Here is a 72,089-nt window from a genome sequence, read left to right as displayed (position 1 = left end):
TATGATACAAGGAGTGCTTCTGTGTCTATCAGAACATGTGGAGAGTTATTTATTGGTGCCCACCACTGATCTCTTTCTCTGTAGATACCTTTACTACAACCCTCCAACAGTGCACTCCATCTCTTCGTAGACCCTCCCCCTCATGACCCCCTCCTCAGACTCACTCACTACCACCCTCCACCAGTGCCCCTCATCTGTGTGTCTCCCACCCTCCCCCATGACCTCCTGCTTGGATTCCCTCACTGCCACCCTCCAACAGCGCCCCTCATCTCTCCAAAGACCCTCCTCCCCATGACATCCTCCTTGGAGTCCCTCATTGCCACCCTCCACCAGTGCCCCTCATTGCTCCATAGCCCAGCACCCCATGACCTCCTCCTTGGATTCCCTCAATGCCACCCTCCACCAGCGCCCCTCATCGCTCCGTAGCCCAGCTTCCCATGGCCTCCTCCTTGGATTCCCTCACTGCCACCCTCTAACAGTGCCCCTCATCACTCCATAGCCTCTCCCCCTGATGACCGCCTCCTCGGATTCTCTAATTGCCACCCTCCAACAGTGTCATCTATCCTAGCCCCTCTCTCATATTCGTTTTAATTTGTTGTATAGCGCTACTCATAGTGTAGGGTGTCATAATACTTTACATCATGCACACATTATGCACAGACAATGAATCATACAAGTATGTAAATCAGCCTATAGGGAATGTCACTTAAGCCAATGAGGATTACAAGGTGTACGAATCACATGTCATCCATACTGGTGGGCAGTATGTTTAAAGAGGGTTTGGTCTGGAGAAGCACAAACGCAGGATTGAAAGCATACCCCAGTGTTTGTGGGGTTGGCTTTACTGATTAAAATGTATATCTGCCAAAACAAATTCTTTATAGCAACATTAGAGTAATGAAAGAGTAGGGAAATTCTAACTATATTGAAACACACCAAAAAAGTTCGAAGTATACCATTCAGGTTTGTATGCAGCTCTTTGATGTCAGTTTATAGATCGCTGTCCTATTTTTGGAATGTAACTTCTGTACTGCAAGTAACCCATTGAGCTATCCACATAAAATACAGTTTATCTGCATTTAAAAATTATGAGCAGACAAAATATTGCTTTTTAGTAGTTATGTCTTGCATCCGTCATGATAACGATACAACAATATAAATTAAATATACGCAGCATACACGAAGTATGTGTCTTGCTGGGCTCTCACAGACTTTTAGAATATTAACTAATATACACACATCCTCGAAGCATACACAAAGTATATATCTAGCTGGGCCTTCGCAGATTTAAAAAAAACCAAAGCAATAGCCACACATTCTCTTACCTGCTCTGTTCAAACTCTGTGCCACAGCCAGATCTGATAAACAGCTGAAGGAGTCAGCCTGACGTCACTGCGAGGGCCAAGGTTCATGTTTGGGTGGGCCAGGCTCAGGTTTGGGTGGGCCTGGCCCACCCGGCCCTCCCTCTAGAACCGGGCCTGCTTCAAGCACTTGTCGACACAGAGGTGACCTCATTCAGCAAGCGGTGTCAGGGGAGTTTCACAAACCTACTGCTAGTGCAGCACTTACTTTTTTAAAGCACCACCTACTTTTTAGCTTAGTTGTTCCAGAATGTGGGGTCTTATGATTTTGGCTGCTCAGGTCACGGAACCTGCTCTGTAGTATTTTGTTTTACAGAAACAGGCCCTCAGTTCCCTAAAACAAAAGAGAACTGTCGCTGGCCCGCAGGAGGTTCTCCACGCGACAAAGGAATATTCAAGAATTGTTCACATTCATAGCCTGGGGTCTTGGTGGTGGGCACGGACAGAATAACACAGGTCAAACGGGCCCGGGGAAGGGCTGGAGACGGTGTGCCCACGGGCAGTCGTGGCTGGCAAGCAAGGTGCGGGGGAGGGTGGACAGTAATTAAAAAATAAAAAAATTACCTTCCTCGACCTCTGGATCAGCAGCGCCCCCATCTCAGCTCCTGCCTGCCGGTGCTCCTGGCTGTATTTTGCCTCGGCAGCCTCCCTCCCCTCCCCTCCCCAAAGCCAATCACAACGCTGCAATTATAGCGTGATTGGTAAGGCGCAGCAGCAAGCGCCCCAGCCGGGTCATTTTCTCTATGTAGGCTGCACACAGCAGCCTACATATAGAAAAAGAGGGAGTGCGCATGATTGCTTTGTTCGGCCCTGGGGCCGACCAAACAGTCAGTATCCACAACACCGGGTAAGCCACTCCCCCCTGCCCTTGAGCAGAACCGCTCACCTGCCCGCCCACAACCAGGCACTCCAGGCACTTCTGCTTTCTCGCAGTGAGAGAAGCAGAAACTTAAAATGGTAGTTTTACCATTTTATGTTTTTGCCTTCTCGCACTGCGAGAAAACAGTGGGGCGACGCCCCCACACCCCTATGGAGAAGCCGCCACAAATGCAAGGCTTAGTGACATTTACCTGTGAAAAGAACGTTGTCACCATGTTCCCGGAACAGTAGAGAATGAATGATAGAAGACTGTCGATGTATGAAAGCAGCATAGCAATAACAATGTGTAGTACAAGGTGTCCTATTGTCATGTGTGATACGTTCAGCTAATACTGGCATTTTAGCCAACTGCGCTTTACTGCTTGAGGTATTTGAGCCCATACTTAAAAAGTTAATTGCACACTTTCAAATCTCAGAATACAATGTCATGCAGGTTAAAAAGTCATGACTGACATAAAGCGTGATACTTTACTTGAGGACAATTGGCAGCCATAAATTTTCACTGCGCAAAAGCACCAATCAATCAACCAATAATAGAACTTGTAAAGCGCGCTACTTACCCGTGAGGGTCCCAAGGCGCTGAGGGGAGGGGGGGGGGGGGGGTGAGGTGATGCTTCCACACTTAGCATGGCCAAAGAAATAGGTTTTCGTTGTTTTAGGAATAAGGGCTACAAATTAATCTAGTGTAATTCACAGTTTTAAAGGTTCAGCAAGATACTATGCCAATGTCAGTGTTTATCCCGCCTAGAATGCCAAAATATTTAGTAAGGAGTAGGGCAATGACACCCCAGCTTTGAGCAGAGATGTGTTTATTGAAAAATATTTGAATATAACAGTTTCTTAATTCAATAATGGTCCAGTACGCCAGACTCAGTCCTGAGAGAGTGAGTGTGAGAGGCAATGCACTATGAAGGCGTCTGCTATTAGTAACATAGTAAGTCAATTGGACACACTGCCAACAGGGAAGCACCTTGTAACACTTGCTCTTTAAATGAATATGTGCATTCTAATAATCACTCCCAAAAAGCAACATGTTTTTTAAACACTGGAAAAATATGTTTTTCTCTTTTGAGAGTTATGCAGCAGAATAAACACTGACAAACACTGATTTCAAAAACGTTTGAAAACAGCGAGAAGACACCCTGAAATCCACAAAAAAAAGACACTGGAAAGAAGGAAAGTCTATGTACATGTACCACCAGTTGCTGAAGCATCACTTTCGCATTGCCTTCATATCCCATAATCCTGTTGAAAGGCGCCCAGCCCTAAGGCACCTGCATCTGGTCTCCTAATGCAGTAAGTGAAAAGTTAGGCTGAAAGCAGAGGAGTGACTGGATCCATGCCCAAAGGCCCCATATTTCTGAATTGCATCGAAAAATACTGAAATGTAAGATCCAGTAGCTTCCTCCTCTTTACTCTCTGATCATGCAGCCTGACATCGCGGCTCTTTCACTTCACCTGCCACATTGTTCGCTACTGGGGGACTTGTGGCGGGAATTTTGAGAAAGACTCGAGTTACAGACGGTGTGCTCTACCCTATTGGTGAAAGCAGGAAAAGTATCTAAGAGGGGCACACAGTATACAGTATGAGAAATGTAGATTAGTTCTACATTATTAGGTATTCTGTTCCCTGTGTCTGCATTTACAGAGGATCTCTGGCTCTGGAGCTCGCCAGCCGCCCTCTAGCATCCCTTCTGAATGCCCAAGCCCATTTAGGATAAAGACTCTTCACACTAGATCAGGTGCAACATCCATCATTATAGTATTGCATCCACAACGGGTAAATGAGAGGCAAATGTGTTTTGTATGATGGGTGTCAATATGTAACTCTCTGCTTGTATTAAATGGGGCTTTAACGCTTCATTGTCACTAAAAGGTTGCGAGAATGCTGAGTGGGAAGTCCTCTCTCTCTTCTCTGCCTTTGAGGGGGGTATATTCGGTCGTGGCCCAGGCTCCACCCCTCCGTTTTGCTGACATTATAGGAAAAACACTGTGGCTTGACCAGTATGGGAAGAATAAGCAGAAGTCAGGAAGCACCTGGGCCCAGTCCAGATGTGATCCACAGTCTCTGTCTGCAAACTGAGTCCAGATGTGACCCCCAGTCTCAGTCTGCAGACTTTAAGACAAAAACCCACCCCCTACAAGTCGGTGTGCCATGATTTCTTTTCTACTTCTAAGTTCCAGGGTTGGGATTGCTAACTGCCAACCCCCTAGAAAAGTCTAGAAACAGCAAACTGGGAGTGCTACACCCTGCTAATTGAACCTGAGCTGAAATCATCTTGAGGGAAAGAGCCCACTGACTGCTGAGGAGGGGTGTTACAAGTAACCATGCATGTGAGCAAGGCTGTCTTGAAGATGAAGCTATTAGGAGCTGTGCTGGAAGAACTGAACACTGGCCCAGTGTAGCCCAGGATGCACTGCCAGACCATGTGCCTTGTCAACCTGGGGTACCTTCTTTATGCCCAACTCATGATGGGCGCGCCATATTCTTCCTCTCTGATCAGAATGCTGTTGGCTACAGCAAGAAGTGACTACAGAAAACACACTAGATAAAGAAACCCCTGTGAAGGCTTGACAGAAAGGAAATCCATAGCTGTGCTCAGGACCATCAATCATTACCAGAAGAAAAAAACACCCGTGAGGGCTATCTGCTGAAAGAAATTGCAACCGTAATCAGTGCTTTTTAAAATTGCTTAACCTTAGAGGATGTGGTCTGATGGCCAGATTGCCGACTTTAGTGCTGGAAACCAACAGCCTCAGGGTCACATTCACATCCTGTGATTCTGAGCAAATCATGTAATCTCCCCGTGTCTACCAACAAATAAATAAATACATTTAAAAATGAATGTGTCCTTGTGTAACGTAACCAGTGCTCATGTAAAGCGCTTCAATACCTTCGGTTCAATTTCGTGCTATATAAATCTGCCTCAAAAAAATAAATAAAAACAAGGATAAACCTGTGGGCTGGGGTTGGGGCTTCATGTGTGTGGGCGGTAGGTTGGAGTTTGACCAAGCAACAAATATTTTTGTTGTTTGAGCAGTCAGAAAAAAAGAAGCTCTTGTTGCCTTTGCTAATCTGTGCCTATGCAGGGCTGGCTCTAGGGCCCTGTGATTGGTGCGGCTGCACTGGGCGCTGACTTGAGGTGGGGCGCCATGTTCATCGTTTTAAAAGCACCTGATGCTGCGTACATTGTCCTAGTAATTTTCAGGCATCAATAAAAATGACAACTCCGGTGATTAATGTTCTTCCTAGAGGGAGACTGGAGATTTGTCTAGTGAATGTTTTGACTCATCATAGTGCAGAAAATTAATATGCCTGCTGCAAAGAACATGTCCCATTCACATAACAAAGTGCATATAATATAAATAGTCAATGGGTTACTGCTTTTGTCAGAGACCTTTTGTTACTTGCAGTTTATAAATTAAAATCCTAATATAGAGCAGTGAGCTATTAACTGCCATCAAAGAGCTACATGCAAACTGCAAGGAACAATATTTTTTGCCCAGTCTTTTGTATTCCTAATATTGCAAAAGGGGTTCATTTGGGTAGAAATCAATTCTTATTAGTAAAGTCAACCCCCAACCATGGCGTACCAGTATGGATGAAATGTGACTCTTACTCCTTGTAGGCCTCTGTCTTATGTAACTATACACAGATTTGTCTCTGTATGATTGTCTCTGTGCAATGGGTGTGTGATGTAATGTGTTCTAACATCTTAAATGGCTAGGAGTGGCGCTATAAAACTAAATTAATCTAAGAGACAGTGGTTATGGAGACTTAAGGGGCACTGTCAAATGGTGGGAGTGAGGGAATCTGTGTGGAGGTGGTCATTGGGCGGGTGCCAACAAAAATTGTCGCACAGGGCGCCACCAGTGCTAAAGCCAGCCCTGTGCCTATGTAGCCCCTCCTCTTCACACCCGAAGACATGTGTCTCCACACAACACACTGACACCGGTTGTCGTCTGGAGTCAGCTGAGCTGGGGTCAAGTCAGTGTGCATTCCAATAGGAAAAGCACCACAGCCTGTGCTGGCCTTGTGCAGTGGGGGAGCACTGTTGTTTATCACATTCAAGTGCAGTGCACAACCAAGGTCTAGGTTACACAATACCTTTAACAGACAAAAGGCCGGTTGCATGGTTGGTTTGAAAATAACTATACCTTAGCAATTTTAGCTCTAGTGTATTCACAGCCTTGAAAAAGGGAAAGGAATTTGCACTCTTCAGCTTTGTGATAGGCTTGTGCGAAATGTGCGTAATTTGCTTTCAAATAATTACGTGAAAGTTCAGCAAAATGATGTGAAATTACGAGTAATTATATAAAAAGGCAAATTCAGCATCTTGTGCGATAGTTTAACGTGAAATTAACCCATGTGTGAATTTTTGATGTGAGAACGCTTCCTGCATAAAACATTAAATTAAAGAAACGCACAGCGAACACCTGTTCGCCTTCCCATGTTTTGATGTAATTGTTTACCAAGGATGGTGCATTCCTGGGAATTTTGTACCGAAAAGGGCACATAGTTACTGCACAGTGGTCATAATGGTGTTATTTGGGGAATTACGCCATTGTAATTCAAATTTTTTCTAGATCTACTTTTGGCAATGCTTAAATGTGTTACACATTGGTCCTGTCATACCACTTGTAAGAACCTGCGGTTAGCTGACTAGACTGAATAACTAACAACTCTCTCGAAACTCACCTACGCCTTTATTTTTTAACCTTTATGCTCTATGCGGTCCTCAGAAAGGAAATGAAACAGTTACCTCCATGTGAAAGGAGAAAGCTGCCTCCAAATAGGGAGTATTGTTTTTATGTTCTGCAAAAAGAAACTTTGCTACGGAGTTTATTTTGCAGAACAAAATACTTTGCTGTGTAAGTGTGTCACACAATTCACATGTTCAGGAAAGTTCAGTGCTCTTAGTAGAGCACTGCCTTGGGGTGCCCACTGCTGGGACCAGGATCTCCGAATGCCTGGCCAGGATCTCTACATCTGGTGGGTAGCCCTTGGCTACGGAGCAGAAGTCGTAGCTTCTAATGAGTATCCTCTGATGAGCTCCCACAATGGTGGGACAATTTACCATGCTTTAAATTAGACTCTCTGGGGCATATTTGAAAGCCCCCAGCACCACGGAGCATCACTTCTTTTGACACTCTGATGGCACTGTATGCTGGCCCTTATTTACAAGGCCACGCAAAGCCACCCTGCGTGACATCTCACAGCCTTGTAAATACAGCTCATTTTCATGCACCACTTTGTGTGAAATGGGTGTGCAATGGATGTTGCTGTGGGCGTTCCACCGCAACACCCATTCATTTTTGACCCTGCTCAAGAATTACAAGGATCTGTAAATGTGAGGCAGTTCCAAAAACTAGCGCCATTCAAAAGGAGGCATTAAAGTGGCGCAACGAGAAGAAATACTTTTATTTCACCTGGTTTTTCTGGTCTCTTTATGTGTGCTGCATTCTGCAAAATAAACAGATGCCCTTGGGGCCCTAGGGGCTTGCAAATATGGCCAAGAATGTATCTGAGTAAGTTGCTAGGCAAACAAGATGGACTTATTTGAAGTTGAAAAAGGTGTATCTTCTTAAGGTTATAAAAGCAGAATTTTTAAATACCTCTGCATCCAGAATACCTCAGCATATATTCAGCAAGGAAAGAGTTAAATACAATCCATTTTTGCACAATATCTTCAGCACTGAAATGTCAGTTTCCTGAAGCCGCATCCTGGAGTATTTTATGTCTGCTAGGACCTTATTATGAGACTATGCAGTAGCAGTGAAATGTATTCTCCCAAATCTCTTGGCTGATCCGAGAAAGGCTGGCATGGTAACCTGGTGCTGGCACTCAGAAGCTTGAAAGGAAGCAGCTTCCTGCATATCTTAGAGCAATTTCCAGCTGCATCCTTGCCATGTCTCTCGAATGCGTGGCCAGTGCATGACCCTGAATGCCGGGAATGAAAGACCCCAAAGTTCTTCGTCAATGCTAACTTTGTACTTGACTGTTCAGATTTCTGCCCAACACAGTGGTTTTATATCAGAGATAAAGGAACAAGTTGTGCTACATGAGGCTGCTGATTGTTCAAAGAGGGACTATTAATATATGAGTAAACGTTTTAAAGCCTGAATGCGCGGCCTACATTCATTTAATGACTGCGTCTGCGTCTCTTTTCCAGACAGCGAATTGGTGGCAAGATATGATTGTTTCTATAGTTTCTAATTCTGACGCACATGTGAGTATTAAATAAAAAGTTAATCTGAGAAATAGTTTAGTGCAGTATATATATATATATATATATATATATATATATATATATATATATATATATATATATATATATATATATATATATATATATAGGGCCTCTTGTAGGCTGAAACGTTATGCTGTCTGTTGCGGAATAAAAATCACTCACAGAAATCTGGGTCTCCTGTTTCTTGGCGGTACTGCGGCTGGAGTAGAGTCCGTTTGCTGTTCGTGGAAACCTGTGTTCATATATATATATATATATATATATATACATATATATATATATATATATATATATATATATATATATATATATATATATATATATATATATATATATATATATATATATATATATATATACTACTATTATAAAGAGAGAACTGTGTCCTTTGAGCCAGGTAAACTCGAAAAGTACACCGCCAATCCAAACACCCAATACATCTTTGAAAACGTCAGGGCAAGCAGATGGACCTAGGCTATATATAAAAAAAAAAAAATACGTTGTTTAAAAAATGTGCGATAAAAAAAAAAGTAGTCCCTTGGAAGTAGCATCATGAGCGTGGGGAGGAGTGGCGTACAGGAGCGCGAGGAGGAGCGGCAGACATGAGCGCGGGGAGGAGCAGCGGACAGGCAGGGAGGAGCGGTGAGGAGCAGCGGACAGGCGGGGAGATGCGGTGAGGAGCAACGGACAGGCGGGGAGGAGCGGTGAGGAGTGGCGAGGAGCGGCGGAGCGGTGAACTCAGGAGCACGGGGAGGAGCGGCGGCTAAGGTAGGTGAAGCAGCCGCGGGTGCGCTCCAGCGGAGCCACGGACAACGTCGGGGTGGGCGGGGGCCCTGAAGCCTGATTGCTCCCAAGCCTTTTGCTCCCGGACAACGTCGGGACGGGCTGCTAGTATATATATATATATATATATGTATATATATATATATATATATATTACCTACTGGCTATCGCCAGTAGGTATATATAGTTAGAATTTTTTCTCTATGGGACTTTTGAAAATTCTATGTCTAATAACTTTGGCGTTTGTGGATGGAATCGGCTGAAATTTTCAGGAAAATGGCACATTTTGATTCTGAGCAGCCCCTGAAAATTTAGGGGGGTTTCGTCAAGGGGGGGCTGAGAAAAAAGGGGGGTCCCAAAACGCGTTTTTCCCATTCATTTTTCCATAGGGCGGTTGGACTCACTTTTAGCTCGAACGGCTGAATGGATTTGCACGAAACTTGGCAAAATTGTAGGGACTGTTAGCCCGATGTGCCTTGGCTAGGTCTCAATATATGTGCTCCAGTAGTTTTTGAGAAATTAACGTTCAAACCAAGATATATATCTGTAACAGCGCTCTGGGCAGCGATCCGGTCCGCTTACTTTTCGCTTATCGGAACTTTACGCGCAGAAAGCTGATTGGCTCTCCGGTGTCTGTCAACATTCTAAACAGTCCGGAGCGGCCGCCATCTTGTCTCTCGGTAGGATCGAGAGAGAAGAAGAGGTGAAAAACGAAAGGGGAATTTAATGAAAGGGGGCAAGGTATCCCCCTCTTGACCCCCTAGGAATGTTGTTGGGGTTATTAAAGCGTCCCGTGGGGAAAATAAAAAAAAAATGATTTTTCACGGTAGAAGCGCGGCCGCGAACTAGTAGCAAAACGGGAATTCGCCATTTTGTGCTTCGTTAATTAAATTACTAGTTATAAGTGGGTGCGGGAAACGTATCCTAATCCCCTATGTTTCCTGAGGGTGGCTGAGGAGGCTGATATATGTTGATACATCTCTTCCAGCGGCTGTGCGTGAGCTTTTTTTTTTTTTTGCTGCGTGACAGTCCGGAGCGGCCGCCATCTTGTCTCTCGGTAGGATCGAGAGAGAAGAAAAGGTGAAAAACTAAGGGGGAATTTAATGAAAGGGGGCAAGGTATCCCCCTCTTGACCCCCTAGGAATGTTGTTGGGGTTATTAAAGGGTCCCGTGGGGAAAATAAAAAAAAAATGATTTTTCACGGTAGAAGCGCTTCACGGGCCGCGAACTGGGCCGCAAACTGGTAGCGAAACGGGAATTCGCCATTTTGTGCTTCGTTAATTAAAGTACTAGGTATAAGGGGGTGCGGGAGACGTATCCTAATCCCCTATGTTTCCTGAGGGTGGCTGAGGAGGCTGATATATGTTGATACATCTCTTCCAGCGGCTGCGCCATCTTGCCTTTTTTCGAATGCCACAATTTTGTCGTGCACGGCAGCCATTTTAGATGCCAGGCTGGTCCCAGGCTATCACCTAACCCTGCGGATGTAGTTTATGGCCCCAGCTGTAGAGAATTCAGACATGCCAATCCTCCTGATTCAGGCGTGTGAGTACTGATTTCAGTGCTAGTCTCCCGCCTCCCGATTTCTGCAAGCAAAAACCCGGGGGCATATTACGAACAACTAGCGATAATTTTTGTCTCTAACTTGTTTAGAGACAAAAATTATCGCCGCACATCGGCGATTTTTATCGCAGATAAACCTTGCTATTATCGCAGAAAAGTCAGCGATATTCATGTATTATCGAGCAAATGCTCTTAGCCATGTTATCCACCTCCCATTGGATAACATGGCTAAGAACTGCTCAGGGCAGGTGAAAAGTCAGCGATATTCATGTATTATCGATCTAATGCTCTTAGCCATGTTATCCACCTCCCATTGGATAACATGGCTAAGAACTGCTCAGGGCAGGTGTTAGATTTTGGAGATATTCGCGCTTAGCGCGAATATCTCCAAAAGTTGGTAATAGAAGGTAGCGATGTTAGGGACTGTTTCCAGTCGCTAACATCTTGGCACGCCACTTTGCATGTCATTAGTGATAAGTATCACTGACATGCAAAGCGGGGCCCAAGATGGTCGCTATCTCCTTTTAGCTGTCACTAACTGGTGTTAGCGACAGCTTGGTAATAGGGAAATAATTTTATCTCCGCTTTCATGGCTTTTAAAGCCAAAAAAGCGGAGATAAACCCCCTTGATAATATGCCCCACGATTCCTTGGGGGTTTCAGCTGACAGGGCTTGGTATTGTGTTACATGGTAATTTTTCCATGAAACGTCAGAGGGTCGATGCAGGGGTTCTAGAAGAGGTGATAAACCATTTAAGCCTCATGAACAAGCGCATGGTCTTTTAAAGATTTGTGAAGTACTCGGGGCGGCGGTGTGTGTGTGCCCTCTTTCAGGAGCGGGCGGGGGGGCACTGCCAGCAAGTTGCCAGGTCAGGTAGTGTTCAACACGTGCATCACCCTTTCTCTGCCTGCTATTGCGCTCCATGCTTCGGAAAGGTAAGAAAAAGAACGTGCATTTGAGTTTGAAATGTCCGATCCTGCAGCAGCACACTTCCAAAGCCCACACATGACAATAACCCGATTCAAGGCCCCATTCACCCGTTTTTAAAAAAATAGATAACACTCCAACAAAGTAAGGTTATAAAACTTTATTAACAACTAACTTTAACGAACGGAACAAAAACTAAAAACATTTAAACATTTCTCAACACAAAAAGCAACAATGGTTAGAAGCTGTCTTTTGTGCGAATAGTCCCAAGGCAGCACAACGTGCAGAGTTCTGGACGGCACCCAGGTGATGTCGCCTGGGTGCCGCACTGGTTTAGGGATCCTACAATGCTGCTCCGAAAATTGGCGTGGGGCGTCCCGGGTGGGGCGGGGGGAAGCCTCGTCAGTAGCGGTCTGTTGTGCGAATAGTCCCAAGGCAGCACAACGTGCAGAGTTCTGGACGGCACCCAGGTGATGTCGCCTGGGTGCCGCACTGGTTTAGGGATCCTACAATGCAGCACAGAAAAACAGCGTTGGGCGTCCCGGGTGGTGCGGGGGGAGGCCTCGTCAGTAGCGGTCTGTGTCCAGTGTCACATGGCTGACACAACATGTACGACAGGCACCCAGGTGATGTCCAGTAAACTGCCGCACTGGTTTTGGTATCCTACAATGCTGCTCCGAAAATTGGCGTGCGGCGGCCCGGGGGGGGGGCGTGGGGGAGCCGGCGTGAACGGGCCTCCCCAGGTGGCGGCCATCTAGCTGAGTTGCGCTCGCTCTTGCGGCCACAGCGTCTCGCTCACCATGTTGTTGAGTTGCTCCCACTCTTGCAGTGCAGCGATAGGCGGCTGCCACATGGCTCTTAAAATGGCGGACAGCTCCTCGGTTTTAGGCCTGGTCCACTGAAATGGTCCTGGGACACTTTGGAACTCGGACGCTTGCCTGCTGGGGCTTGGGCTCCATTCTCGAAAAGCGTCCCCTCAGCCGTGAAGATTGTATAAAAGTCTTGGGGGCCCCCGACTCCCGCAGGCTTCCGGTGGGGAGCGGCTGCCATGATTGCTCGCGGAATGACCACGACGGAGCCACGAGATGGTGGTGCTCTCATGCTGACGCCAGCTTCAGTCTGAATGATCCAGAAACAAGGTGGGGCTTTCATCGTTTGGGAAAAAAAAATGTTCTAAACCAATGAAAAGTGTTATTTTTAGGTCATATGACCAAGCCTTCCATCTTTAGGAAACCAAAAGTAAAATGAACCAATGAAAAGTTTTATAAACAAGTCACATGACCTGTTATGCGGCATAGGGCTACAAAAAGCGTAGAAAATCCGTTGGCACGTGAGGCGGCGTCAGTAGCGGACCGATGTGCGAATAGGCCGAAGGCAGCACAACGCGCCGAGATCCGGATGGCACCGAGGTGGTGTCCAGCAAATTGCCGCACTGGTGTGGCCATCCTACAATGCTGCGCCGAAAGACGGCGTGTCCAGCTGAGTTGCGGTCACTGTTGCGGTACAGTGACTCGAACGCGCCGAGATCCGGATGGCACCGAGGTGGTGTCCAGCAAATTGCCGCACTGGTGTGGCCATCCTACAATGCTGCGCCGAAAGACGGCGTGTCCAGCTGAATTGCGGTCACTGTTGCGGTACAGTGACTCGAACGCGCCGAGATCCGGATGGCACCGAGGTGGTGTCCAGCAAATTGCCGCACTGGTGTGGCCATCCTACAATGCTGCGCCGAAAGACGGCGTGTCCAGCTGAGTTGCGGTCACTGTTGCGGTACAGTGAGTCGAACGCGCCGAGATCTGGATGGCCCCGATGTTGTGTCCAGCAAGTTGCCGCACTGGTGTGGCCATCCTACAATGCTGCGCCGAAAGTCGGCGTGGGGTGCCCCGTTGGCTTATGAGGTGATGTCAGTAGTGGACCGATGTGTGAATAGGTCGGAACCAGCACAAGGCACCAAGATCCGAATGGCAAGTCCTGGATGTTGAGTGCCTCAGTTGAGAGTTCTGAGCAGTGCTTGTAAGACTATCTGAAGTTTATTATAAGAATCAGAGTAAGTTGAAGACTGTCTGAAGCTTATTTGCACCTGCTGCAGCTTCACTAGGTCCGGCGGAACTTTTTTCCTTTTCCTTTCTGCTTCTTTTCCTACAATGCGTTTCATCTGAAGACACGACCAGGTCCCTGAATGTGTGCAGGGGGACGCTATTGATTGAATGAAAATGGCGGCTTGACACAAAGCTGACTCAAGCGTTACTGTTGATGCTATACAGACAAAAATTGGTTTTCAGTTTGTACATTCTTCAGGTTTTTTTTTCCATCCAAGTCTGATTGAGAGTTTGTAGAAAAATGGCTTCAGATTTTCCACATACTACTCTTCAATATTCTTCCTAAATGTAACAATGTGAAACTCACTAGGAGACCGGCTGTTTCTGTTTCCTTTCAAAATGCTGCCACCAATATTTTCTGAATGGAAGACACCATCTTGTAGCATAAAGGGCCGAAAGGGGTTCTGGTCTGGCCGATGGTTGGTGGAGACATTTTGACTATATCTTGGACCTGCCCGGCCTCGCCCAAAATGGCGCCGGTATAAATGGGACTCGTAACTCCTTGCCCGCAAATGTATATCTAGAAAATGTTATTGTAAGTGGCCCTGTCGTATTTTAATTACAAAATGTACGTCCACCGATTCCGCAACTGTTAGACACCTTTGTTCTTGTCACCTAATGGCCCGCTCGTTACGTTCTTCTACAATGTAAATGTCTCCTCATCATATACGATTTCAGTTTGCTCCGTGGCCGGCCCACGTGGTTATAGGCCCGTATTTGTATACTGACATTTTCACAATAAAGGTTTTTAAAACAAAACACGGTAGTAGTATTTACATTTGTAAAGTTTTTACTTTTAGTGACTGTTTTCGAATCAGTAAAAGGCAAGTGAAATAAAGCAGTCCAATTACACGACGGATAAAAGGTATAATATGTAGGAACGCAGTAAAGATAAATGGTCAAGGGCAGTTGTGTTTTTCATGTCTGCAACATAAAGTGATCGATAAGAATCTGATAATCAGGCGTATCGGCGACTAAGACAGCAGGCCGAATCTCTTTTACTCAACGGCTCCGTCATGGAAGGAAGAAACGCCCTTTTTCTCGAAAAAGGAATATATTTTACTTGCAAGACAGTTGTAAATTTTCCGGGAAAGTACATTAGCCTGGAATATTATAACATGTGTTTGAAAAAAAAATATTGTTCGAAAATAATAAAAAGCGTAATTTTTAGGTCATATGACCAAGCTTTTCATCATTAAATTAACAAAAGTAAAATGAACCAATGAAAAGTTTTATTAACAAGTCACATGACCTGTTATGCTTTCGTTACGCGCTGCGCGCCGCGCCTCGGATCACTTCCGGGTGCGCTAACGCGGCGTGTCATAAAACGCATTACGCGACAACGTAGGTCAACAATATAGTCTAAATGTCTCCACCAACCAGCGTTCAGAACACAACCCCTTTCAGCAGTCCAAAAAGTTCTGTTAAATGACAACAGAGGGGACAGGCAACAAGAACCATCAGTCAAAGAGGGGAGGGCAAGTTCTTCTCTTCCGGGTCATGTTGGGGCGCTACCGGAACTGATCGAATTGGTAGTCTATAGTGTTTCTGGATGTTTCAGACTAAAGCTGGCGTCAGCATGAGACCACTACCATCTCGTAGCTCCGTCGTGGCCATTCCACGAGCAATCATGGCAGCCGCTCCCCACCAGAAGCCTGCGGGAGTCGGAGGCCCCCAAGACTTTTGTAGAATCTTCACGGCTGAGGGGACGCTTTTCGAGAATGGGACCCAAGCCCTAGCAGACAAGCGTCCGAGTTCCAAGGTGTCCCAGGGCCATTTTAGTGGACCAGGCCCAAAACCGAAGAGCCGGCCGCCATTTTGAGAGTCCTGTGGCAGCCGCCTATCGCTGCAGCGCAAGAGCGGGCGCATCTCAACTACATGGTGAGCGAGACGCTGTAGTCGCAAGAGCGGGCGGTAAACAGCTGAATGGCGGAAGAGGCACAGTGTAGCAAAAGCGGGCGGAATGGCAACTAAAACGATAAAGGGGCGCCCCACTACAGCTTGTCTTCAGGTCAAACGGATTATGGGACAAGGTCCAGAATTGAAGAGTCATCAAAAGGCAAAAAGTTCCGCCGGACCCCGGGAGCCGGCCGCCTATGTCGGGGGCAATCTCAGGCTACACCAGTGCTATAAGACTTGGGGAGGGTGTCGGAGCCAAGCGTCTTCTCCGAGTCCATGGCCATCACACCGCCCCTAAGGGGCCTCCGTCAAGCTGTTTAGGAAGGTAACATATCACATTGTTTTCTAATGCAGTCAGGTCCACAAACGACACTCACTTACTTTGAGAATAGTGAAGCTGCCGTAGGTGGAAATAAGCTTCAGACAGTGTTACAAGCACTGCTCAGAACTCTTAACTATGGCACCCAACATCCAGAACTTATGCTATTTGAGAATGGTAGTGACATCGAAGCATCTCAGGGACCAAAACCATTAACGTACTTTCACGTATGAAAATCTTACTTGGGGAGGGGGCAGGAGCGAAGCGCCCCCTCCCAGTCAGCGCCACCACACCGTATGTTGAAAATCTGAAGCCATCGTTCTACAAAGTCAACCAAACTTGGATTGAAAAATCTAGAAAAATGTACAAACTGAAAACCAGTTTTGGTCTGCATAGCATCAGTAGCAACGCTTGAGTCAGCTTTGTGTCAAGCCGCCATTTTGATTCAACAAAGCACAGGCATTGAAAAAGGCTGAAATTCAGAACTCTAAACTATGGCACCCAACATCCAGGAGCTTGCCATCCGGATCTTGGAGCCTTGTGCTGTTTTCGATCTATTCACACATCGGTCCACTACTGACATCATCTTATAAACCAACGTTATGTAAATAGTTTTTTAATAAAATGTTTTACCCTGTTTCTTTGCTGGTGTGTTGTCTATATTTTTAATATTTGCATAGGGTTTGTCGTTATTTTGGGCGGGATGGGTGACGGAGCCGAGCTGTCTTGCAGCCCTCATGGTGTGGAGCTCAGTTCATCTCACTATTTTCGTATTTCTCATGAAGGGTTGTTCCTAATATTTCTATTTTAGCGAGGTCAAAAAGAGATCCAATTAGTGGCCTACTGATTTTGCTCGATTACTTTTATTTTTTTTACACGATTTTTCACTATCTGCAAAGACTAAACAGAGTATTGCGACTTTGTGCTTGTTTGTAAATAGAGAATGATTCAAAGAGAACCAATTCTAAAACAGTAAATGCTTGGACAACAATCAATCAAATGGAGAGACAAGGAGGCACGACGGATTACAACGGGGGTAAAGGCCTGCGTTAACTACCCTTCAGTATCTGCAAAGAGAGAGTACTACTAAGACAAAAGAGGGGAGGGGGGGGGTGCAGCGTTCAAAGCACATCAGCGTGCATAAATACGAAAATGTTTTTATCTATCACGTACTTGACATTTTAAAGCTTTTCATATTTGCTATTAAAAAACCAATGAAATTCACAGAAAAAAACATAGGTTATAGTGGATATATAGTTAGGAATTTGCATTTAGAAAACCTTGAAAATTCAATGAAAAAACCATTGGTTTTAGGCCATATATAGTTAGGAATTAGCATTTACAAAACCTTATTTTACTCGCATAAAACCATTGAAATTCCATATATAGTTAGAAGCGCTAACTATATATCGCGCACCCGCAATCCACTGCTGATGATGTCACATATTACATCATTCATGACATGGTCAGTGACATCACTGATGACATCACTGATGACATCTCAAATGACATCACTGATGACATCACTGATGACAACTCAAATGACATCACTGATGACATCTCAAATGACATCACTGATGACATCACTGATGACAACTCAAATGACATCACTGATGACATCTCATTTGTCATCACTGATCACATCACTCATGTGATAATACAATGAACCTCTTCAGACTCTAATATAACCTTACATACACTCAGTATAAACAGACACTCACAGACTGTCACTCATCCATGGAGTTACTCACACACCTAGTCAGTCATGCAAAGAATCAATCACACCTCCATTTCCTCAACTATACAGTTATACACATCTTACTTATTCAAACATATAATAACACATATTTACTCTCTTATATAATCCCTGATACAAGCTCACAGTGATCGATACAGCCACTCACACATTCACTGGCTCTTATGTTCAGTTATTTATATATTTCAACTCTCACATGTATTGTGTTTTACATACGTACTTACTTGCACATGTAGCAATGAGAAATCCATTCACTCACCAACACACCCATGCATAGTCAACCGCCCATATAGCTGTTTCCACATGCACTCTTGAACTCATACTCCTAGTGAATCAACTGCTTACACATCTATGCACAGAGTCACGCACCTCCCAGCCACCCACACACACACTCAGCCTCCCATTCAAATACTTGGGCAACCAATCAATAACCCATATCGCCACTCTTATAGCTACTGATCAACACATGCAGCAGCTTACACAACAACAAACATACTGATGCACAAATTAAGACAGTTTAGTCACTAACCCATGCACTCAGTGAGACACATTTAATCACTCACTCATACAGTCAGTCATGCACCTACTAAATTCTTCATCCAGACACTTATACATCCACTCATTCTTCAATATGTGAAACATATTTAAACTTTACAGACACATACAATCACTGGATGTTGTGATCAGTGATGTCATCAGTGATGTCATTTGAGATGTCATCAGTGATGTCATCAGTGATGTCACTGACCATGTCATGAATGATGTAATATGTGACATCATCAGCAGTGGATTGCGGGTGCGCGATATATAGTTAGCGCTTCTAACTATATATGGAATTTCAATGGTTTTATGCGAGTAAAATAAGGTTTTGTAAATGCTAATTCCTAACTATATATGGCCTAAAACCAATGGTTTTTTCATTGAATTTTCAAGGTTTTCTAAATGCAAATTCCTAACTATATATCCACTATAACCTATGGTTTTTTCTGTGAATATATATATATATATCTCTAACCCCTAGTATATGTAGTAGACTTTTGTACTTACTATGTGATTTTAGAGGTTATAACTTGTACATTTGCAACTTTTTCTGTTTGTATTTCTTCCTTGAGTGGCTTTACAACTTGTACTGCGGCTGGAGTAGAGTCCGTTTGCTGTTCGTGGATGCACATATCAGTTTGTCTCTTAAAAGCTCATCTCTGGCATCTGTCTGTTTGTAGAAAAATCAGGTGCATTAGGTATTAGGAGATAGTTTGCAAGAGAGGCCCTGAAATTTCGACTGCCTAGGGGCCTTCACAGGGTTTAATACTGCACTGGTTATGTCTTCTAGTCTAATTAGTTTCATAAGATCTTCTCTATGTCTGTCAACTCCTCTTAATCTTCCTTCGAATAACGACACTGTGCTGAACAGGGGTAGTAGCTACTAAAACACCTTTATTAAAAGTATAAATGTTGAATCCCATGGAGAGACTTCCACCTCTTTAATTCACTTGAAGGTCTAATGCTAACATGCATGATGGTGACATTTTGGATGTCAGATGAGTTACTGTACTCATGTGAAGATGAAGATGATAGAGCGCGCAGGTCGCCCGGCTCTTTATTTCACCAAATTGTACGCACTTGGGCCCATAACGTGTTTATCACTGTACTCTTGTGAATCGGGCGAGCTTACACATCACTATCAGTAATTCTTGTGTTTCTTTTACTATTATTTCCCGTTGTACCTGACTTACCAATCCTTGCCACAGGTACCTAAGTTCCCAATGAATCAGGAGCTCGCAGGGGTAGGAGATAAGACTAACCAGAATACCTTGTACATTTGAATAACGATTTATACCTTTTGTAATAACCACAGACACCTGAAAGGTTTTCAAGACTTTATATAGTAAAAGTTAGATTCCGTATGCCATGAGAATAAAGTTTATACAGATTAGAATATCAATAACTAGAATCAGGACTATAATGTAACTATGAATGAGAGTGAGCACCATTGAGTGCGAGCAAACTACAGGAAAAGGGTAACAGGGAACATGCTATTCAGTTTACAGGTTTATTCTAAGGCAGGTAAGGTGGCAAAGAACATACTATTTAGTAGAGTTCTAGAATTCATCAGTGATTTAAAACAGACCTTATTCTATCTACTAATTAAAGCATAGATTCTAAAGGAGGGTAAGAATACATCACACTGATTAAGTAAACAGTTCATTAATATCCTACAGTTAAGGGGAAAACTGGAACATAACTAATAAAACAGTTTGCATGTAAAATCTTTTGGAAGAGACAGGGAAAAATAACATAGGCAATGATGCTTTATTTAAAGGAGGAAAGCAAAAGAGCAAAGATAGACGGACACCCACAGATATATATTTACCTAGGACGGGAATGAGGACTAACCCTGGCCACGGGTCAGTTGGGGAAAAGGGCGAGGACAAGGACCCTCAAGGACTTAGGATGCCAGTAGGTGAGCAGGTACAGCTCATGGACCGTCAGGACAGGATACCCCTCAGGATTTAGATCAGGACTGGGCTCATCAAAGGGTACGACCAACACCTGCAGCTTTGGATGCAACGCCTGCGCTACTCCCTCTCTGCATGGAATCTGCCAAGAACCCCGATTGGGTTTTCGAAGCTCCCCGCAAAGTGCTTCGCCAGCACTTAAACTATTCCACCCCAGTAAGTTTGTGGAAATTACGGACAGAGTGCTCCGCAGCTCTCTGTATCGATTCCCTATAGAGTTCGTAGGGTCGGTGACAGGTCAGCTATTCGGACAAGTCGGACAATTTTTCTAGCTAAACCTAGACTAGTTATACTGTTTTCGGGTCAGTGGACCACCCACAAATGTTGCAAGTGACAGGATCCCCAACTTTGGATTGGACAAGTGAGGTGGTTAGGTCATTGTCACCACCTAGAATTATTTTGTGTTCCCACAATTAATATTCATTTTTCGTACCCACCCCTTACATTCCAGTTCCCATGGCATACGTGTAAAAGAGAACAATAGGACACACAGTGGACTATCAATTTTGTATCAATTTTAGGTGTAATACAGCTTCTTCTCGCTGGGTCAGAGTGCAGGTTGCCAGGAGCATCTCAGCTTCGGCAGCCAGCTGGCTGAGAGCCACTGCTGCAAGACTAGGTTCTCTTGTCACGTGGTCAGGTCCACTCAGACTTCCCAGATGGAGAGGCTCCCCACTCCCAGGCCCGCAAATACGCGGTACATGAAAAGTAAGCGAAAACAAATTAGGAACATTAAAAAAATGATTACACTGTATACCGTGATTGGCTATATTACATCCCTTACTTTATAATATCTATAGTGTTAAGAGTTAGGCAGAAATAGATATTTGTGCAATAGCAGCGATAGCAAGCAAGATGCATGTTAAAAACAAAGCGGCCATGTTTGCAAATAATGCGCATGTGCGAAAAAAATCCCTCCTGAACTACGAGTGCGTCACATCACATGGGTATGACCGACGCATGCGCAGACTGAAATCACGCATAGCAGCGACCAGTCAGTGTGCAAGCTTTGTTAGGATTAGAAAACACATAAGCAAGCGTCTCTGGGACACCCACGTGTAGTGTGAAAGTGCGATATTAATACACAAAACAAGTTAATTACTATTTTAAAGGTTAGGCGAGGGGTTTGAATCCAAGCAAGTCGCATAACGTGCGAATCCTTTCTCCATCAAAGATACACTTTGTCATACAAGATGAGCCAGAAGTGTGGCTTACACACATCCATCCCAGTGCCCCACCCATACTCGCAGGCACTCTCCGGAAAGGAAACAGTTCATATTCATAGAAAACCTAGTTGATGATACCTCTCATCTGCCCTGACACTACAAGACATTGTAGATCCTGCGGGCAAATCACCCAAGAACAATACACCACAGAAAACTGATTAGAATACTAAACAAGCATTTGCATTGCAATAGGTTTTGCATTTGTGAGACTTAGCGCTATTGGCGTTGTAAATGACAATGTCTTTTACCCATGTGTTTTTGGATTGGAGTGGATTGGATGTATGTGCAGTGGAGTGGAATTATGTGGGTTTAATTGGTATTGTTAGATGTGGAATTGTGTGTGGTGGAATTGTGGGGTGTGGAGTGGATTTGTGTAGTGAAACTATGTGTTATGGTGTGCAGTGGAATTATGTAGGTAGTAATTATGTGGTATTGAGTGTACTAGAAGTATGTGGAGTGAGATTGTGTGCGAAACAAAAGGGGATGATGGACGGAGCGTTTGAGCAAATCAAACACTCACCCCCAGTCAACTGATCTGGGTTTAATCCATGAGTGAGATTGTGTACCATGAAGTGCCATTATGTTGAATGGTATTTTATGTTGTGGAATGGTATGTAGAGGAGTTTAAATATGTGGTCCGCTGTTGAATATTGCGGCATGATGTGAAATTCTTTGGTATGGATTGGATGTATGTAGTGTGTTGTGTAATTGTCTGAGTTTAATTGTGTGGTTTGTTGTCGAATTATGTGATGTGGAATGGAAATGTGAAAAGTTGAATTGTGTGGTGTGGAAGTGTGTGGAGTTTAGTAAAATTATGCCGATTCTGTAGGGAAAACATACGAGGTGGAGCATGTACAGGTGAGGGAATAATCACTGGAGATGAGAGGCAAAAGGGAAAGGTCACGGTGGGGCAATGAGAATTAGAAATTATGTTGTTTACTGAAGGGGGTAGCAAAACAAAATGAAAAAATATGAAACATGTAAGGAGATGGATAGAGCTGGGGGGAGTGGTAGAGATGAAGGTAAGAGAGAAACGTGAGGAATTGTAGTGTAGTTCCTATTTTCCCAATAGGCTCTGCGCATTGGAATAACATAAACAGCAGTGTAGACGTATAAGTGCGGTCTTCTAGGTCTCTACTGATTATGTTAGACTTAATTGGGTTTGTACCAGCTAGCTCAGAGGTCACTGGAAACTTTCTTGACTGAATAGGAAGTGATCAGCTTCCCTGGCTCAGACAAGAAGGGATTCAGTTTTCCAACAACCGCATTAACATGACAACTTTGCTCCTCAGAATAAGAGTCAATCTCTAGAGTTGTGTGAAACAATAGACAGCTATTTCACTCAGTCAGTTGTGCAGAATTACTTTCACCAGTTATGCAGAGAATAGAGAGACAGGCGTTTTCAATAAAAAGGTATTATTTATTGAACAGTCTTTCTTCTCGTGCAAGAGAAATGAATTGCCACAATTGCAAGACTTGTTATTATAAAAAGTGCGTACAGTAAAAGGAGTATTGCAAAATAATACTGTAAAAGCATTGATATGGTTTCTTAGCCATATGATAGTTAAAATGAGTAAAACATATACATTCATATATACATTTGGCTAGCGTCCTCAACTGGTGCTTCTAACTACGCCTACCCCAGTGTACCTGACCTAAGCCTAATACTTGGGAGGGAGTAAGTAAGTAAGTAGCAGTTTAAGTTAAGTTGGTTTTGCCAAGGGTTTGCCAAGGGTTTGCTTCAAGAATTCTCTCTAAGGGTCTAGTCAGCACCGTATCTCTGGAATAGAATGTTGGAGGTCTGGTATCTCCTCTCAGGACTCGATATTCCAGTTACCCGCAAGGGTAGGCTGGAAACGCCGGAGCTGGATTTTCTCGGCAGGAGAAAAGACAGCGTCTTTCTCAGCGCGTCAAGGAGGAGGAGGGGCAGCGTCCGTGGGCTTCTCGCATCTGCTGGGCTCTGCAAGGGACAGCTGTTCTGCTCCTGTATTCAGCATCTGCTTAAGGCAACATTGGTATTATTTATACCTGAAAGGTGCCTTGTTTGACGTAAGTTTTTGGACATAAGACACCAATAAAGATGTCACTAAGAACTGGTCGTTCTTACAGTGCTCGTTAGAGTTCTATTACTAATCAAAACAAAGCAAGCGGGGCTTTCCCAGGTTGCTGGGGGTTTTATCTGTTGAAAGAACTCGGTGTGTATCTAGGAATCTAAGGAAGTGGCTTCTGCTGTGTCATGTACTGTAATGAGCTGCAGAGACGAGTTACTAAAATATGGCTCTGATCGTTTATGCCATTATAGGGATACCTATTGATTATAGCCGTATAGGGGCATGAGGTCACAATATTGATCGGGGTCCTAGATAGAACACAACACCCACTCCACAAATTTATGTCCATCAAATTACTAAAAACGAAAGCAATAGGATGCGCGTGTATTCCTACCCACCCCAAAATACATATTGCATTTGAAATGGTGTATATGAAATACATGAGAATGTAGGTACTGTACGTTTGCAAGCATAGTAATCATTCAAAAATTATTGCATATGTAATCAGTTTGAACGATTTTGCGAAAAATTACACATGAAAAGTCTCTAAATACAGAAAAGAAGGGCAAGACTATTTCATCACATATAAATACAATTGCTGTAAGATGTGCTAGAGGCCAAGGTAATATATTGTCTCTAGATTTACTAAAAATAGAAGTTCTGTTCTTTATGAATAGTTCTGCTTTAAGCAAAAGTTTTTGTGCCATAAAAAAAGGTAAATATTTGGAAAAATTGTCTGATTCAAAAACAAATTTCCATGGTGAACGGGAGAATAGAGTTCCAAACGCTTTTCAGCAGTTTTTGTTGATCAAAACTGAAGGCCAAATTCAGAGTTCATGGGAACGTGTGCGCCGGAATGTTTTTTTCCAAAAAATCATTGTTGCTGTTCAGGGGAGAACATCATATCAGACAGGCTCTTAAAGAATAGGTCTACATATTCAGGTGACAGTTCGACCAGGTTCGATAGTGCAGTCACCTGGCAGTTGTGAGAATGATTGCTATCATCGATGTTTAGATCATCAATGCTCACAGAAGGCCATACCTGGGTGATGTTGCTTTCATTTACCGCTTCACTGCCGCCACCTAGTCATAGCGCAGGAGTCTCAACGAATGCCGTCATCAGGATTGGTAGCCGCTGGGGACAACACGATGCATGAGCCGTTACAGGACTTAGCAAAGTATCGATATCCATTGGTACTGCTGATGGCAGTGCAAGACAGGTGTCTAACACGCATTCTTCTCCGCATAGCATACATCGAAGCACAGGTAAGATGCAGGTCTGCAATATAGGTCTGAATGAAAGAAACCAGGTCATATTCAGATCTCTTAGCCGGGCCAATCCAAGGACTCTAGTTATGCGGTCCCGGTAGCGTACTTCTAGGATCGTTTCTTCCATCCTTGCCGGAGTCATGTCTGTGTTTTGGCTTGCCATATCGGAGCAGGAGGGTCAAAAATAAAATGCCTGCTACAAGTCTCAAAATTAGGGGTATGCCGCCAAAGACTGAATGGACAAAATTGAGAATAATGCCCAGAATTGCTTTGAATGGTGTTAACAGTCCCGAACAAATCGTCTTAAATACGTTTGAGATACCAATGGCATCCGACATATTTAGGATTTGGCTAAGCATTTCTGTGAAATGCACGGGGCAATTTGTTGATAAAAGTTCATGTATCTCCGATGCTGTCCTTGCAACTTGGAGATCGTACGTCTCTTTTGATGACGTGATGGGCACTGTTGTCTGTAAAAGCACAGACTTCATTCTGCTTAAAGTATCAATTCGTATAGAAGAGACATTCAAAGGAGGCCAAATCGGCGTCTCGGAAACTCCAGGGCCGTTTGGAAACAATGCTTGCATACAACACGTGACCATGGAAGTCACGCTTACGAGATATGCTTTCCCTGGCACCAAGCCCCAACAGCTGTGATCCGTTATTAGAATGTAACTCCCGTTAGAAAGTTGCTTAAAGAAAGGCTCTATCTGCATTGCAGGTGTGACGTACTGGTGGCATGAAAGGTTGTTTGAAGTCCATTCACAGTCCCCATGTAAATTAATACCCTGGCACAAAAGTATACCGCTTAGTGAATGTTTGCAATTTTCACCACTAAGAAATACATTTTTGTTGTTGTCACTGTAGCATGTGTGTGTATATGGTAATTTCCATGATGACCCTTTACCCAATCGTTCATACTGGCCTGCCGGTATATACTCAAGGTAATTTTTAAATTGGAAAGTTGTTATCGGAATTGTGATAATCCTGTGTATTATCCATTCAATGACAGGTCTTTCTGACATTGTCAATGGTAATCTCTCAAGTTTTTCGATGCTCAGGATTGTTTAGTCTGCTCCTTTCTGTGCCAAACTGATTTGTTTATCAGTAAGGTTAAAGATGGAAAACAATGACGTTATGTTGATTAAACGCCATGGCACATAGCCTGAACGAAGATTTTGCAGCGTCCAGCATAACTGTACAATAGAACGTAATTGCGACTGGCCATGTTGTAACATTAGCAAGTCTTTATCTATTATATCGATGGCAGATGATACAATACTGTCCAGAGAATATATTCTGGAGGACAGAGTCATTAATCCATTGTCCACAACAGAAAGTGATTTTTCCAAATTAATACGATCAATTTCTCATATTTTTTCTGCTGTTTCAATTTGTGTTACTTTCCATGCCTCGTTGTATGCCACATATATGCTGGCCGCTATGAAACATTTTTGATGCTGTTTGCGTGGTCCCATAATGAAATTGCGCAAATCAGCACCATCTTTAAGTAAAGACAAGTGTTGCTTAATTTCTGCCAGTGTGGATGATTCTAGCCATTCAAGGCACAGTTTCCCTACACTGTATGTTGTTACTATCCCTGGATGTTGTCTCTGGGAGTATCTAGGGTCTGGTCTGGTCATTTTTAACCCCTGTGTTTTGTTCAGGAATCTATCTTGACAGTTATTCGTGTCAGCTGGCTAGATTAACCACTTTTTCCAATCAGGATGTGTTCTGTTTAGATGTAAAATTTTTGATACGTCTATTTCAATATCTGTGGTTGCATTATCAGGTATTGGCTTTGGAATAGACGGTTTGTTTAAATCCTTAATCTTAGCTAAGCCAAGACAGGTTGTTTGGTGAATTGTGTCATTTAAGAACATTATTTCTTCTGGGATCATGCAGGCGCGAAATAATGCTTCTAGGCCTTGTACCTACCAATCTTTTGTACCCCAGATGGTTTTTGTTTCAATGAGTTTTTCCAGAAATCAAAATCAAATGTCATAATTTTTTCATAAAATGCTTCTGAATATATCAATTTAGTATTTGTCAGTATTGTTTTCTTCCCTGTTTTATCCAACAGTTTATAATAAAATGTTTCTGCATTACTTGTGTTAAACCCTGAGAAGTATTGGAATTTCTCAAAAAACGTTTTTGAACTACTTTTAGGTGGAATAGCACAATGTTCCCATTGGTTATATTTAAAAACATTTCTAGATTGAGCAGATTTATGTAAGTAATGGTCTGTGTAATGTGAGAAACAGTACATTTGTTCATAATTAGATGAACCTTGCAAGTAATCATGTTCTGTAAATTTTGCTGACAGCACTAAATCCGACATCATATTATTTATACTTTCAAAATCCCAATCATCAGAGAATGTACTTGGTTTCACAAAGTCACTTAATGAAACCTTGAACTGGTGAGGATATTTCAAGATCTCGACCGGGCCATATACTTCATAGTCAGTCTTGTCCCACACTACCCCGCCGGGTATTGGAATGGCTATGACATTTACTGATGATACTCCTCTTTTCTTGACGTGAGCTGATTTGTGAGGTTTTAGAACTAAGTTGATGTTCTGACTTGCTGTGTCCATTGAACTGTACTAAATTTTCCTAAAATTAAAACTAGAATTAGGCATAGTAGGAGTATAAGTACCCCTGATATAATCCAATGCTCAATCAACGGTGCAGTTGGATATACTTCTTTGATTTGATGAAAGAGTTCTGTTGCTTTTTCTTTAAAAGACTTTCTTTCTGGCGTCACTTCAGGGTCGCTTTGATCTTCAGAAAAATTATCGAAATTGATGAAGTAGCCAGATGCAGTTCTGTCAATTGTTGGAATTGTTTTCTCCATTTGCTTTTCATTAGCACATTCTGATGCCACATCATTGTAGACTGGTGTTTCATGACAAACTGTTTCAATCTGTGTTTCAAGAGGCACGAGTTCCATGGCATTATTGCATAGTCCTTCTCTGTGCACTGCAGGTTTATCAAATGTGATTAGTCTTTCAGTTTGAACCTCTTGGATTGTTGCAAATTTGGGTATTCTGTTATTTCTTGGGAGTCCACTTGGCCTACTGTTGATTATAGGCTACATGTTTGTGGTTTTACCAGGTCGATGGATATAACTCGGTTCTCCTTTTTACCAGCAAGGGGCGGTAGTCCTACTGATCTTGTTCCGTTGATACTTAAGACAGGTACTGCTTTTCTGTAAGAAGGCCCAAATTCCTTCTTCACTGCTATTTTCTCTCTGACCAGATCCCCAATCTTTGGAAACCAGACAGGTCTTGCTGGGACAGGTGGTGTGTCTTCAGTGGTAGTTGGCTGCTGTTTTATTTTTATGTTGCTTAAGGATTTTCTTGTTTCATTCAAGTTCTGTAAAACAGCCAAACAATCTTATTAAATGTTTGACCCACCCATCACCCGAACCTAATACCCTTGCTGTTATAGATTGCTTTATGTCTCGTTTTTTTCTTTCCACTACACTGTTCCCCTCAGGGTGGAATCGACAAGAGAATCGCAACCCAATGCCCATACTGATCAGGGCCCCCTTATAAGCTAGAGAGCTGAAAGCAGGACACTGGTCAGAATGAAACATGGCAATTGCGTCTGTGCCGATAAAGACTCACAGATCTTTTATAACAGTTTTGGCATCAGCCGAGCGCTGGGGCCACATTTTTATAGTGAATGTAGTCTTATAAAATTAATAGGATGCTGGATTGCATATAGACAGCATTACGCTGCCTACATACCAGGCCATGGCATTACTCCGCTTGACTCGCTGCTGCAATCTCTGTCGCAGTCGGGACAGTTCTTTACATATTTATAGTGGTGCAGGCTCATCTCCGACCACCAGTATACTGATTGTAATTCGGTCAGAGATTCCTTCATCTGTTTGTGCCTTGGACCTTCACCCATGTGTGCGTCTGCTATTAGTAACTTTCTCCGGTTCATGTTTGGAATTAAGGGTGGGCGTAAAATCCCTTTCGCGGGCGAATTTGCAGATTTTCCGCGATTTCGCGATCCGCGAATCTCGCGAAATCGCGGTAAAATCCGCGAATCAGCGGGACGAATTTTCAGCCAAGCAAGGGTTACAGCAGCAGGTGCAAAAGTTGAACCTAATTTCTTTGTAACCTTTTACAAAAGGGTTACAAACAAATTAACTTCAACTTGGACACCTGCTGCTAATTGCTTCCTGGCGCCTCGTTGCCTACTTGCAACTATTCTCTGACCCTGCTCTGACCCTTGAAGCAGGGTCAGAGAATAGTTACAAGTAGGCAACGAGGCACCTGTCCAAGGAATTAAACATCATCAGGAAGCACTTACAGATATAAAAAAACAGGAAGAAGGGAGAGAATGGCAAATACACCCATTTTGAGTTGTCAGGAGGGGTTAAACTAAAAGAGACCTGTACAGCACAATTTTCATATGCATTTTGCTAAAAATAAAAAGCTGTATGTTCTGTAGGGGCAACTCAGCAATATGACCCTTCAGAGATCCGGCCTCTCTTTCTTTCTCTCGTTCTCTCTCTCCATCTCTCTTTCCCTCTCTTTCTCTCTCTTTCTATCTATCTATCTATCTATCTATCTATCTATCTATCTATCTATCTATCTATCTATCTATCTATCTATCTATCTATCTATCTCTCCTTCTCCCATAAAAGACTGCATGGGTAACTTCGCTATGCAAGCGGCTCGCGAAGACGCAAAAATCCCCGCGAACACGCAAAAAACCCAGCGAACACGCAAAAAACCCCACGAACATGCAAAAAACCGAAAATCCGCAAATTCGCGAATTTTGCAGATTGCGAATTCGCAAATCCACAAATTCGCGGATCGCGAATTCGCAAAATTCGCCCATGTTTATTTGGAATTACCCTATCCCCCACTCCAGGGATTCGAGCAAAAGGAACGGAGTTTGCATCAATTACGTATGCATAATTGAGTGGATAGTTCACGGGTAGTGCTGCACAGTCGCCTTTTAAGGACGTTTTTACTGCCAGCAGGGTTTCCCCGTCTATATATTTTTCTGACCGCTTTTTTGTGGCTACGGAAGCCGGTTTAGTTGCTTCCGCTATGGCTGTTTTAGCCAATGAATCCCCTGCAACGTGAACGCCATCACGTTGATGACTCAGAGTGTGTATCACGTGAGTCTTTTGTGTTCTTTCTGTAAAAGAACTACTTGCTTTCAAAGCATTTTATGCTTGGTTGTGGCACCTGTGTCATCTTTGTAATCATTTTGATTCCAGCTCTGCAAATCATTATTGTAGGAGTTGACGCAAAAATGCGAATCGCACACGATTAGTGTTGGGAATTCACATTCGGCATTTTCAAGCGCCATCTTTAAAGATCTGATTTCAGCTCGCTGAGCCGAACATTTTCTCAGTGATTCAGTTTTTGTTATTTTCGGTCTGAATTTACCGCAGAGCCAGCGACCTTTAACAATCGCACAGGCTGCATCGTAGGATTTATTTTCTACGTTGTAATGCTGTACAAATCTGTCTGTATAGATTATACAGGAGTATTGTTGTAGAGGAAGAATTTCGATTGGCAGAGGATATTCTTTTTCATAATTTAAATCATTCAGTTTTTTCATGTGCGGGGCGAAATAGTCTTCTGCAGCAAGAGAATTTTCCCACTGTATCCATTTCGGATCTAGTGACACTGTAGGCAGGTTTACTGGGCTGAATAGCACCTCGAAGGCGGATTCTGCTGTGAGGACAGTGATCCTTTTGCCTTGTGCTAGTTCTCGTTCTTTCGCTATAGCAGTTTACACTGCCTTCACAGTATTTTCTGTGAGACTGAATGTTTTTTCTGCTTGTTTGTACAAATGAGATTTGTAAGCAATTGGTACCGTTTCTCCCTCATTAGAGGTCAGGTACGTGAATCCGCATCTTCCTGGGATGACTCGGATTACAAGGTTGATTGTATTGTCACGTGTATCTAATTTTGTTTTTGCTAACATGTCTGTTTGCAATGATCTCAACATTTCTGTGTATTTTTGAGTCCAGTTAATTGGTTTAAAATCAGGTTTAATTAATTCGTAGAGAGGTTTAACCCTCTCCGCATAATTTAAAATGTAAGTTATTCCGAAATTCAGGAAGCCTAGAATCGATTGTAAGTTCTTCAGCGTTTTTGGAGCTTGGAGTACAGCGCACTTCTCTAAGAAGTTGTCCACTAGGCTTTTTCCTTCACTTGAAAATTCATGTCCTAAAAATAATACTGTCAGATGGGCAATTCTTGACTTTTTAAAGTTGAGTTTGTAACCCTCTGCCGCGAACCCAAGTATTATGGTGTTCACCCTTTTCAAGTGAGTCTCCAAGTCGTCGTCTGTTAGATAGATGTCATCGACATAAGATAATGCCTCATCATCATACATTTGTAGTAACTCTGTTACTCTGGCTGAGAATAGTCCTGGGCTGTTCTTGAATCCCTGTGGGAGCCTACAGAAATTATTCTGTGACCCCATTATTGAGAAAGCGGTCAAGTACCTGCTTTCTGGTGCAATATTTTGACAAAAGAATCAATTAGATATGTCCAATGTCATTTTATATTTTTTGCGAACTATGTTATTCATTAGTGCAGCACTATGCGAATTTTGTACTGCAAATGTTTTGCAACATAGTTAAGGTGTCTGTAGTCCAAGACTAGACGATATGAAACGTCCGGTTTGGAGACAGGAAACAAAGGTTTGTTCATTTGAGAGGTGCATGTTTCAATCACCCCCTGGTATTCAAGTTGATCTAAAATCTCCCTGACCTGTTTTTTAGCTTCTTGCTTAACTGGGTACTGCCTTTGTGCAGTAGGTTGACATTTTAACTGGATTTTGTGAGGAGGAGAGTCCTCATCCCATCCTACATGATTTTTATATAATGCTGGTGCCTGGGCTACTGCCCATTTCCTTGCATATATATATTTAGCGTGAATCGGAATGTGATTCGAGAAGGCAGGCATAATCATTTCTTCGCCACGAGGGCACTCCCAGACAAACTCCGGGGGCCAATCTTTCTCAGCTAACAGGATGTCATAGCCTTTTGAGAGGTTATCCCAAAATAGACCCCTTATTTTCCTAGTCTTATCTCCCTCTTTACTCAGTGTTATTTCGTATATCTTATGAGGTTAGCTAACTCTGGTGTCGGCAGTTTCCACTTGAATGTATTCATTCCTGTCCACTGTCTCCAGATGATTCATCCGGATCTTGCGAGCTATGGTGATTTCTGCTGCACTGTCTAGCATTGTCTGTGCCCACTCTCTGTTTTTCAGCTGTGTCCTCAGTATTTTCGGCATGTTCGATTACTCTAAAACTGGGTACCTTCTTTGTTGGAAATTGTAATTTTTTACTTTGAGCAGGTTCCTTGTCTTTGGACTTGGTGTGCTCTCCTGGGTCTGACCGTCCTCTTCTTTACGATTTCTGCGAAAAAGATCGAGAGGGACGTGTATCAATACTTTGATATCTATCAGGCTTTTTCAAGTTATCCCTATTTCTAACGTTATATCTTTTCTCAGAGGGCTCCCTCTGGGGAGACTGGTGTTCTCGAGTCGGAGTTCTTTCACTCCGTCGAGGAAACCTTCCTCTGGACTGGAAAACTTTTTCCTTTGGAGTGGATTGTTTATTTCCATCCCAGCTCTTTTTAGGAGTGTTTAAATTATTTTTAATAAATAATTTTTCAGGATTTTCGAGTAGTTGTGGTTTTACAGGTTTCCCACCCAAACTATCTCTACCTAATTCTTCATAGCATTTTTTTATAATTCTGGAAAGCTCAATTGGCTGATCTGTTATATCTGTTTCCTTAAATTTTTGGCGGATCGCCACAGATGCTGCTTCTTCTTTTATATTGGTTAGTAGTATAGCCGAGAACCTGCTTGAAGTCTTTCAGTAATTTCATACCAAGAGTTAAAGCAGGTTCTGGACCGTATTCATTCTGAATCTATTTTAGCACATCTGGTATTACGACCATTGACCATGTGTTTTTGTGTAAATGAAAGCAAAGACTGTATCCCAAGTGTCACAGTCCTCCACGTGTGGTGCTACCCCCATTGGAAGGCAGATGGTCAGAATTCTGTGTTTCTCAATAGGGGTAGTATTCGGAAATACTGCCTCTATTTGAGTAATTTTCTGCGCTAACCAGAAAGGAATTTGTTCCCGTTTTATGGGTGTTTTACCAAGACATGATTGTATGTTCTGTGGTGTAATTTTATTTGTGTTCCCCTGATGAGGGGTCAGCTGTGGAACATTAACAGCTGTTTGGACTGTTGCAGTCCGCATTACATATTGGACTAACTGTCTATGTATTTTAATTAATGTTTTTAGCTGTGCTAGCAGGTCTTCTTTTGACATTTTATCAATGTCTGGATGTGGTGTGTAGCTGGCTAGAACCGGCCACGTTGCTCCTGGTCTACCTAGTGGACCGAGCCTGGTAATATAATCATTGTGTTTTAGGGCGCCTTTAAACCAGAGCAGGTGCTCTTGGTATTTTAATGGGATTTCAATCTCCTCGAAAGGAGCGTACTCATCCGGTGGATCCTCTATTTTGTAATAGTGGAACTCGTGTGTTGTAGCGTTTGCCGCTGGAAATTTTATCCAAGAATAAGATACCTCTGTCTGCCGATATTCATGTGCCTCTATCACGAAGACGACTGTACCACCTTGTGTGGTCAGTCCGTTTTCTATAAGTTTTAACGTTATTGTTTTTCTTATGTTGACCGGGATGATTATTGCACCCGGTTCATTAATCCCTGTAACATCGGGACCCTGCTGAGTCGCATTTACTGCGGCTTCAGCTGTTCCGTTGTCTTCTACTGACATTGTATAAATGAAAGTTTTGCAGAGCAGGTCTCCAAGGAGACAAAGATTAGGTGCACAATATTTTGGAACACTGTATCCTTCAACGTTGAATAAACCAGAAGCTTTACATAGGAATCTCTTCCTACTAAGTTCGGGCGGATTTTAACCTTTCACCCACTCCAGACGTCATTGGAGTATTTACGGGAGAAAGGGTCTGTGTGAAAAAGCACGACTGAGTTACTCTAACGTCTTGCGTTAGTTTTATCGCCTTACCAAACGTTGGGCGCCATGTAGTGTAGTTTCTATTTTCCCAATAGGCCTTGCGCATTGGAATAACATAAACAGCAGTGTAAACGTAGAAGTGCGGTCTTCTAGGTCTCTACTGACTATGTTAGACTTAATTGGGTTTGTACCAGCTAGCTCAGAGGTCACTGGAAACTTTCTTGACTGAATAGGAAGTGATCAGCTTCCCTGGCTCAGACAAGAAGGGATTCAGTTTTCCAACAACCGCATTAACATGACAACTTTGCTCCTCAGAATAAGAGTCAATCTCTAGAGACGTGTGAAACAATAGACAGCTATTTCACTCAGTCAGTTGTGCAGAATTACTTTCACCAGTTATGCAGAGAATAGAGAGACGGGCATTTTCAATAAAAAGGTATTATTTATTGAACAGTCTTTCTTCTCGTGCAAGAGAAATGAATTGCCATAATAGCAAGACTTGTTATTATAAAAAGTGCGTACAGTAAAAGGAGTATTGCGAAATAATACAGTAAAAGCATTGATATGGTTTCTTAGCCATATGATAGTTAAAATGAGTAAAATATATACATTCATATATACATTTGGCTAATGTCCTCAGCTGGTGCTTCTAACTACGCCTACCCCAGTGTACCTGACCTAAGCCTAATACTTGGGAGGGAGTAAGTAAGTAGCAGTTTAAGTTAAGTTGGTTTTGCCAAGGGTTTGCTTCAAGAATTCGCTCTAAGGGTCTAGTCAGCACTGTACCTCTGGAATAGAATGTTGGAGGTCTGGTATCTCCTCTCAGGACTCGATATTCCAGTTACCCGCAAGGGTTGGCTGGAAACGCCAGAGCTGGATTTTCTCGGCTGGAGAAAAGACAGTCGTCTTTCTCAGCGCGTCAAGGAGGAGGAGGGGCAGCGTCCGTGGGCTTCTCGTTTCTGCTGGGCTCTGCAAGGGACAGCTATTTTGCTCCTGTATTCACCACCACCATCGCGTTTGCTTAAGGCAACATTGGCATTATTTATACCTGAAAGGTGCCTTGTTTGACGTAGGTTTTTGGACATAAGACGTCAATAAAGATGTCACGAAGAACTGGTCGTTCTTACAGTGCTCGTTAGAGTTCTATTACTAATCAAAACAAAGCAAGCGGGGCTTTCCCAGGTTGCTGGGGGTTTTATCTGTTGAAAGAACTTGGTGTGTTATCTAGGGATCTAAGGAAGTGGCTTCTGCTGTGTCATGTACTGTAATGAGCTGCAGAGACGAGTTAGTGAAATATGGCTCTGATCGTTTATGCCATTATAGGGATACCTATTGATTATAGCCGTATAGGGGCATGAGGTCACAATATTGATCGGGGTCCTAGATAGAACACAACAGAATGGTGAATAGACCCTGCAGAACGTGAACGTGGGAGAGTGCCTGAAAGAGAGGAGAATGCAACTGGCAGACAAACAGCTAAGAAATGTGATGTAGCCGAGGGCAGAGACCCAGGTGCGAGAATGAGGGAACATGGAAAATATGCAGGTGACAGGGGAAGAGGTGGGGGAGAACCAGGGAATAAAAGTGGTGCAGAGCAGAGAGAAACTGGGAAAGAGGGGTAATGGCCAGAGCAGAAGTGAGAGCAAATGATGGAGGTTACCTGTCCATTTCTTCATGGGCGATTTCTTGTTCCTATAGTCTGTGCACAGAGACAGCCAGATGGGATGAGAGTGAAACACTGAAGAATTTGAATGAGAGGAAACGATAGGGGAGAGCAAGGTGAGGAAGAGAGAGGTTGAGTTAGTGGTGAGAGAGTGAACTTGCAAAGCTGGAGTGGGTGGAAGAATGAATGGTGCAGGTGGTGGGGAGAGAGAACGTGAGAGATAAGGGTGAGAGAATGAGCAGCAGAAGTCAGAGCAAACCTGTGATGGTTGGGGAGGGGAAGTATGAGGGAGGGAACAGTGAAAAAGCAACTGGGACGGATGCAGGGAAGAGGGACACTGGTACAGGTGCGTGCAGTGCTTAAATGAAGTGCGGTGCCAAGGTATGTGCATCCCTGTTATGTTACCCACTTCTATTTTGAGGTGCCTCATGTGTGCTTAAAATAACTGTTTAAGTCTTGCTACCTAAGTCTGATTGGTCTGAGTGTAGAACCTGTGAACTTACCGCCTGAAATACCCAGTGAACTGAATGTTTAGTCATAGATGAAATGTTTGTTCTTCTTGTGTAGTTCCTTCAAATCTATATAGGACCTGCGCATTTAGCGAACATAAACTAAGGAATTGACTGATTCCAAGCACCCCCAAAGGATTTGTTAGTCTGTAGACCAGTAGCTCACAGTGCCTCTATGAGCCCCTATTATCAAGGAGCGGATAGTTTCGGCAACTATTGAACACGACAATGCTGACCCCTCAGGGATCGTGGAAACTGTACAGTACTTTTTGCTCAGTCATTCGCGCTTACTTTGTCTCAGAGAGATACACAGAATAAACAGTGGGGACGTTTTCAATAAGTATTTATTGAACCAGGGTCATTCTAGTATAAAATATGTGTGCTGCAACAACTATTAGAAACAAATAGATATTTACAGTTATGAGCACCTGTAGTGTAAAGAAAAGGTAGAAACCTACCACAGTGCTAAAACAGTGAATATATGCAGGCATATAGATACATAACAGTAATAATGCTTACTCCTACGATGCAAAGCCTAACTAGATGTACCTAAATGTACCTAGCATTTATGTAGGTGTATAGCCAAGAATCGCATTAAGTTAGAGCCAACCCCATTACCTGATGTGGGAGAGCGAAGGACCCCGTCTTGGTCTTGAGATGGACACCCCTTAATGGATGTCAGACCACTTTGTGCTGGAGTGTCTGCGTGCAGAGACCTCAGTGTCTCGCGTCAGCATGGAAGTCTTTTTCCTCTGGTTTGCTCAGGAAGATGTAGTGCTTATATACTCAAAAGGTACCCTCAGGGGTTCTACCTAGAAGTGTACTATGGGCTTGTAGGACAAGGATGACGACAGAGGTGACCCTTTTTAGAGTTATTATGCAGAATATGGTAATCCTGCTCTGATACTGAGAATCCTCATGCATAATACATCAGTCATGTAGCACCTAACTAGGTAAAAGGTCATCACCAAAACCTGTTATGTAGAAGAATGGTAGGACAGATGTAGGTAAAAGGTTGTGCAACTACCCAGGACTATAAAGGGGTACATTTGGGTTCATAACATTCTATAGGTAGATCTGTTTAGATGATTGCTAGTAAATATGTGCTTTAAAATCATAATGTCGTACAATATTTAATGCTCTAATATATGTTTTTTTCTAATCAGCTAGACTTGCAGGGCAATTAGATGTATTTAATGTGTGATAAAGTTCTGAAAGGTATATATACTGAGATATTTGTATTGATAATGTATTGCGTTCATAGGATTAGGCTGTAAGAGACCAGGCACGAGCTGAGGCAACAATGCGGATGGATTCCCCAAAGTCTGACTACTATCGCGAATAATGCTCTTCAATTTGCCCCTTCTGCTTTTAACTGACACCCTCATAAATTTACTTCTGTTCCCTCCTGCACACAGTTTAGTTTTGTCATTCTTTATATTATACTTCCCTCGTCTACCCAGCATCACTGGGCCAATCTTTTTTTCTCCTTTCTCTTTCCTCTTGTCTATCTTTCTTTTTCTCTCCTCATCTCCTGTTGTCATCCTCCTATCCACTCTCTCTGCTTCTCTCTTACTGTCTCACTTTCTTTCATCCCCTACCTGTGAAATCAATAAAAATAATTCCTGTAGCATAGGTGTAGTGGTTTTAGACTGAAGTGTGAGCCTCAGGAAAGGCAGTGTGTAACACAGGAGCAGTGCAGACTGTGCATTGCTATATTCTGTATGAGATATGACCTTCCAAGTCCGCAGTTCTTAAAACCCCTTGGGTGAAGTGGGGGAGGTTTGAATTGGAGTAAGTGGGAATTTTGATTCTGGAGGTGAGCAAAATGCAAAGATCCCCCGGTCCTGGTCTAACACTCCTCACCTGCACACCCAGTGGGATTTTAGAATAATGTGAGAGCTTACAAAAGGCAGAAGACGTAAAAGAAGCTGACTTGGGCCAGCCTCAAATCTTTACTGGCTCACCCACCTCCAGTCTGGGGACAAGGGGATGGACAAAGCTCTTAGTCAGAGGCAAATGTGGAGCACGGTGCTTTATTTTTCAAAATATTTATTAGGCCTGGACGGTGAACACTGTTCCTTTCGTGGAGTTTGCGGAGTTTTCCGCACACCGTGTTCCACGAAGCACACGGTTCCCCGAGCAGAGTTTTTTCCTCGCTCACCAGTGCTAAGTTGGCGTGCGTGGAAAATCCAATGATAGACCATCTCCTAGCGGGATTTCTCAACAAGGGTAGTCGCGGATGGTCACGACCGATTGCGTTGAGAAGCCGTCTATTCGCTTTGAGGAAGCAGCAGCTTGAGTAAAAAATCCATTCATGCTGCAAAAAGAAGCCACGCCCTCTTGCACTGTGCATGGTGCCGTTCTCATTGATTTTCCAACACAGGACATAAAACTTGGCGCTAAAAATCAGCGCAAACAGCCCAACCCAACCTGCTCCGGTGCATGTGGAACTCCAAACTCCGCCAAAGTCTACTATTTATCACTGTTTGCATTTGAAGTCTAGCAGAACAAGACACAGCAACTCAAGAGCTATGGACAAGAGGCTCAGAATCACTGATAAGCTGTGTCTGGTTATTAAGAAAGCTAATGATGCCCTGGCCGCTAAAGCCCTCTTTAGACTCATGCCATCCCAGCATGCTCATTGCACTATCCTGAACCCTCACTGCGCCCCTAGTACCTGCCAGACTTGCCTGCTTCCCCTTACCTCCCTCCCTTCCACAACCAACATAGCCACCTCAAACTTCCCTCCCGTTTGCTCCAAACCTACGGTTGCAGACCTGACTCAAACCAGGACGCTGATCAGTCTTAACTGCAGATCATTAGGTACACATAGAAGAGAAATTTTCGATCTTCTTGTCTCGGAGAAACCCGCAGCTCTTTTTCTCACAGAGACATGGCTTAAAGTTCACTCTGGCCCAAATATTGCGGCCGCTCTCCCCGACAATTACACCTATGTGGGGAAAAATAGACCAAAGAAAGAAGGTGGAGGTATAGCCATAATCTACAACAGATTACACTCCTGCAAATGGGAAGACTCTGCAATACCTAACTGTGAGGCCGTTTTTTTCAAGCTCTCTCTCTCTCCCAACTTTACCCTATCTGGGCTACTGATCTACTGCCCTCCAGGCCTGGCGAATTCCTGGGCAGCCTCCCTTCCTGAATACATAGCACCACTAATTCAGACCTCAACAAATTTTCCTATTATTGGTGACCTCAATCTGCACCTGAATGACCCATCATGCACTACCAGCAGCAACCTTTTACAAGAACTGGCTGCTCTAAACATTTCTTTAAACAACTCTGGCCCCACGCACAAAGCAGGGAACCTTCTGGACCCCATCTTTTCTAACCTGAAGGCCATTGACTGTAAGGCTCCCTCACCCATAATATGGTCCGACCATTATATGGGGACATTTACTATCAAATTAGGTCAGCAACTTAACAACTCCCACAACCCCACAGAACCCAGGCCATCCAGAAACTGGAACAAATTGGACTTAAACAAATTCAACACCTGCCTCGAAAATACTAGACCTCTCATGGAAGACACCAGCACTGCAACGTCTGCCGCTATAAACATCTAGCTCACACAGGCTGCCGATGCATGCCTACCTCTACGCATGCTATCGCACAATTATCATAATCCACCTGCACCCTGGTTCACTGAAGCCTTAAAATAAGAAAAAACCATTTGCAAAAATCTAGAGCGCAAATGGCGCATAAAATATGACTCATGCTCTAAACAAAGCTATAAAGCCGCTTTAAAAAAATACCACTCCCTATGTAAAGAGGCCAAAGCTGAACATGTTAACCACACTATCCTTGAAGCAAAAGATTGCCCAAAGACACTCTTCAAGGTAGTGCAAAAACTCTCGGGAGCACTTTGTCAGCCCAAAGCTCCCTGTCTTAATACATCTCAATGCAATTCACTAGCTGAATTCTTCACCGCCAAAATTAACACCATCTACTCCAATTTTGGCATCTCATCCCACCGTCCTACTTCACCCAACTCACTGGCCCCAACCCCATCCCTCGAGCAAGAGACATCAGATGATAACAGCCCCATTCACTCCTTGCCGACCCCCTCCTCTCCACTCACGCCTTCCCGTGACTTTATGCTCACATCTGATACCTGTCCTCCTACCGCCCTGCTGATTGACACATGGGAACCACTCAACTTCGAGACCCTCTCTGAAATCATCATTAAAATTAAATCCGGTTCCCCACTAGATCTTATTCCTCCCCAAATTCTAAAAAAACTGGATAACACCACCCTTGAACTCATCATGGAGCTCCTAAACTCCTCCCTAAAAGAAGCTACGGTACCCCCCGCATGGAAACATGCGATGATAATGCCTCTACTAAAAAAGGCTAACGCTGATCCCAGCATTCTAGCCAACTTTCGCCCCATCTCACTTATCCCAGTATTTTCTAAGATTTTGGAAAAACATATTAACTCTCAACTCTCCACCCATGTTGAGCTTAACCGAATCTTACATCCCTCACAGTCAGGTTTCAGAGCCGGTTTCTCAATGGAATCCACTTTGCTGGGAGTCTCAGAAAACATCAGTTTCTGAGTCGACAGGGGGGAAACTGTGGTACTCATCCTGCTGGATTTGAGTGCCGCATTTGACACTGTTTCCCATCCCATCCTCGTTAACGCCCTCCGTTCATCGGGCATCACCGGCTCTGCTCTCAACTGGCTTATTAGCTTCCTATTCAACCGCACCTTCCAAGTTTTCTCTTCCTCCTCTACTTCCCAAACCTTTACATCTGCGTATGGAGTACCACAGGGTTCCATCCTGAGCCCCTTGCTCTTCAATTTATACGTCAGACCTCTGGCGACCATTGCAGAGCAAGCTGGGCTCACAATTTACTCCTACGCAGATGACACCCAAATCATCTACTCCCTCTCCTCAGACCCTCATGCCCCCTCATCCGCCCTCTGTTCAGGACTGAGCAACATCGCAGCCTGGATGCTAGACAACAAACTCCAACTGAATGGGGGAAAAACAGAACTTCTTCTGTTTGGACATAATACCACTCTATGGGGACCCCAAAACTGGCCCGCCCAAATGGGCACTCCACCCACTCCCTCCAAATCAGTTTGAAACTTAGGAGTGTTCTTTGACGATCAGTTATCCATGAAAAGCCATGTGATCAAAACTTCCTCCACCTGCATCACAATCATCAAATGGCTGCGTAAAATCATCTGGATGCTGCCTGTGGATACCCAGAAAACTGTTGTCCAAGGTCTAATTACTTCTAGACTGGACTACAGTAACATCCTTCTTTTGGGCGCCAGCAAAGAGGTAACCCGAAAACTTCAAACCATTCAGAATATGGCGGCACGACTACTCTGCAAACTACCCAATACCGCCTCCACCTCTAACTCTCTGCGCACACTTCACTGGCTACGCATTGAAAATCGCTCGAAATTCAAAGCACTCTGCATTATGCACAAAATAAACAACGATTCTGCTCCACCATATCTCACATCTTTGGTCCATCATCACTGTCCCCCCAGCACTTTGCGTTCATCCAACCAACACCTTTTTTCTGTGCCTAGAATCAGAAAAGCCAGAATGGGAGGTCGTTCCTTTGCATGGCTCGCCCCTTCACTCTGGAACTCTCTTCCCCTTCAGTTAAGAAAAGAACCCAATTATCTTAGATTTTGCAAACAAGTGAAACATTGGCTATTCAACATGTAAGCTTCCTCCCCTCTGACCTCCCCTCTCTGATTGTTGAGTTAGCGCCGGGAAACCTACGGGTAGCTGAGCGCTTTACAAATTTAAACATAATAATAATAATAATAATAATAATAATAATAATAATAATTGCTGAATGGAAAATAGAGATATCCTTAGGTCATCTGAAGCACACGTCTCCATCACAATTAAGCTATACAGGGCAGTTAATATTTGACTGCATTGGAAGAAGTTAGAAGATTCTTCCAGCAAGCATCTCTAGAGAGCCGGAAGAGCACTCATCAAATAGATCAAGGATGCAACAATCCATATTACTCCTGGAGCACCTTATACCTAAGTCCATCTGGGCAAGTGGGATGACTACTGCCTCATGGTAACTGCCCTTCATCGATAATTCATGTAGGACTCCAGATTGCAATGATGGCTTTGGTCAAATTGAAGTAAATAGCTGCCATCTACAGATGTGATGTGCGACTTGACAGGTGCCATGCGAAGGCCAGACATGTCTTGTCTTACAGGCAGACCCTATGCACTAGTGTTCTGCTGGCCAGGACCTAAAAGCGAATCTGAACACTTTTCCCGATTTGTGCATATGCAAATGAGGGCACTATCACAGACCAATAGATAGTATCAATGCAATGTTTTCTGAAGGTGCCTATGCAGGGGCATTTTGTAATAATAATCAACTGTACACGCCTCTGTGGCAGCATTCTTTATGATTCAACACTTGTTTTTGGTGAAACGGCGATCTCTGTCGTGACCACTCAACCCACAGTAGGTACGGATTTTTACATAAATCTATCATTGATTTTTTATGGTGGCTTGCATAGCAGCCATGTTGTTTTTAAATGTGTTAGCGTCTCCTTCTGTGGCCAGGATTGGAAAGGGCCTATGGGAGGGTGCTGACGAGAGCTTTAGCATTCCTGCTGCTTTCCTCTACCCCACCTGTTTCACTCCAGCTAATGCATGAATCAGCAGGTGGGGGGCCCTGGCTTTAGGGCTGACAGTTCAAAACAGCATTCTTTGTAATGGATGACCCTTGACCCTTCCCGTCGTGTTACAATGAAACTAGTGGAATGACAAAAGGCCTCCCCCGTACGAACACGCATTCGGAACAAAAAAGCTACACGTTTTGCTTCATGTGCAGAAAATACTCTTTGTTGCGCTTGTGGCCCTCTCCCCTGGAAGAGTATATAACGCCTGATGTCTGTCTGTCCGGAATCAAATCCACTGAACGACAGCAGTCACCATGGGAAAGGTAAGATCACGGCTTCTCCTGTGAAGTTCTCTTTTCAACCACTGCTGTCCTTTCATTTTTTATATCTGTATATTTGCACATTAAGAACCGTTGAAAACTGTAGACAAATATCAGGTGTGCACATATTCCGAAATTCATTGGTTCACATTAAAAAAACGCAATACCCGCTGGTCAGCTTCGGCCTCCACAGGAACCTTCTTTGGTTGAGAAACACCAGCTCGTGCTCCCTACAATGTGCAGAGAAGGACGAGACTCAGATCGTTTTATTACTTTTTTATACAGATGAGGATAGAGTGCCTCGCTAAGTATGAAAAGCAGATACAAATGAAAAATTCAAAAGTACACTGATGGACTTATTCAACTGTATAGACGGAGTGTCATAACATTCCGGAGTAAAGTTAAGGGGTGTTTCAGAGTTTAGGTGCCATCAATGGAGACAAGTGTTGACAGGTCAGGAGCTGAACGGGCTCTACATGGCCGAAGCCTGCCCTCGTGGCGCCAGTCCAAGTGGGCATAGGCTATGCTTGGAACAGGGCTTTTAGTGGGAAAATAGAAATCGAGGCACTCACCATCAGAGGATATGTTTGCTACCAAGAAGTGCTGGTACTCATCCATTGTTAGTACTGCACCAGTATAAGGGTTTACTGGCATGCTTCCTTTCAAATTAACGGCATGCAGGTACTCAGTAGTACCAGACAGTACCTGCCAATTTTAAACATTGGCCTGGAATACAAAGAATTAGTGTACTTGGCTCCAAAGTTAAGGCACTGATATCTGTTTAGTTACTTGTGCCCAGTTTCACTACTGAGTTACAATGGAGCAGGAATTTAAGCCACAAAGAGAAGAGGGATCCCTGGGCAGCAGTGAAGGAAATGGAGACCAAGGGGTGTTGAGTGGAAGCCAATATCCTAAACAAAATAAAACAGAGGGACATAGGGAACAGGTCTGAAACAGAGTAACACATGGCACCAGCTGAGTGAGGCTAAAGGAAGGAGAATGTGAGGAGAAGGGCAGCTAAACGCCTTATTCAGACTCTCCTGATCTGCCGGCTAGCTGTAGACTAAGGAGTATTGTTGTATTTCATATGTTATCTTTATGTATTATCACAAAAAAAAACATCTATAGCAACCCTCTGTAAATCAGATAGGCCTGCATTACATGTTGAGTTTTAGTAGTGGTGTGGACAGCGACAGGAGTTTCTGCCCAATTTGGAATTACAAGATCCACATGCTTGGTGTGTTACTATGGCTTGAAGTATTACTGCATTGGTGTCCATCGACAGATCCTCCAGGTCAACCATAGCAATTTGCTCCATGAAAAGGTCCAGAATTTCAGGAAAAGATGCATTAATTGGTGCCAAAGGAACACATTCTGCATTCTATTACCCATTAAAAAGTGGTTATAGGAGATATTTTGAATACCCTGACAGCAATTGTCTGACACTTACCTGATCCAGTGATTTCTCTGCTTAATTTATTCTTAAATCAACACACCTTTAAAGAGGAGTTCGTCATCCACTTAACACAAAAGTTAGGGAAGATCCTTCCATCTTGAGAAACTGCCGCCCCATCTCATTCCTCCATTACATAGCTAAGATACCAGAGGAACATATTGCCCAATTCCTTTGCACGTTCTTAGAGGGATCCTCCTTTTCTGATCGTATCAATGGGGTTTCCTTCCCGCCAACTCTATAAAACTGTTATTCTTTTCATAATTGATGACGTGATATCCTAATTAACTGTGTCAAGGCTGCAGGGTTGCAAGGATCGGCATTAGACTAGAGGTAGTCCTTCCTCTCTGCTCGGTCACAATCGGAATGTCTCACCCCATTTTTGCTCACCAAAGGTCGGGCTAAACTGTGGAGTGCCACCGGGGTCTTTATCCCTCCATCTTTTCAACCTCTTTATCTGCCTGTTAGTCCGCACCTTACAGAGGCAGGGGATGAAGAGAAACAATTACATCAATGATATTCAGCTACTCTTCATCATCGGTGACATCAGAGAATCTAAGGTTTTTTTTAAGCAAAATGTTATACACTTGTGAGTGGATGAATTGTCATCTGTTAAAGGTGAATTTGGATAACACTGAAATTGTGATGATTAAAAACAAACTGCACAGCTGGAACCATTCCATTTGGCCAGTGGAGACGGGTGCTCATCCCATCCCAAAAAAAGCAGTCAGGAGCCTTGGTATTATCATTGATGAAGATCTTTCTATGAAGCCTCAAATAGGTGCAGTAACTTAATCTTGTTTTTTCCAGCTTGCAAAAAAAACCCGGAAATATTTCACTCTCAAGGACATCATCCAGATTATAAATGCCTTTTGTCATGTCCCAGATGGAGTACACCAACTCACTCTATCTGGGTCTTCCAAAGGGACTGAGTAAGTGGCTGCAGCTGGTTTAAAATCAGGTTACTAGACTGGTCTGGTGCCACCCTAGTCACTGCCACACTAAACCGTTGAATGCAAAAATCACACCGGCTGCCAGTCTCTCAGAGGACCCTGGTTAACTGGGTGTATAATCCTAAAACCTCAATACAGCAAAAGTCATACTTTTGTGACCTCAAAGATTATACCCCTATATATATGTAACCTAAGATCAGCTCATCTAAATCTGTTAGAGGTCCCTAAGTTTAACAAAAGGAGATGGGGTGGCTCAAGCTTTGCATTTCTTGCCCCAAATATATGGAACTGTCTTTCCCCACATATTAAAGTCACAACTTCCTACATGAGCTTTAGGACCTTGCTAAAAACATGTCTCTTTACTCAGGTTTATGGATAAGCTCTGGGTTCCCTGCAACTTTTGCTCCAGCACCATGAAACATTTTTGTGCATACGTGCTATATAAAGACACTGCAGTATAACAGAAGGCAACTCGTAATTACAGATATTTATTCATTTGGTTACATCGGCTGCGGTATTACTACTACTCGCAATTACGCAGGAAACATATAGTTATAATAAACCAGTATTTGTAAAGTGCGAACAAATCACCCCTACAGGTCTCAAAGCGCCAGCGGCCGTCAGGAAGATTAAACGAGTTTTTGCCCAGAGTCACATGGTGCTGGCCTGAGCTGCCACCGGAGCCAGGGATCGAACCATGAGCCCTGTGCCTCAGCGTCCGCTTCCCTGGCAGCTGCGCCACACTTAGGGCCACTGAAAGGATAATGAGAGAGAGGAATATTGTAGCAGTTGCCTCATGATAGAAACACTATATGTGTTTTGGAGTCGTGTTGTTTTTTTTTCAATGAATGCACTAGGCAAATTGCTGTTAGCTTCTATAAATAACCCCCCATATTAGCTTCTATAAATAACCCCCATATTATACATTACATATGAGACTGTTGGATTCTTAAAAAGCTCATTAATTCCATGGGAGATAGCCAGGCGAAGTAGAAGCAGAACACTTCAGAACCTGAGATACTTAGCTTCCAAATGCTAGGTATTCCACAAGGATGTAGCCTGCACCCAAAAGCACAAGTCATCTGTTTTGGCTTGGTAGTGGAAGGGGATTGTCAATAGATCTTGGTCTGAAGCTCAAGAATTTAGGGACACAACATTAAAGAATTAAAGGGAAATAAAAGTGTGTAAAGGTAGGTTGTTTGTAGTCTTATCTTTTATAGATAACATTAAGCATGCCACTTTGTTTTGATGGAGTTGGACCAGTTTTAGAAGAGAGTTTCGAAGTCCAATGTACAAAACAAGACACTCATTTGTTATGGAAATATTTAAGTCATGATATATCATGACTGGGAATTTGTTTCACTAATTCCAATTGCTGGAAAATAGAAATGTTCTTGCAAAGATAGTTGGTGTTTTTGTGATCTAGTGGTCCTGGGCATAAATTCACTCTTGCTATTCCAACCGGGTACCAGATACATGTTATTAGGAACTAGTCTTACAAGCCTATCTAATGTGTCTCTCCAGTAGAAACAAGGCAAATTGCTCTTCTTAAAATAGTGGTATCCAACATGCAGGCAGGAGGTCAGGATCTATGCCATACATTAAGAATAGTCTCATAAGATAACTCTGTATACTATTTATTTAAAGTTACTCTTTCACATTATCAGTGATAATCCTACATCTTTGGCAAGGCTCTGGGTCTATATATGATGCTCTAAGCTAAAAGGACCTCTATTTGTACTTCATTTATGGTCAGCCAGGCCGCCCTTATTCCATCTCAGATTGTGCTGAAATCAAAGAGGAGGAGATTTATACAGGAACTTTATGGTCCCTTGCTGCATGTAGTCCATATGCATCATTCAACCAAGGCCATGACTTTGGAAAATCTCTCCTGAGGTCACTGGTTTCTATATTTTAATATTCCTTGACGAATGGTTGACAGCCTGGGCTCCGAAAACTCAGCCCTGAAAGGCAGTCTCACTCTGAGGTTACCGAGGAGCTCCTGTAAAAAAGGTTTTTGATGTTTGATTTTAATGGTGGAGAAGTGGGTCAACTACATTATTATTCACTAGTCTTTTAGGATTACTCATGTGGAGAAGCAAGTTCATCTTACTTTAAAAATAATTAAAATGTTCTCAAAAAGTTTTCAATTAACTGCACAGCTGGATGGTGATTGGCACATTCGCAGCTAGGGTACATACCTTTTTCGGGCACCATTTGTCAACAAGTATCCCGATAACATTTACCTGACTATGCTGCTAAATCTTGATCCAGTCATATATATAAAATAGTTGCTGGAGTAGAGTGGTGTTCATCTCCCTAAACGTAGGGCCATGCTACGCTGTTGAAATCACATGAAATAACTTTCTCTGTATCGCAATTCACGGAAAAAATAAAACGATATTCACCTGTAACATATAAAGAGCAATCATTTTGCTTTCTTAAGCCAGTTGTGGTTAGCATGAAGGCTCCCTATGAGCATTGGGTTGTTTGTTTCTTACTGCATTGTGCTACTCAGATTCCCCTTGAGAAGCAGAGCCACCTAGCTGGACGGCTTGGCATAGGTCTACCACAATTACTGGCTTCAGAGCGGACACCTCTGCATGAGAGTAAACATGTAAACAAGGAGACCATCGCACCATGCTAAACAAGTCTGCATACTGGTGCCCTTATGTTCTTCTCACCGTGGTTAGTGGTGTGCACAATTGACCGAATGTTCTGTCTTCCCTGCAGATCACCTTCTACGAGGACAGGAACTATGGGGGTCGCTCCTACGAGTGCAACTCTGACTGCTCCGACCTGAACTCCTACTTCAGCCGCTGCAACTCCCTCCGCGTCCACAGTGGCTGCTGGATGCTGTACGAGCACCCCAACTACATGGGGCGCCAGTACTACCTGCGAAGGGGCGAGTACCCCGATTACCAGCGGTGGAATGGCTACAACGACTCCATTAGGTCCTGTCGGATGATCCCAGAAGTAAGCCCTCTTATATGTTCCTGTTTTGAAAAATCCAGATAATTGTAAAGATGCTTGAGGAATAACTATTTTCTATTTGCAAATCGGATATATTTAATACAGAGCTACAAAACGATGCAAAGGAAGCTATGGAAATGCCTCTCCGTAGATCATTTATTTCCTTCAGTTATGATTTTCCCATTCAAGCTCTAGCATGTTGTATTTTGGGGTGCACAGCTATGAGAATGGGTAGCTGGCCAACACTGTGCCCGTTTGTAAGGGTGTCACTGGCAGGGCGGCGGGGTGTAGTAGAATAGGATCAATGCCTGTTACCTGAGCTCCCATGAGAGTCTACATTGAATTATTCCCACAAATGAGTTGGGCTAAGACTACTGGTCTTCTTGGCATCACTATAGTAATAATGGCCTCACATTGGGCCTCTACTCTGCCATAGGCGTTTTAGGATTCAGAGGGATTAAGAATAATATTGCAATACATTTAAGAGATGAAAAGGCTCATGGAAAGGTTACGCATCATTTTAAAAACGAAGGGCATTATTTAAGGCCAAGTCACGCAGCGCAGCAAGTCTAGTTGCTGCGCTGCGTGACAGGTAAAGGATAGGAATGTGCCATATTTCAGGCAATACGTCACATTCTTGTCCTGTCCCATGTGCTGGGTCCCTTTTGGCAGTCTAGTGCCAATACAGGCACATTTGCACCATGGGGCCCCTTCTTGCACAAATGGAATCCTGGGAGGAATATTTTTCTTTCTATGTGTGCTGCAGAATGCAACATACATAAAAAGAGGAAGAAACAAGGAGAAATAGAGATTTTCTTCTTGTTACGCCTCCCCTCGGAAAGTGTAAGATTTTGATGTATCCCCAGGTTTATAAGTTCTTGTAAATCTGGAGATGCATCAAAATCCATGGGAGCTCGGTGGGAACACCCACGCAACACCCATGGAATGCCTTGTTAGGGCAGAGCAACACAATGCAGTGATATGGGCTGTGTTGCATTACTCCTTTTTTTAAGCCACTCAGAGCCACGCAAAATGGCTTTGTGTGACTTCAAACATCTGACTTAGAGGTTTGTCTCACATATGTACCACGGTGCACGGTGTAAAATGGACACAACCCTCACATAAATATACCCTTAAGTTTCAGGAATGAAGATGTACAAAATCAAAAATAGATTTTGGGGGCCTCCTTCATGAGGAATTGTTGTAGGGAGGCTCTGCAAATCTTTATGCTCTGCTGTCCTATGACAAAGTGAAAGGATAGGAAATACTATTTATTTATGAAATACGGAGCATTCCTGTCCTAGCGCACAATTTGCTGCCTAGCGCCAACGTAGGCACCCCTGCACCATAGTGCAAGGGGGCCTCTGTTGCAGGCAAGATTGTTTTTTGTGGAGGAAGGGGGCCCTTACTGCACAAAAAATCCTGGAAGGCGTTTTCCTCTTTCCAATGTGTGCTGCTTAAAATCACAAGCACAGCACGTGGAAGGTCTGTCTTCTACACGCACACTTTACTTATATCACAATTGTGGCTATACATGTATGGGCTAAATCTCATAATTGTACATTGTCCGGAGACACCGCAAATAACAGATTGATCCCCTATACTCTGTTTGGAAAGTTCCTCCAGCATTGCTTGTAGATACAGATTGAGTTTGATGATCTGGCACACTTCAGCATTCTAATGTAAATTTTGAATTGGCTGGATCTAGATGATGGGTTGCAATATTCTGGGGGACCTCTTGCCTTTCCGAGGGATTTCAACCCGATCTGCTGGGACATGAGTATTAAAGTTCCTTTTTCTGTGTGATGAAGCTTTTTTCTCAAGGGTTAGGAAAATACCATCAGTATGTAGGAGAAGAAACAAGTAGTTCCTGTCTAGGGCACATCAAGAATGAGATGAAGGCAATGAATGGCACAAGTGAATATACAACAAAAGCATTGACAAACGCATTGGCAAGACCACCCAATAACTTTACTGTGCTTTTTTTGTATTACTTTGCTAACACAGCACCGAGGATCCTTTAGAATCCGGCTGTATGAGAGAAGCGATTTTGGAGGCCAGATGATGGATTTCACAGAAGACTGCCCAAATGTTTATGAACGGTTCAACTTCAATGACATCCACTCCTGCCAAGTGAATGATGGACATTGGATCTTCTATGAAGAGCCCAACTACACGGGACGTCAGTACTATCTGAGACCCGGAGAGTACAGGCGATATAGTGACTGGGGTGCCTCCAGTCCCAGGGTTGGCTCCTTCAGACGAGTAAATCATATTTAATGTGATAAAAAATAAGCTTCTATTTCAATGTATTATTAAACAACACAATAAAATGAATTGATATAAAAATGAGTCTGTCTATTAAAAAATGGCCAACTTATTAAAAATATATTTACTTTTATTTGGAGCACATGCAGCATTGAGCAGACAGAATTATAGTCTTAATCTCCTTTCAGCTGCGTTCCTTGTAAGGGTCTGTGGTTGCATGAGATCAGTGTGATTATTCTGTACCTTTCGAGAAATTCTTGATTTAAGGTGGAATTGTGCCTTTTTCTAGACAAGAAAGTTGTAACTACATGGCTGCTGATACACTTGGAACAAATGTAATAATCAGGGCCCACATATGAAAGTTCTGTTCTACACTAAAAGATAACCTGTGCACACCCTCTGGTAGCTTGGTACAGAGCAGTCAAACTCATCTAAAGAGGCAACAGGTACAGTATTTGAGCAGCACAGACAGTAACACACTGAAAACACCACAAAAAACTGCGCACAGAAAATAGATTATATTTTTATGAGTAAAACAAATCCGAAACAACAAAGATCCAATAAGTAGAACCGGAGTTATGAATTTTTGAAGATAAAATGGAGCTACTAATCACACCATCCTTTGCCTCAGTAACTGACGTCCTGTGCTTCAAAAGTGTACCACTGCCCCACTGCCCTGGTGGCATTTTGTGTGTGAAATTGACCTGACAAGCTGCCGGAGGAGCCAAATGCATTACTGCCGCTGATGGGGAACTACTAATCCCATAATCCTTTGCCTCAGAAACTGATGACCTGTGCTTCAAAATGCGCCTCTGACCTGCTTCTTCAGAGACATTCTGTGTGTGTAATCGATCTGACAAGGTTCTGGAGAAGCCGCATGCATCTGTGCCGCTGCTGTGTACTACTAATCCCATAATCCTTTGCCTCTGTAACTGACAGCCTGCGCTTCAAATGCCCACCGCAGCTCCACTTGCATCCAGGTCTGGGCCAAGTGGAGGGCACGTCCTGCGCCCGTCAGAGCATGGAAGAGGTTGGGCTGGGCCACCCCCACTTGGCTCTATTCTTTAATGGACATAGAAAGTACTGTGTCTCCCTGCATGCTAATATCTAAGACTGTTGACATTTATTTGTCTTGCCCACATTTGCTCAGTATTTCTGTACACCTTAAGTGCATTAGTTTTAGGTATCAAATTCTTCTTGGGTTGATTTTATGGGATTTTAATTATTGCACTACTTGGTATTTTACTATTGACTGTGTTGACATAACGTTTATTTGTGATTTTCATTTCTTAGTATGTCTGTGGCTTTGTGGTACTCCCCCTTTTGATCTGTACATCTAAATAGGGGACATATTAAGCCTCTGACCTAGTTCAGGGTATTGCTATATATTCTAAGGGCTCTACCAAACCAGGTAACTGCACTCTTAAAGAAATCAACCTCTTACTAGAAGAGGTCAAGCCCATTTTAAATGCAGACTCTATTCCTCAAGGTGATCCTGGGGCCATACCAAAGAAAAAAAAGAAAGAAGCCCAAACTCTTGTTTTAAAGGGCATTCAACCTGGAAATGCACTTCCAGAGCCCATTCAGCTTATGCTGCTCCAGACCAGGCGGCTCGAGTGAGCCATCAAGCCAATGTCTCCCTGTATACTCCGTACCCTGCAGCAATCACTTTTTGCCTATTGCGGAATTGTCTGGGGAGCAAATAACCCTAGAGACGCTTAGCGACTCAATCTTGACATCCCCCATTTCGGGCAATTTAGCCCACCTCACACTGCAAATAAAAGACTAAAGGGATGAGGTGGGGGATCTAAAACTATTGATTTGGGGAGAGGATGTTGCCAAACGGGCTAGGGCTGTCGATCTCAAATCTGAGGAACCAGGTTTGAGTCTCAGCAATGATGCTCAATATCATGTGATTCTGGGCTAATCACTTAATCACTCTGTTACTACCAAAAATGAATGTGTCCTTCTGTAACGCAACTGGTGTTCATGTAAAGCGCTCTGATACCTTGGGGTCAAGATCGCGTAATAAAAAACTCCTGAAAAAAAAAGAAATTGTACGTCTGTCTAGCGTGCTGAGCAACTAATAGTGGATAGGGCCTCTCCCCACAGTAGTAAACAGCAAGTTATATGTACACTGGATCCTCAGCCCTCACTCCGAGTACCCAGGCCCACTTCTAAATGTTCTTCCATAGGACATCAGAAGCTGCTTGTTCGAATTATGACAAAGATTTTCCTGGGGGGCCTGGGAGGCCAGAACTCCATAGTGACTTAAGGTCTGTGAGACCTCTAGTCCCCTCTTTACTCTCTAGACAATTCAGTAACCGTATTGGCGATGAACCTCTAGGTAATCTGTGTATCAATGGACTGCTGCAGAGGGCTAGCTACCTGCTTGTAACTTCTTATTTGAATAGGTCCTCTCTATGTGCTAGCTCTATTTTTATGGTTAATGTCCCCAAACTCCCATTGCATGTACAATATGAAAGGGAGGGCATGTTAAAAAACAAAGCTATTCATTGGATTTACCAAATGAGGGGTTGCCGCTCAGTCAAGGTAATAAAAAAAAACTTTATTCAGCCAAGTTCTGGCCATAAAAGTAGATTTTATATAAAAACACATACATTTCAGATTAAAATACACACGATTTAAATAATTTCATGATAAAAGACATGTTCTAACAACATGGGTCATAATTATTAGCCCCTCTTATTGTTTCTTTTACAAATTTCCCCTGATAAGAAACGTGCAACCCCATAACAAACAAGTGGGGAGGAAAGCATTTGTAAGTAAATCAATGCTGGCCTAACTTGTGCAAATTGGCAATCTCTTAAAAGTGGTAGGACATATTTAACTCGCAGCTCGGTAAGAAAACCACAAAAAATCATAAAGTTCAATAGGTCTTGTTCAGAAAAGTTGTCACATACACATGGTTGCAAGGAACCTAACTAGGAGCCAATGAATGCAATTAAACCTAAATCTAGATAAAATAAAACGATGATACAGATTGTTAACAAAAGACCAGAATGGTTGTGATAAAATATCAGGACTTAAAATCATAAAATGTCTACAGGTAGGTTTCATAAGTTCATTACCTTCTCTATCCAACTGTCTCCTCTGTAAAAATTGAGGGCCTCATTCATGAAAGTGACGCATCACTGCTTGAAAACAGCGATGCGTCACTTTAAAGTATGACGCATCATGTCGCAAGGAGTTACAGATACGTCAGTATTTCTGACGTATCTGCAGGTGCAAAAATGACGCATTGTCGGAGTATGTCACGAAAGTGAAGCAACTCCATCAATGGGTCATTTCACATGGGCAGGTCCGATTTCAAATGTGCCTGCAACAGCCTTACGCCTGCTGTGAGGCAGGCGTAAGATATTGACGCATTTGCGTCCTAGAAGTGAAGCAGTGAAATCTCATAGATTTCACTGCATCACTTCTACGAGGCTTACTTGCTTCAAAACTCCCACCCTGCATACATTATACCTAGCGCAGGGGGTTACAAAAAATATAACGCAACGTGGTGCATTTTTAAAATTTTTCACAATTTCTACATGCAGCTTTCTGGGTTGATTAAAAAGCTCTGGTTGCCCAAGAGCTGAAAGCTGTCGTGAAATATAATTTAACCAAGGAATTTCTACAGCTTTATCCAAACTCATGCAGTCAGCTAAAATAATCTGATTTAAATTTGACTTTTCTCTTGACCAAATTTTTAGCCACCATATGAGGGGTGCTGCAGCGATATTATCTTATATGTAACCCTGCCTTAGTTCCTCATGTATAATAAAAGCTGGAATGTTGGCAGGGGCAGCTAGGAGTTTCCGTAAATGTTTATTTTCTATTCCTTGAAGTTCGCTACAATCCCTGTAGCCCCAAACCACACTACCATACACTGTTATAGAGACACTTTTCTCATTGTAGATTTTCAACAGTGGTTGTATGGGTTTACTCCCAAGTATTCTAGTGAAATCCAATGATGCCCCAGCTTCTCTTGCCAAAGTATTTTTCTTTAGAGCACACTGTGCTACCTAAGTGCCCCTATTATCAAATAATACACCCAAATATGGGTAGATAGGCACACTGGTTAGCACTCCTCCTTTACAAGGAAGGGATTTATTCCCCCCTTTTAGGTAAGCAATTGACATTATATGGGATTTATTCAAATTGACCACAAGGTCAAGAGCGACCGTAAATCAATAAAAGCATTAACTAGAGATTTCAACGCATTTGGAGTCCTGGCAATTAAAACTGCGTCATTCGCATATAAAAGTGCTGGGATTGATTTAGAACCAACTCTAGAAATATCTAGACAAGAGTTAGACATCACTGCCCCCAAATTATTTATATACACTGTAAATAACACTGGGGCAAGAATGCACCCCTGCCTTACCCCCCTTTTTATCTTCCACGCTTTGGATAAGGAGCTATCTAAAATATAACTTATGGAGGCAGTTAGATTAAGATGGGACCAGTGCAAAAAACTTACTAATTCTTGTCCATTCCTATTTCTTTTAGCAGATACCATAACTTAGACCTACTTACCCTATCGAAAGCGGACGTTAAGTCCAAAAAAGCCAATGACGTGTCCTTTTTTAGCTATGGTATATTTACTGGTAATCATAAGTAAGTTCCTACATTGTTCTATTGTACCCCTGACTTTGCGAAACTAAATTGCAATTCTGACAACACTTCCTTTTCTTCCAACCAGGTTGCTAGGCTATCTAGAATTACTTTATGCATTATCTTTGCTGCTGAGTCCAACAAAGAAATCGGGCGATAGCATCCCGGGTCTTCCCTTGCGCCCTTTTTAAAAATTGGCAACATTACTGCGGTTGACCGTGAATGTGGTTGACCTACCCTTAAAGCTGCATTAAAAACTCCAGTTAACATTTTTGCTCAGTCATTCACCAGGATATTCTCGGTACCAGAAGACATTTTTCAAAAAATGTAAATTTATATAGTATTGAAATATGCCTTAGAGATGGGGATTTGTTTGATAGTTTGGTGGCTTTTTCACATCAGAACATCTTCCTTCTATAACACAAATATTGAGTTTAAATACCAGAGGGTGGACGATAGACGCCCAAGTGATTTGAGTAATCCATTATGTTTAGCAAGTGGACTGTCCCCCCTATGGGAAGCTGACTGACTACCTTTTTTTGCATTAATACATCTATTTTTCCATCACCCATGACCATACTTGATAGCAGCCCGTCAGAGGACCCTCTAAGCCTTCAGTTTCCAAGAGTCTGTCCTAGTGAGTCTACTCCCTGTGAGCGTGTTACCTCAATAAGTGATCAATCTTACAATGTGCCTCTATGTATTTCAGGTTCTACGTTGTGTACACCTAATCATGATTCCTTGGCTCTTATAAGTCCCCCCACTAGTATTACACCAACACCAAATAAATCTTCGTTGACACATCTCGTGGAATATGGCAGGGATTATGCCAAAGGTCGCCCTTCCAGATTGGAATAATTGTATTGGACTATATGATATCTGCCTGTTCAAAGAAACCAAGTGTATTGAGCCAATCTTCAAATCAGGTTACTCAAATTTCCATATCTGAGCAAAATCCTGCTCGACTGGGATACCTTCTGGAGGGCTAACAATTTGGTTTAGACCACCTTTACAATGTAAAATTCATAAACTTGATAATGTTTGCCCAGATATTCTAGCCTTTCAGTTAGTGATAGATGAGTCCCCTAGTATTGAAATGTATACAGCTAAGCTAGCGGAATAAGGGTGGCCTGGCCTTTGTGCCCCTTGATATAGATGATGTCAACCTATCGATTCAGGAGGATGAGAAATGGGCCACACCCCAGGTAAACTGAAGCCACATCACAGCTAAAGGCGCCATCTTTAGAATTAGGAGTTAGGGCCACCAATGGATGAACTAAATCTGAAATGAAGGGAGCGTGTACATTTAATAAACCATTTCATACAAGCCCCATTAACAATATACTAGTATGTTTGAGACTTTGGCCATATGTTAATGAAATGGTCATAAGAGAAAGAACGGAAAGCGACCATAATCCTCTGTTCCTTACTATGACAGCTTCTTGTGCAAGGCTCTTAAATGATCCTCTTCCACCTCCCATTACCAGGACTATAGTGCATGCCAATGACATGTACTGGCTTAAATGGTACCCCTTAGCTGATCACCCTGACAATCTATGGGCAATTAGTCATGATTTACAAATATTTCTAGCTAAGCTGAGTAGTAGTCCTAATTTGGAAATTGAAGTAATGAAGTACGGACGCAAGGGAAGTTTCTTCGCTTCATTTATTTCACCATGGCTGAACCACCTCTGGGCAGAGCTCAGGCAGTGTCTGACCTCCAACTGTCACAGCCAGCAATGCTTGACATGAATCCCTCAAACAGTGAGATTCCGAACCGAGCTCAACATTCAGTGATAACCACTACATAGGTTTCCCCTTTAATAAACAAACATGACGTGGAAAACCCAGGCTAAAGGAAAAGTAATTAAAAAAGGAAACAAGGAAAATGAGAAGAAGAATAAGAAAACAACACAGTAAATATCCCATAGAATAATCACAAAGACCCCCAAAGCACATTAGTCCCTGAATAAGAGAGGAACATTCCTCACTCTTGAACTGCGTCTCATGCCCATCTGTTCCATCTCCGTTGGTAACCACCATTCACACTGTGACCACCACAACTTTCTTCAACATCTCTGGTCTTAACCAAACGACACCTGTTCCACCACTGGCCATTTACAAGCTTCACTCAATCACCATTAACTTTCACAACCTTGGTGGGTGGCCCAAATTTGGACCCACCCTTCCTCATGTGTTTTTTTTCCACACAAACAGAATCTCCTACTGCCACCTTAATGTCTTTAACATTTTTCCTTACATCAAAATATTTCTTTTGCTTTTCCCGTGTCATGCTCACACGACTTCTCACACTCGCATCTGTCCACTGTCCAAATTTAACCCATTTATTCATCCAACTGGGGCAAAAACTGGTGGTGGCTCTGCGACCACACAACAGCTCAAATGGTAACACTCCAGTGGTTGAATGAGGAGTAGTGTGATATAACCAAAGCATGGTTTTGACAGCATTGGCTACCACACAGTTATTTACAACCGCCCAATAAATGCATTCCTCCAACACCCTGTTAATTAGTTCTACTAAACCGTTGGTTTGAGGGTGGTACAGTGAGCTCTTCAGGGGTTTAATCCCAGTGGTTTGTAGAAACTCTTCAACTTCACTTTTCACAAATTGTGTCCCATTGCCCGTCACAAGAGTTTCAGGAAAACCCTCCTTCAGGAACACCTCTTTCAAAAACTCAACAACAGTCCTGGGAGTCACTTCTCTCACAAACTTCACCTCTGACCATTTTCTATAGTAGTCCATCATGACCAGCGGAAACCTTGAAGAAACGTCAAGTGCATTGAAAGGACCAACTATGGCAAGCCCCAACTTCACCCATGGTGCGGACAGCAACTCTATGGGAGAAAGGGGTGGAGTGCGTAATTTCACAGATTTATTACAGCTAAAACAGATAACACTCTCCTTGACAACATCATCAACCTCCAGTGGCGGCTTCTCCGTAGGGGTGTTTGGGCGTTGCCCCACTGTTTTCCCGCAGTGCGAGAAGCAGAAACATAAAATGGTAAAAACTACCATTTTATGTTTCTGCTTTTCACACTATGAGAAAGCAGAAGTGCCTGGTTGGGGGCGGGATCGTGGGCAGTCGTGCTAGAGGGCAGGGGAGAGTGTCTTACCCACTGTTGTGGGTACGGACTGTTTAGTCGGCCCCTGGAGCCGACCAAACAGTCAGTACCCACAACAGTGGGTAAGACACTCCCCCCTACCGTCGAGCACGACCGCCCACTCTCCCTTTTTCTCGATGCAGGAGAAAACGGCACGGCTGGGGCACTCTCCCCTGCGCCTCACCAATCACAACGCTGCCATTGCAGTGTTGTGATTGGCGAGGGATGGGAAGGAGGGAGGCTGCCTTTCTTTTTCCTGATGACAAGGAGCTGCAGGAATTGGCACAAGACCAGACGGCGGGAGTCGCCGGACCCATGCAGAAGCTCAGTAAGCTTTATTTCGTATTTTTATTGTATTAAACCCCTCCCGCCTCACCCCATACCCCCGCGATGACCCCATTTCCACCCCCCCACCTGCAATGCTGACGCTACTGCGTATATGTGTGAATGTGAGTATATGTGTGTGTTTGTGCGAGCGTGCATGTGTGTTTGGGGCAGGGGTGAGGAGCACTGCCCCAAGTAGACATGGAATTCCTGAACAAAATACTAGAGTAGGACATCGGTTTCGTGTATACACAGCGCACATAAACATGGCAAACTGAGAGACAGCTTATATGGACTTCATAACTGCGACTGGCTGAGGTGAGTCTTGATAGTTACTTATTTTGCCTCGTAAATAGGAAGAGAGAACATTCACAAGTAGAACAAGCAATTGATATCAGCGAGGAACGGAGGCACAGTGCGTTTGAAAAACGGGATGGATGTAAGAAGAGGGTACCCCCCCCCCCTGCCCCATCAGCTAGAGTGCGTCCCGAGTCACCCGTGCTCAGGCAGCTCAGCTGTGCCATGTCAAATCAGAGGTGGAAAACAGCCCCTGCCTTGGCCTCTGCGGCCCCCTAAATCTGGACTGCAGGCTGCAGTCAGCTCTTTTTGGAGCACCCAGGTGTGTGGGCCAGGGTGCCACTGGCCCTGCACTACCACTCGATTCTCTTTTGCCAGAATGACAAAATACCTTTCGGTAGGTTAATGTTGGTAAGATAACATTTTCCCTACGGTAGCGAACTGAGAGGAAATAATGAAGGGCCAGATGTAGGTGATTCCTATTTACAGACTCTTAAATACCGAATTTTACAGATTCAGTATTTAAGAGTCGGTAAATAGGAAGGGGGGAGATGTAGGTAATTTGAATTTAAGAATTACCGAATCGGTAGGATTCAGTATTTACCGGTTGCCCATTGATTCCTAAGGGCCATGAAGCCCATAGGAATCAATGGGCAATACCGATTCGGTATTTACCGAATCGGTAAATACCCAATCCTGCAAGGGTGCAGGGGGTGTCACTTTGACACCCTCTAGCACCCCAATTCCGGACTTGTGTGCCATGTGGCACACAGACATGCCCTAAGGGCATGTCTGTGTGTCACATTGCACAGTGCATGCACACCTGAATTCGGAATTTTACCACCCAATAGGATTGGGTGGTAAAATACCGATTCTTAAGGGCCTGTGGAACTCTTAGGAGTGCCACCTACATGTGGATTTATCGAATCGGTAAATATACTGATTCGGTATTTTACCGATTCTGTAAATTTACCGATTCTGTAAATTTACAGAATCGGTAAAATATAGGCCCCCTACATCTGAAAACCCTATTACCGGTCGGTAACGGCCGAATTCGGCCGTTACCGACCGGTATTAGGGCTCCTACATCTGGCCCCAAATCTGCTTTCTAGATAGGCTGGTGCTTTTCACGGCTCTTTCACTGGCAGCAGCAAGCCGAGATTCCTGGTGCAGAATACTAATAATAATATGGGTTTGTCATTTAATGCTTAATAGCAGAGGGGGAGCCCTATCTAACCACTGTGACAGGTGTTGCAGGCTGAGATGTAGGGAGTGGCTATAGGTTGACGTAGTGCCGGTCCAAGCTGATTACGACCAGCACTAGGTCTGCTTGAAGGAGTTGAGCAGCTTACACAGCAGATCTCTTGCTTACCACTGCAGAGCGACATTGCAGGTGGCATCCATCGGCAACAGCAGGGTAGTGATCAGTAGGTCTGCCATGGTCAGGCTAAGGATCAGTACGCAGATTTGCGACTTACGGCGCTTCCTCTGGATACTACAAAGCACTGCAGTATGACTGGACACTGTGGCCAGGAAGGAACAGCTTGTGATACCCATGCAGATTTTGGCAGCAGAAGTGAAGGTTGGCTCTGTCCAGGAGGTTCTGGCAAGCTGGTGAGTGCTGAAACACTGTGGTTCTGGGGAGTGAGGTTTGTGTGGTTGGTGACATATGGCACATCACTTATGACATACAAAACAAATATGAATAACATTTTTATAAGATAGAAGATCAGATGTACATTGGCAAAAAAAGGCTAATACATTATCATGTCTACTATGTAGTATTGGTGTATTCATATGTCAAATAAACTCACAGGTATCCTATACCACTTGTAAAATGCACAACAATATTAATATTGATATCCTATATTGGTCACTCTTTATTCTACTATGTCAAGTACATTTTCTTGTTTGATCGTATTTGAAAAAATAGAATTATTCATAAAACAATTTACAGGCAAAGAGAGCTTTGCTAAAACCCACCAGGATGCCTGCAAATTGAACCCATGAATTTGTGAAGTATGTGTGCTCCTGTCTCTGAACTGCTCTGAGAGTGCTGTTTGCTGGTCTACATGTTACCAGAGGAATCAAAGGCTGACAGCCATGGTGCATGGTTTGTTGTAAGCGAGCACAGGGTAACACCTGACATGAGGGTCTCTTAAACAATTTGGGGTAAAATGCCGCATAGACTGCTGTTTCTCCAAAAAAAAACACCTTGATATATTTCAAGAGAAGGGTCAGGTACATCTTTTGCTGCACAGTAGTACTTTGCTAATCGAATGTGATATTTTGTTGATCTACATGTGGCAAATGTTAGTACCTAACATGTTAAATCTGTTTGTTTAGATTTCGTGGGCGGTGTAAGCTACATGCCTGTAAACCGCATTATACATTTGTATTTAAAGTAATCTAAGGGAGCATTCTTCAGAGGGGATTGCATACTGAACGGGCGGGTGTGTGGTGGTCACTGGCGAGATATGAAATGTTATGCCTTTCCATTGTCACTTTTGTACTCCCAGGTGTGACCATTTGATTATCTTGCATAATATATGCTACTGATTACAAAAATGGCAAAGAGGACCCCCAAACCCTCCTTGTGGCAGTTGGGCACATTCTCTAGGCTCGCTCGCCACCAGGCACTCACTCCAAACATTTACGCTCCACCACTTTCAAATGTCACCAGCAACCACTGTCAACCTCCCTATCCATAGAGGGCTGCCAAAAGGACAGTCTGACCCTTTTCTTTAGTCCCCAAGTGTCCCCCATGTGCTCATAGAATGATGCCAGTTCTCAAACTCACAAGGGGAATCAACTTGTCAGCTCTCTTTAACAAACCATCCTCAATAGATTAGTCATCTACCACTTAAACATATGCAGGTCCGTGAAGGTGGTTCAGCACTCATCACCAATAAAAATGTAGTAATGAAGTCTGTGGCCATAAAAATGAAGCGCACTGACCGACTCTCATATTTGACAAAGGTTTACAAGCTGACCTAGGCCAGAGCAAAAAGGGAATGGCTTGACTTCAGGTGGCATGATTAAAATACAGCTTGCCTTGCACATGATTCTAACAAATTCTGGTTTCTGGTTACCTGGGGTGGTAATGGATCTGCTCCCCCACCTATAAATTACATATCCCCGTCATATTGGTCTGAATATTTTTTTCTCATTGTACTCTGAGGCATTTCCTGACTCTACACAGGCAGAGCCTTTTGGCCTAGAATCCCTCAGTCTAGCAGTCCCATTGTTCGATTCAGGTGATGGTACTATTTTACTTGATGCCTTAACAAGTGGCAAAGCCTCTGGACCAGATGGTATACCAGTGGATATATTTATCCGTGATTGAGGCAATTGGTCTAAATACGTTCTTGCCCTATCTAATGCCATTGCAAGTAGAACCCTGATACTGAACTCATGGAAGGGAGCCAAAGTCATATCTATCTTTAAAAGGGGTGACAGATGTTTACCTGTTAACTACAGACCGAGCAGTCTGATAGACTGTATTCAAAATATTTTCTGCCATCTGTTACTGATTAAGATCCAAGATTGGATTGTTGATATTGATATACTGCCACCTTTTCAAACTGGTTTTTATAAGAAAGCCAGCACCATTGATCAGGTTTCCTGATTTCTGCTCCTATATTTAAAGACAGTAGTTATTGACAAGGTAGCTTGTATGTTGCCCTTGTCAATCTCAAATCAGCAATCAACTTAGTCCCTCATCCAAAGCTATTGCAGGTTCTTCATGATCTTCTAGCTCTGGTAGTCTGCCTTCATGAGGACTAATATGCCAGCGAGGGCTAGCTTACTGATCGGACCAAGTTTATGTCCCTCAATCAACACAAAACATTCAAAGAGAGAATATCATAAAGGAGCACGAAACTTGAGAGGGTGGACTCATTCAATTATTTGAGCATTCATTCTTCCTCGGTCATGTCTTGGAAACTTTATGTGGAACAAAATTACTCCAAAGTAAAGCATAAGCAGATTACAGTTGTTATTTGCATGCCTTTTAGTAAACAGATAGCTCCCTTTCTCCAGATATATGAAGCCAAAGATGTGGGCTCTGCCCTATATGGTTCCAAACTATGTTTTTTTTCTTCAATAGTTCCAGTTTATTGAGATCGAAGAATTAGAGCATGATTTAGATCTTGGTGGTATGACTGTCGTCCCACCTTGGCAGCTCTCCCAAGTACTCCTCCAAGCTGACACCATTCTGTGCACCGCATTTAGATGTGGCAACAATAGACTGGGTAACCGCTGTTTCGGAGGTATTTTCTACTACCTACCAGTACTCTGCCGATGTCATGCCGGCGATTTTTTTACACATTGCTTTGCACACCAACAACATACACACACTGTTGAATGTACAGGCACTGCGATCACAACATCCACAACCACCACCACCAAATAACATTTTTTAACTGTCAATACAAGTGTGTACATTTCACAACGGTGGTAATATGTGTCCTTATGCATGACACAAAAAAAACTCATGGAAGAGCAATGCAAAAATACAAGAGGCTAATGCAAATGTGAACACACGCTTCGTAGTGGGACAAGTGTAAAAACGCTTACCTTTGCTCATGGGAGACAACGGAGTGGATTGGAGTCATGTCCAAGTTGCAGCAGTGAATGGAGGATTTGGACAATGGGGTTCAAGACAGAAACAGAAGCCGGAAACAGCAAAACGTTTACATTTTTATCTGATTTCCTTTCATTCTGCCAACTCGACGTAGGACATTTTTCAGTCAGATTTTCCACAGCGGAAAGGCTCATCATGATTCATGATTAGGTCGGCGGGAATCCTGTCTGGACTCTCTCAGACAGCTGTTTCTGCTCCTGCCACTGATGATATGTGAGGTATATGCTGGTGGAGAGGCGAGACTCGGTTGGCCTTTTAGCTCATGGACATGCCAACATCTAAATCGAGCTGGTGGATCGTGAAGTAGGCGAGCGGTAATACTGTTAAAAAAGCGATGGCGGGACTAGGTCCACCAACATCTAAATCAGGCCCTCGGTTCCTATGGTTCCTGGCCTACCGTTCACCTAGTACACGGTTATATCCCTTGTTGCTTGATATGGGTCGGAAGTTGATAGTTTACAAGGCACGATTGCATCCTTTATTAGGTTTCGCCTCGCCGAAGGATGCGCTCTGCGCATCTTTTCGGCGCAGGCGAAATCCTGTTGAGAACTGTAAGGTGGCTTTGTTCGGCCCTCGTCCTTGATTGGCTGGCTCCGTAAACGGAGCCTTGCCATTGGACGAGGGGCCTGTCCGTCAATGCCGGACCAGACACGGGGGCGTTCCCGACATTCTTTGGCTTTTGCCGACGTCACGGGACGCCGGGAACGCCCCCGTGTCTGGTCCGGCATTGCCGGCACCTCCCTTGTTAGGTCAAGAGCTGTGTGCACAGGCGCGCATATGGTGGCGTGATTTCGCTATCCCTCCTGCACGTGCACCGCGCTGTGCACTTCGGCCACGCTTTTCTCTCTCCACCTTAACTCTCTCCTCCCTCTTTCTACTACCCCTTGTTTTTAAAGCACATAGCGCCTTAATTTAAAACTGTTCTGCAGTATTTTCGCACTGGTGTCAGTTTAACATGTTAATGTAGAGCTATTTTCACTCAATTCAGCGTGACGAATTTCGTAACTTTCATAGCATATGATCAGATCTGCTCCCACTTGTAACAACGCTTTGTTTTCACTTTGACCGTCAAACGTATGCAGGAAAGTATCTTTCGGCTGTTTTTACTACTTAACATAATCTCCAAACAGAATTCTATTTCTATTCCTAAAATATCAGTGGACGCATCCTTTCCACCCTCCAAATCGCAATTTCACAAAAAAGCTTACGTTACATTTTTAAAGGGTTACGATGTGGTTAATAAACGTTGTCGGATGCATTTGATTTTAGCTCACCCTACGAAACAAAAAAAAACGTATTAATCATAATTGGGCGGCGAACCCTAGTGCATTTATCAATGCTTGTTCACTAAGCTGCTACAAGTGGTCATGGGATGAGAGTTCTAACCTATGTATTTATAACACATCGAGTGACTCGAAGAACATCTCTTTAAAAGTTTAACGCCTGTGAGTTTGTCAATGTTAGGGTGTGTGGTGTGAGGGGCGCTCAGATGCTGGAAGCTAGCACGGTCAATGCATCGATGGGCCGTTTTAACTTTAGACAAAATAAGTGTAGAGGAGTCACCGGTTCAAATGAAGGAAGGGCTCTGCGGAAGTTTGACGTAATGTGACTAGCTGTGTGTGAAAGACGAGTGCTAACCCCCCCCCCCCCTCCCCGCCCTCATTTCCCCCAAGTGCTTTCTGCACCCATCACATGGCGTCACACTTAAGCAGAACCCTGTCTCATTTGAGCCGGTGGGTCATCTGCACTTATTTTCAGGGACCAGCTTTTATTTTTCCTCAAACGTTGATGCAAGAGAAGAAACACCGAAAGGAGAAAAAGAAATGAAAACCCGAAGGCAGGGATGTACAGGAAGCTGCAAGAGTGAGATGCAGGGAGTGAGTGTCTGGAGGAGGATGATGGAGGCACCAGTGGGACTCAGGACTATAGCGCCTTGGTGTTCAGGACCCGACCTTGGCTAGCGACTGCCGAGGGCTTCCAAACTCAGGGTCCTGGCATTCATTCTTTTCTTTTTTACAAATTAAGCACTGGCCCGGTTATTACTCACACAGCCCATACTATAATGGTAACTCTAGCGGCTAGAAGGCAGCGCTGGCACTAGGAGCATGATGGCGGTAACTTGAAAAGAGGGAGCAAGGCGAAGTCTGTCCCCCTATAAATCGAGTTGGGGAGTTTCGCCTCCCGCTGCGGGGGTAGCGCTGCATTTCATGCCCGCACTGGGAGGTGTCACAAGTCTTCATCAATGCTCTGCTTCTCGGAGCACCCCGCAAATTCGCTTGCATTTGCACTGGGTTTGCATTTTATAGCGCTTCACACCAGTGGACTTGAATGGTTTTAAGTTGCAGCCTAAGTATATAGCTCCTCCTGCTGGGGACCAGGTGTAGTTACAGAGCTTTGTGTCTCATGGCTGAATACTAGTCGTGAAAGTGCGAAGTGAATGGGCAGGACTACGATTGGTGCTATGACGTGGCTCACATTTTGAATTGAAGGTCGTTACAATGTACAAGTATTTCCACCATTCGTTAAAACATGCACTCATAAATAATTCTCGTCCTTGAGGTCCAGTAAATTCTTTTGTAGTTTATTTCTGGAGATTCACAGCTTTTGCCAAAATTAAAGAGGGATTACATATCCGCCTCATCAGGGAAAAGGGATATGGTATAAAATCGGGCACCTTCCTAAAATCGGGCAGGAATTGAACGGCTTTCTTTTCGCGGAAGTATTGCAATGCTGATTTTGCATCCCCGGTGTTGTTCTGGTCACAAGACAGCGTGGCTGAGTTCCTTTGCCTCGGTGACCTGTCCAGAGTCAATCACTTATTCCACAATCCAGTGGACCTTTTAATTTGCATGCGGTGGGGCTGCAGTCGGCATGGAGCTGTTTATGTTGGATGGAAGGCAGACTTTGCAGAACGTGTTTGCTGAGTTGATTTCTGTGTAAAATTTAATACCGAGGCCCGGATTTATAAAAGGTGTTGCGTTGTCTGTACGTTGCACAAGGCAATGCAAGGCAGAGTGAAGAGTGAGTGTGTAGAGTGAGTGTGCAGAGTAGTGAGTGCAGAGTAGTGAGTGTGCAGACTAGTGAGTGCAGAGTACAAAGTGAGTGTACAGAGTAGTGACTGCAGAGTGCTAGGGAGTGCAGAGTGACTGCAGAGTGCTAGGGAGTGCAGAGTGACTGCAGAGTGCTAGGGAGTGCTAGGGAGTGCAGAGTGACTGCAGAGTGCTAGGGAGTGCAGAGTGACTGCAGAGTGCTAGGTAGTGCTAGGGAGTGCAGAGTGCTAGGGAGTGCAGAGTGCTAGGTAGTGCTAGGAAGTGCAGAGTGGCTTGGGAGTGCTAAGGAGTGCAGAGTGATTAGGGAGTGCAAGGGAGTGCTAGGGAGTGCAGGGGAGTGCAAGGGAGTGCTAGGGAGTGCAGAGTGACTAGGGAGTGCAGAGTGACTAGGGAGTGCAGAGTGACTAGGGAGTGCAGAGTGACTAGGGAGTGCAGAGTGACTAGGGAGTGCAGAGTGACTAGGGAGTGCAGAGTGACTAGGGATTGCTAGGGACTGCAGAGTGACTGCAGAGTGCTAGGGGGTGTTAGGGACTGCAGAGTGACTGCTAGGGAGTGCTAGGGATTGCAGAGTGACTGCAGAATGCTAGGGAGTGCAGAGTGACTGCAGAATGCTAGGGAGTGCTAGGCAGTGCAGAGTGACTAGGGAGTGCTAGGCAGTGCAGAGTGACTAGGGAGTGCTAATGAGTGCAGAGTGACTAGGGAGTGCTAATGAGTGCAGAGTGACTAGGGACTGCTAGGGAGTGCAATAGAGTGCAGAGTGCAAGCGAGTGCAGAGTGCAAGGGAGTGCAGAGTGCAAACGAGTGCAGAGTGCAAGGGAGTGCAGAGTGACTAGGGAGTGCCGAGTGACTAGGGAGGGCTAGGGTGTGCTAGGGAGTGCAGAGTGACTAGGGAGGGCTAGGGTGTGCTAGGGAGTGCAGAGTGACTGCAGAGATTAAGCTAATGGCAATGTAAATGACAATGGCATTTATTTATCTGTTTTCAAAACCAACACATAAATACAAATTTTGTCATTTACAATGCCAATAGCTCTAACTTTTCCAAAGGCGAAACCATTGCATTGTAAATGCTTGTTATTCTGGAGGAGGATATGGTCTCCTCCTCAACTTACCCATTATGCCATTACCCTGCAGGATGTTATGATTGCAGATAGATTCAATAAAGTCAGCTGGCTCTTACACATTAGAAATATATTGTTTTTATTGGGCATGAAAGAGCTTTGGGAGACTCCGTTTAGTTACTCCATTCCCTCAAAAGTCTTGCTGAAAAAGCATTGGTGACTGGTCAATACAGACCGATACCCTTAAACCTGCCAGTGTTACATTGTCATGTTTTCTTTAGATTTAGGATTGGCACTTTGCCTCCGAGAACTTTTACCTGCAAATGGGCATCTATTGATTCCGTTTTGTGTCCTGCCTGCAACAAAGCTGCTAAAACTATAGCTCACATCTTCTTTGTCTGTCCGGTTTATGCTGGTCCCTGACAGGTATGAATCAAGCCTCTTTGTAAGTAATTGGCACACGTTGCTAATATACCACTCTCAGAATTTTAAGATCAGATCCTTGCTCACTATACCCATGTTCAGTTGCTAAATATTTGGGATGAATATGGCTCATAAGAAGAAGGGCCAGAACTCCTCAGTGATCACTGAGGCTGCATTGTTTATGGGGTAAGCTTTCACTGAGACTTATGTATTGCTCTCCTTTCTGTTCTATGTAATGTTGGCATAATGTAATGGGGAAATGTTTTACACAAGAATTTCTTTTTTATTGATTCTGTGAAAGTTTTATCAATTTACTAATTTATATCTAAATAATACGCTTTAATTGCATACTTTTATGACACTAGTTGGCAAAATAAAGTTATTTTTATTGATTGAATTATAGTGCTTAGAGTTATAATGCGCCAACCAGGGACATCTGGTTGTGCTGGGCTGGGGTAGATCCAAAGTTCACACTGACCGCGATTGGGGGCAGGCGGCTACAGGTCCCGCTGAAAAAGTACCTTGTACAGTGGGCGCGTTGACATCGAAGACTCGATACGAGGAGCGGAGGAGGTGATCAGTCGTTGTTGAGTCAAAGGATGGAGGCCATGCATCAGTTCCGATCATCGCAGCCGATGAAGGCTTAATAGACGAACCCCTTTGTCGATGCAGGTGATGTGTCTAATACCTTATACTCGAGTAAAGCATGCAAAAAAGGAAATTAAAATATTATCCACAATAGACTCGTAGACCCTACTGACATAAACAAGCATTTACAATGCAATAGGTCTCCCAGCTTTAAAGTTTGAGCTATTGGCATTGTATATTACAATGTGTTACATTAATTTGTTATCAAACTCTGAATTGTTGTATAAAGATGGTAAATGCTGCAAGAAAAAGCAGCACTGAAATTGATAGCTTTCGCAATCGCTATTGTAATGAAGCTGAACAGGCAGGGACAAAAGCATAGTCATAACAATCGATTTAAAAAATAAATGAAAAAAACACTCACTGAAAGTCTGCTTTCGATTCTGCGACTGTCCGCAAACCCAAAACAACGGCCTCCTCCTCCCCCGAGGGCACCTCACCACGCCCTCGCCCCCCCCTAGCTACGCGGGTGCTGACGCATGCAACCGTCAGGGAGGACACCCACGTGTGAGGAGGAGCGGCCGGGGATCGAACCGCGGGTGCACGCGCCCACGGAGAGAAGCCGCACCCACGGAGAGAAGCCCCGCCCACGGAGAGAAGCCCATGCCCTAGAGAGAGCCCCGCGGTGGCAGCTGAAGACCGGAGTAGCGGTAAGTGGGGGGGGGGGGTGCTTGGTGCACGTGTGTGTGTGTGTGTATGCGACAGCAGGGGTGAGTTCTCTTTATGTGGGGGTGCATGCGTGCATGGGCGCTCGTGTGTGTGTGTGTGTGTGTGTCTCTGCGTATGCGCATGCATGTAGGGTGTTGGAGCTTCCCAGGAGACGGCAGCTGAGCGTGTTCGCGCGCGCGTGGCCTACGCCGATCGCCTTTGCGCGCGGCCTGTGCTGTCTCCCGGGAAGCATAGTCAGCAACACAAGCATTTGCAATGCAATGGTCTCGGCATCATTAAAGGTAGAGCTATTGGCATTGCTCATGACATTTTTTTTCTTTAAATCAAAAATAAAACTCTGCCCTCACCACTCTGCACTCACCACTCTGCACTCACCACCACTCTGCACTCACCACCACTCTGCACTCACCACCACTCTGCACTCACCACCACTCTGCACTCACCACCACTCTGCACTCACCACCACTCTGCACTCACCACCACTCTGCACTCACCCACCACTCTGCACTCACCCACCACTCTGCACCACTCACCACTCTGCACCACTCACCACTCTGCACCACTCACCACTCTGCACCACTCACCACTCTGCACTCACCACTCTGCTTGGTCTCTGTGGAAGTTTGTACTCCCTCTCAGACAGCACACAGCGTAAACTTATAGACACTGTTGGCTGATAAATCGGCATGGTGTGTATCACTTTCACCTACCGAATTAAGTGATTTCATTGGTCTTTTCTCTTTCTGTTGCACGAACCGGTGATACTAAGTGTCATCTTTCAACCTTCCGTGAAGTGAGGGGCGCTAGGTGATGGCCGCACTGTAGTGAGGCTCCCGCTGTACTCCGAGAAACACGCATCATAAACCCCATCCCGGCAGCAAAACTTGGACCCCCGACATCACCGATCGAAGCAGGATACTGGGCTGCATCTGTCCCCCGACATTGACGCCGATCAAAGATAGCGGAGGGAAGCGACGAGCAGCGGAGTCTGGTGGCGAGGTGAGGGGAGGATTGACTGGAGCGCCCGCCTGGGAACATCACGCGAGCCCGAGGAGGTGTAGGCCGTGCCACGAGGCAACCTGCGGCCTGGTGTGCCCATCGGGTGAAGTCGGAGCTGCTCGCTGAGGTTGGTGTTTCTCCCCCCCACCCCCCCGTGGGGCACAGAGACCTACCCGCAAGCCCTGAAAGAACTGCCCAGGGTGCCGATTGCAAATTCGGCCCGAACTGGTAGATGGAGCACGAAGCTAGCTGAGGCCTACTCTGCAAAGGAGGTGAGAAGTGGCGGCCGCTAGGCGTGTGGAGAGAGCCATAAAGCGAGGCAAGCTACCGCGAGTGGGTTGGGCATGGCGAGTGGTGGCACGAAATAAGGACCTGCTACAGGCCCCTGGGACCGGACATCAGCAGCGCAGCTTTGAACTCGCGGCCGCCCCGGAAGTCAGGCACGGTCGCCTGTGACGGGGGCGGGGCCACGTTCACACCGGAAGAGGAGGCAGGCGGAGTCGTAGCGTCTCGCGGCCCGGGGCTCCTGTGAGCAGTGTAGAGCCCCGGGGCCGTGCCAGCAGGAGGTTGGGCGCCGCGTGCTGAGGTAAGGTAAGTTCTGGAGCGCGATTGGTGCACTTGTGTGTGTGTATGCTCGTCTGTATGTGCGTACGTATGTGTGCGACGGTGACGGCGGGGGAGGGGGAGGGGGGGCCTCGGTGCACTTGTGTGTGTGCGCGCGTGTGTGTATGAGTCAGGGGTGGTGTCTCTGTATGTATGTATGTGCGTGCGTGCATGGGCGCGTGTGTGTGTGTATGCGCATGCGTGTGTGGTGCTTGCGCTTCCCAGAAGACAGCGCCTGGCCACAGCGCGCGTTCCAGTTACAAATCGCCTGGAAGGATGCGCGTGGCCAGGACTGTCTCCTGGGAATGATAGTCGCTGACAAAAGATCTCCTGGCGGACACAGCGCTGACACGCTGTTAAATGCCAGGAGACCTAAAAAGGGCCTTCAGCTGGGTTGGGAACAATCAAATTCAGGGTTTGCACTAAAAGGTTTACCTGTTCATCTTGAGGTGAATGCACAAAATGGGCATAAAAAATTCTTCCCCAGAGAAACATCCTGTAATATCTGACAGGTTTGTTTACATGGATGAATATTAATGTCACCAATGATGACAATTGTTGTATATAAAGCAGAGCTTAGGCAGGGTTCCAAGAAACGTGTCTTCCAATTCTTAATTGCCAAGCCCAGAGAAGTAATAATGTCAGAGCTAGGTAAGTGGCCATTTGAGTTATACATTTATAAATGTTAAATAAAAGTAGGCTTGATTTCTCAGGAAAAGTGAGCAGGAAGTTGGTCTTCAATTCAACCATGGATCAGTTCAACGATAATAATATTAAACTGCACACATCTCCTGTAGCACGGCCTAAAGATGAAGGAGTGGCAGGACATCAAAAATGTGCAAAACCATCCAAAAAGAGTGTGGTTCTTCCTCACCAAGTTTCTTGAAGAGTCAAGATGCCAAAATGTTGATAAAATCTAGCCACTTTTGGTCGCT

The 72,089-nt window shown here is 44.0% G+C and overlaps 1 protein-coding gene across 1 annotated transcript; it reads left to right on the top strand.

The window, feature by feature from the left end:
- Nucleotides 1–43,025: 43,025 nt before the first annotated feature.
- Nucleotides 43,026–50,766, top strand: LOC147730592 (gamma-crystallin-1-like). Its single transcript, XM_086958611.1, has 3 exons — nucleotides 43,026–43,048; nucleotides 48,185–48,427; nucleotides 50,432–50,766. The coding sequence occupies exons 1-3, from the start codon at nucleotides 43,040–43,042 to the stop codon at nucleotides 50,702–50,704; spliced, it is 525 nt and encodes a 174-aa protein (XP_086814737.1). The 5' UTR covers nucleotides 43,026–43,039; the 3' UTR covers nucleotides 50,705–50,766.
- The last annotated feature ends 21,323 nt before the right edge of the window (nucleotides 50,767–72,089 follow it).

Source organism: Lissotriton vulgaris, chromosome 2_1, assembly GCF_964263255.1.
Source record: "Lissotriton vulgaris chromosome 2_1, aLisVul1.2, whole genome shotgun sequence".
Lineage (NCBI taxonomy): Eukaryota > Metazoa > Chordata > Amphibia > Caudata > Salamandridae > Lissotriton > Lissotriton vulgaris.
The sequence above is the reverse complement of the archived record's forward strand: the minus strand, read 5'-3'. Positions and strand labels throughout refer to the sequence as shown.

What these genes read in the sequence shown, in the direction of transcription:
- LOC147730592 (XM_086958611.1), top strand. An exon ending in CCTGTCGGATGATCCCAGAA is followed by an intron (nt 48,428 to 50,431) that starts GTAAGCCCTCTT and finishes TTGCTAACACAG; the next exon opens with CACCGAGGATCCTTTAGAAT.